This window comes from Lissotriton helveticus, chromosome 4_1 (assembly GCF_964261635.1).
Source record: "Lissotriton helveticus chromosome 4_1, aLisHel1.1, whole genome shotgun sequence".
NCBI lineage: Eukaryota > Metazoa > Chordata > Amphibia > Caudata > Salamandridae > Lissotriton > Lissotriton helveticus.
The window spans coordinates 76,819,311-76,891,399 of NC_136063.1; the positions used below are offsets into that span (position 1 = coordinate 76,819,311).

Sequence of the window (72,089 nt, forward strand, 5' to 3'; positions counted from 1 at the left end):
AGAGAAGCTGCAGTCGCATGTTATGTCTAAATGATAGTCCCTGACCAGAGAGAATAACAAGGGGCATTGTTGTTTGACCATTTTTTGTTTGTTCAGACTAAATCACAGGAAAAGAATAAAATACGAAAACAAGTGTAGTTTCTGTGCAAAAATACAATGTGGCAAAGGCAAGCATGTTATGTAGCAACATGTGTAAAATTAAACTTCCCTTTAACGTTAACAGTTAGGTTAACATTGTTAAAACGACAATGGGCAATGCAGGAAACACGCAACAGTGGTGTTCCCTTTCAAGCCTTTCTTCTCGGCTCAAACCCCTACTGGCCACCCTGCCAAAAGATAGCACCTCTTACTCTGGGCAGGTTGTTTGCTCCTCTTCCTGAGAGTTGTTCTCACATCTTCCCAAGAGGGCAGCAGGCTGTCTGAAGGACAACAGTTGTGTGCAACCAAAGACGTTTACTGGAATGTTTTTGGGCAACTTTCTAAAATTGCCATTTACAAAATAGTTACATTAAACTCAACGTGGGCATCTAGCTGGATTTAATGCAGTGATTCTTTTGAAACCTTAAAGTTTCACCTTAGTAACTCCATTTGGAAGTTAGCAATACTGAGTTAGTTGCGAGTGTGTAACTCCTCACTAACCAATGGGGCTACTAGTCTTAATACAGTGAAAACGACAATGGAGGTTTGCTGTCAAGACATGTAAAAAATAACGGATATCCTTTTCTTTAATATAATGCACCCTTCCTTTGAGGCTCGTTAGACCTACCTTAGGTGTGACTTACAAGTATTAAATAGGAAGGGTTAGGCTTTGCCACAGATGGAAATGGCACAGTCGAGTTAGCAGATTTAAAGCTGCTATGCCAGCCTGCATTGGCATGTGTGGGAGAGATGTTACACCTTATCACACATTAGGGACCAATGTATTAGTAAACTTATACGAATTGGAGATAAGCCAATCAAACATACACTTTTGAGGATCAGAGTAATGCACCGAGGCCTGGGATGCAGGGACCACAGGCACTACAGTCATTACACAGCACTAACTACAGCAACAGTGGGGCAAAAGTATACAGGGAGCCTGCAAAAAGAGTCTCTCTCACACTTAACTACATAATTTAGCTTGCTCTTGGCTTTTTACAGTATAGCATTTCACATACTCAAAATAAAAATAAATATTTTTAAAAATAACCAATGATAATAAACACCTTATTTCATGTTACGGATCTCCATACGCAATGATGTTTTTTCATGAGAATTATTCACAGGTCAGTCACATTACACTGAGGATATAACATGGAATTTTGTCACAATAAGACATTTTTGAATCTTGCTTTGTTGTTGCAAATAGGGTTGTATTGCACATTTATTTTCACAGGTGAGTGTCTACATGTGTGCATATGAATTTATGATACAGGTAGTATTTTTTAAGGACAAACTGTTGTCATTGCAAAGGGACAAACATTTATGATTGCGAGGGAATCTTAGTGAGTGAATACAGACTTTAAAAAAGCTCTTGATCTGACACCATGGCAATAGTGATCTTTACTTTAATACTTTCGACAATTACGCACACATTTATATTTACCAGTCTCGTACCCCAGTGGACGGCAAGGTGGCAATGTTTATTATATGAAGAAATTGTCAAATAATAGAATACGTAAGGTGAAAGAGAGGACTCTTATTGTATTTTGACTCCAACTTCTGGATTTGCTCTTGTATCCATTCTATCTCCCAAATGCTGATATTTTTCAAGTCCCCTTGCTTCACTAGTATTCCACATTTAAGGCTATGAGTTTTCTACAATGAAAGGATTCTAAGATTATTTTACAATATCTGCATTCTTGTGAAGCTTTTCTCATGTTTGCCACAGAGAATTGCCTTTATTGAGGGCATCTGAGTGAAGTTTCTCCTAGATTCGGAACAAAGAAAAGGTTCCGCTCATTAGTATGGATTCTCTGACAGGGATTTCTTATCAGTAACGCTTTCCCTACATTCTGTGCATGGATTCGGTTTCTCACTAGTGTGGGTTATTTGATGTCTTAAGAGAGCTTTCTTCCTAGTGAAGCCTCTCCCACATTCAGTACACCAATGCGGTTTCTCACCAGTATGGATTCTCTGATGCTTCAACAGCGTAGCCTTCTCAGTAAAGCTTTTCCCACATTCTGTACACTGATAGGGTTTTTCACCAGTGTGGATTCTCTGATGTTTCAACAAAGTGCTTTGCGCAGAAAAGCTTTTCTGGCATTCTGTGCAATGATAGGGTTTCTCACCAGTATGGATTCTCTGATGGGTGAACAGCGTACTATTATGAGTAAAGCTTTTGAAGCATTCTGTACACTGATAGGGTTTTTCACCAGTGTGGATTCTCTGATGGTTCAACAAAGTGCTTTGCACAGAAAAGCTTTTCCCGCATTCTGTGCAATGATACGGTTTCTCACCAGTATGGATTCTCTGATGGTTGAACAGCGTACTATTATCACTAAAGCTTTTGTAGCATTCTGTACACTGATAGGGTTTCTCCCCAGTGTGGATTCTCTGATGGTTCAACAATGTGCTCTTCTCAGTAAAGCTTTTCCCACATTCTGTACACTGATAGGGTTTTTCACCAGTATGGATTCTCTGATGATTCAAAAAACTGCTCTTCTCAATAAAGCTTTTCTTGCATTCTGTACACTGATGGGGTTTCTCACCGATATGGATTCTATGATGCCTCAACAACGTACCCTTCTGAGTAAAGCTTTTCCCGCATTCAGCACAGTGATAGGGTTTCTCACCAGAATGGATTCTCTCATGCCTCAACAATATGCTCTTCTCAGTAAAGCTTTTCCTACATTCTGTACACTGATATGGATTTTCTGATGTCTCAACAACGCATCCTTCCGCGTAAAGCTTTTCACTCATTCTGGACACTGATAGGGTTTCTCCCCAGTGTAGATTCTGTGATGTTTCAACAAATTGTTTCTCATAGTAAAGCTTTTCCTGCATGCTGTGCAATGATAGGGTTTCTCACCAGTATGGATACTCTGTTGCCTCAACAGCGGACCTTCAAAGTGAATCTTTTTCCAAATTCCGTGCAGTGGAAGGGTTTCTCTCCAGTATGGAATCTTTTGTGTTTCAACAAACTATATGTCTTAATGAAGATTTTCTGACATTCTGTACACTGATAGGGTTTCTCCCCATTATGAAGTATCTGACGTACCAACAGTTTGCTATTTGCAGCAAAGCATTTCTCATTCGGCATACTGATAGGATTTATCAGCGGAATGGAATGTCTGATGCATCATCAGTGTGCCGTTCTCACTGAAGCATTTCCTAAATTCTGTACAGTGATAACGTTTCTAACCAGTATGGTACTCCGATGAATGTACTGTATGCTAATCCAAGTGAAGATTTTCTCACATTTGGTACAGTAATAGGGTTCCTCACCAGTATACATTATCTTATTCTCCACCAGTGTGCCCTTATCAGTGAATCTTTTCCCACTTTCTGTTCAGTAACATGGTTTCTAACCAGTATGAGCTATATGACAACAATGATTTCTTCTCAGCAAAGTTTTTCTCACATTTATTACACTGAAAAGGTTTGCCATGAGCACGGATTATGTGTTGCTTTACAAGTGTGTCATTCTAAATGTAGCTAATCCCACATTTTAGACAATTATAGCGCTAACCACCTGTGTGGACTCTCTGGTTTCTCAACAGCTTCTTTGGTTCGGTGGAGATCTTCCCACATTCCGTAAACTGGCATGACCTATCCTTTGAAGGAACTATTTGATGTCTGTGCAGCGAAGAACTTTCAGTGTGGGTTTACCCACATTCCATTTTTCAGCATAATTTTCTGCCCACTAAGCATTCTATGATATTTCAACAGAAATGTTCTGGGGTCACGCTTTTCTCACACTCCTTACACTGGTATGACCTATCCTCAGGATATTCAGATTAACTGCTCTAATTTCGCATTACAATTACAATTGTGGTAGTGCTGAGTGAACCAAAGATTTTCACACTCGGTATACTTAAAGAGATGATCTCTGGTGTGCATCCTTTAAAACTGTCCATAAAGATGAGCTCTGTATGAGCTTTTTCACACACTAGGTCGGTGTTTCTTCTCTGAAGGTATATATCATAGGTTGTGTATCCTTGTCCAACCTCCAGCCCAGGGTCTTCTCAGACTCTTCACACTGATACGTTGGTCATCTGGTGCTGGGGTGCTGCACGTCTCTTCATCAGGTTGTTCGATTCTGTGAAAGAGAAACAAATCTGTGAGAATGGGAATGAAATCAAAGGGACTATAACAGACAGAGAAACTGGATGAGGAAGGAGTGATTTTGAAGAGAAAGGCAGAGAAGGAGGGAGGAGAAACAAGCATTTGCAATGCAATAGGTCTCGCATTTGCGAGATTTTGAGCTATTGGCATTTTATGTATGTTTAAAAAACCTGCAGTGATAAAAGGCATTGTCATTTACAATACCAATAGGTCAAATTTTTAAAAATGCGAGACCTATTGCATTGCAAATGCTTTTTATAATTATCCTAATAGATATAAATATACTGCATTCACACTTTGTAGTAATTCCTTAGTCAAGCTCACTGGTTTCAGGTGATATGTAAAAAAGTTTCAATGTGTTCCTTAAGAGGTCTGATAACCTTTTGTATACATGTAAAGCATCCCTCTAGGGGCAGCTTCCGTCTCTTTCCGTGTCCGCAGTTTGTGCACCTCTAGCAGCTTGATGTGCAGAGAGCCGTTGCACCCTCCTTTACTTTCCATCTAGAGAAGTTTGATATCTCTTGTTATGGTGGCCACCAAGATGTTCATTTCGTTGTCCAGACAGGCAGGATCGCTGTTCACAACTGGCTTGCATTTGATGACAGAGAGCATATTTATAAGCCCCTATCACCACCATAACTTCACTTTCAGTGATGTTGTGATGGCGAAGGGGGCCTCACCTTATTTACAAGGCAGTGTTAAGCCACTTTACGTTGCTTAACACTGCCTTGTAAATAAGGCCCCCTCTCACGTTGTATTTAGCCTGAAAGGGGTGGGCAAGCGGTGTTGCGGTGGGCTTTCCACCGCAACACCAATTGATTTTGACGCTGCCTCCTATTTTCAAGGGCAGTATAAATAGGAGGCTGCACCAGAATTAAGACCAGGGAAATCCTGGTCTTAAACAGACGCAAACAGAAGAAATGCTTAATTTCTCCTTGTTTTTAAAGTTTCCATGTGTGCTGCCTTGTGCAGCACATATGGAAACAGCAAATGCCTATGATTGTTTATGTGCAGGAAGGTGCCCCTTAATGCACATAAACAATCATTTTTCTTTTTAAATGCAGTTTTGCAACTTTTATGTAGAAGTTAGAAAACTGCATTTAAAGATTGTTTATGTGCAAAAAGGGGGACCGTCCTGCACATAAACAATCTTACCCTCAACACAGGCACCCTTGCACTATGGTGCAAGGATCCTACGTTGGCGCTAGGCAGCTAAATTTAGCACCTGCACAGGGGGAAATGCAGGGCTGCACCATATTCTAGGAAATATGGTGCCCCCTGCGTTTCTAAAGTGATGAAGCGCGTAGTTGGCCTTCTTGGCTTAATGACACGCTTCACCACTTAACTTGTAAATATGCCCCCATGTCTTAAATATGGTGGAGCTTGAAGGGGCAACCTGGTGGCTCTCTCAGGGTCGGAGAGATACTGTCCGAGTGCTTCAGCCCTCTGAGGAGAGCGGCAGTGTCTCTGAGGTTCCTCTGCGGTGGGCCAAGATGGAATCAGGAACTCCCTCAGGTGAGCACGGCGTGCGTCCCGGTGTCGGGGATCACAGCCTCTTGTGGGAAGGTAAGGCTACTATTATTAGGATCGAGAGTAGATATCACCTGCTTATGTTTTGTTGGTGCTCTGGGTTTTAAAAGTGAGGCGGGAATCAAGTGATTCTGAGCTTCAGCCATCCTTAAATGTATATACAGGTGATCAACAAGGAGGGTGACTTGCGCTATTTTGGTTCATTTTATCTATTTTCCCCACCGTGGTCAGAGTCACAGGCCTAGAGTCCAGAACACTTCCTCCTGCTTTTATCTAGTGCAAACACTTACACTGCCCTTGGAGGAGAGAGTGTGGCATAACGGTCAGAGCTGCCGACCTTGGAACTGGGGAATTTGGTTCGAGACCTCCGCGTCGGCTAAACATCCTGTGATTCTGAACAAATCTCCTAACCCCCCCTCTCGCCCCCCCGCCCGCCGCCTACCAAATGAATGTGTCCTTGTGTAATTTAACTTCTACTCGTGTAAAGCGCTCCAATACCTTCAGGGTCGAGGTCGTGCTTTATAAAACTGCAACAAAAAAAATTATTGATTATAAAGCGCTTTGTTGTATTGTTCACGTACCTGAAAAAAGCACTTTATTCGAACTGACTGCTTGTGGTGCACCGAGCTCCCGAATTCACTCATATTTTGGTTGCACATTGGTCTATGCCAGCAGAAAGCACAGATGTGTCACACCACAACAGTTGGCAAGCTGACTGAAAGAAATACTCTTTCAGCGTCAGCCTCACTGTCTCCAAAGGTCAGAGGTTGCCGGGCAACTAATGTTAAAGAGTTAATTGATCTTTAGCAGGGAATGTTCGCGAAGACCAGAAATGCAGGTTGGTGGCTTGTTATTGGAGCATGATAAGCTCCCATGACGAGCTGTTAATTAAGCAGGGCTAAAGGGCATGCTAGGAATTGTGAAAATGCACTTTGGAAACTTGTCACCTGAGCGCCCCCTGGTGTCTTTACTGTGTATAGTTTTATCTGGCTCCTAACCCGCCAGCAGCAGCAAGCAGTACCTGGCTTCTCTGTCCGAATATTCTATGAAGCGATTTGGCTGACACCAAAGTCATAAACACAAACAGGATCCCACTGGGTGTACATTTTCTATTATTGATTTCGGTGGCCCGCTATTTTTCCAAACGATATTTAGGACACAAAATGTATGCCACTCTGTACTCGGGCATAGCCCTCCCCTCTCTAGGGTGAACTCTCGGCACACAGGTGCCCAACCTTGGTCCAGGAGAATCGCATCCATGCCACATTTTCACGATTGCCACTACGTAAATGGCTCCCGATTGATATTTTTGCAAATAAATTTATTCCATGTGGATATCCGGAAAACCTGGCATGGGTTCACCCTGCAGGGAGGAAAGCGACAGCCCCTGGAAGGGACTGCTCAATACTAATGAATGTACTTAATTTGCACGAGTGTAAAACTGACGTAACCAATGTCTGTTGCTAGTCTCAGCAGAGAGGCCATTAGCTTGCCTAACGTGAGAACGCACATGGGGAGAGGGCCAGGGTTAGGAAGCTTGCACCAACCACGTCCCTTCTATAACACCTCTCGTCTGGCCTCCTAATGCTGTGCACCATGATTTTCACGAATACTTGTGCACCGAGGCATACAAGTGAGACCTCTCGAGGCCCCGCCGGTAGCTCACAGATCTCGGGCCAGGAATGTCACGCTTGATCGCGGAGACCGTCTCTCAGCGCGCCCCCTCTAAATCTAGGACTGAACTCCTAACTCGTGTCAAAGGGGCTTTGTTCCACAGCGTGCTCTGCTTCCAGAGGGGACACGTCAGACCTGTTTGGGTCCAATCACTTTTTAATTACAAGACTTAAACCAGCAACACGGAACCGAAACCGAAAGCAGACCGGGCTGAGTGAGAGGGCGGGGGCTGCCCGCGCATGCGCGCTCCGAGCCCCGGCGCGAAAGCGGAGTGCGGCATCCGAAGTTCCGGGTCCCAGGAGGGGGCCCGGGTGAATACCAGCGCTGCGGAAGAGACACGGAACATGCTGAAAGAGCCCGGTGAGGGGGGGGTGTGTGTGTGTGTGTGTGTGTGCGTGCGTCTGTCTGTTGTGCGTGTGTGCCTGCCTGCGTGTGCATGTGTTGTGAACAGCCTGCCGGAATCGGAGAGCGTGTTCACGCGCGCGACCTGATCCGATTCCGGCAGGCTGCGTGCGTGCGCGTGCCAGTCTGTTGTCCCAAACCTTGTTAGTCCTTGAAAGCAAAACTGACTACAATAGGACTCCACTGCGACAATCGCTTTCGCGATTGCGTAGCAGTGCGAGCCCTAAAAAAGGGGTCTGCACTTGAGATGTTAAGGTTTAATGTCACAGTTAGAGCATAAACGTAAAGGTCACTTTTCGGATTGCAACTGGTGAACTCCTCCAATCAGATCATGACTGATCAGCCTGTGCAGTTTTGAAAAAAAAACTTAACATGACACTTCACTGGTTGCTAGCCCAGCTACAGCACTAGTACACCCAAGATTGACTAGTAACTTCTAGGGCTAGTAGAGTGTGTGAACTGTCCCTCCATTGACTCAGATTCCAAATACCAGAGCCCTAGAAGCACCACTGAAACCACTGAAACCGCCGTAGGATCTTATTAACTTTGTGAAGTAAACTTCCATAATGCAAGTAATATTGGATTACTTCTCTGAACGATATAGCACTAATGGAGGAAGAGAGGCTATTGTGTGAGGCGGGAGGAGCCTAAAGTTTTGCCGGGAGGAGGACTGTGAAAGTGAGAGAAAGGGTTTTGTGCGGCAAGTGCAGAGGAGGAGTCCTCTCCAGGAAGAGGACGATGCTGGGGCGGGATTATGGTGATGTGAGACTAAGGGGGAAACACGTTTTAAAGAGTTAATGTAAGAGGACGCGACACATTTAGGAGTGCATAGCGGCTCGTAACCTGCCGCAGCTGGGGCCTCTTCCCTCACCTTCCCTCCTGTAATTAAAAGCCTAGCGGCCCCCGCTTCGCGGGAGCCGCTCGCAGGCTGAGATTTTGGGAGCTGTGATTCCTTTTGCCAACCGGACCGGGTTCCAAACAACGCTCTGCTGCACCGGGACTTTGCCGACTTGGGCTCAGCACTACATTGACTCTTCAAGTGCGGGACTGCGAGGCCCAGCCTGCAAAGCGGCTCATAACCTGCCGCAGCTGGGGCCTCTTCCCTCACCTCCCCTTCATCTATTTAGCTACACCCATACCCGCGGGACGCGCGCGGGCAGGCGCCAGGCGAAGCCCGGGCCAAGGGCAGGCCCGTTCAAGGCCGTACAAGACCGGACCGGGCCATCCCTCTTTATTGTGCTTCCCCGTGGGCTTGTAAATTGTATGTATAACATCTGAATAATTCTTTTAAAATTGCAGATCTTTGGCTCGTTGTATACTCATAAAGGATGGCTACCCGTGAAAGTAGGAGTAAGGCCGCATTGGGGGGGAACCAGTTGACAGGTACCCTTGACAATTTTATAATCAGGGCAAACTCAGTCATAGATCAAGGTATAAGCATGATGGAACGTAGAGTGTCCCAGGATCTTGCAATGGCCAAAAGATCATCTATGAGCTATATTGCATCTGCACGAACCCCAGAGCACACTGGTAGACTTAATCTCATTGAGATACAAGCAGATGTACACAGCGTGTCGAACACACTTTTACAAGCTCCTACACAACCACCAAATGCCACCACAGTCTTCACTGGATTAGAAGCATTAGATGATACTACCACTGAAACTATAGAGGTTGAGGCTTACGCAGAAACTAGCACTAGACAATTACGTGGAAGGCGGGAGGGCGCTGTATCAAAGCGGAAACGACCTACTCCCTCTGCCCCTGGTGGTAAGAAAGCTAAGGTAGCCAAAGTACAGGCCAATAGTGACTTACTAAGCAAGCATGGGGAAGAACAGGGGCCTGTACTGCAGGTAGCCCAGTTTGGGCAGGACGCTTTACAAACTGATTTAAATACAGATTCATTAAATGGGACCCAAGACTCCAGAGCTGGAGACGATGTAGTAATTATTAATACAGGCATATTAGACGAGGGGGTAGCCCTCTTGTTGACAAATATGGGAAAAATGCTCAAAAATCTTTTAACTCCCCTGGAAACCAGACTGTCACGCATAGAAAATCAGCTCCTTGAGGTAGAAAAAAAGTATAATAACACTGTCAAGTACCAGTATAGACAAAATACCATCTAAAACAACTTTGAGTACTGCCCCAATAGCCCCAGCTCCAGTCTCAGTTGCAGATAAACCCCAGGTTTCGACCCAAAGACCAAGCTTGAACTCTATAAATGTACCCAGGATGAATCCTGTAGGCAACCACACAGTAGCTAAAGATCTCCCTAGGCCAGCCATTATGGGCACTAAGCCCACTCAGCATAGCTTAAATGAGCATCGAACGGGGAGGATACCGAAGGGTGGCTATATCCACTTACCACCAGAAGCCAGTCCATATGTAGCGGTCTTGACGGGGGTCCCAGAGTTGGGTAATCAGACTGAGGAAACCTTTTGGGCACTTAAAAATAAAGTATCCTATTGGCTTAATGTCAACCGCCGTTACCCCCACATATAAAGAGTAAAATCCTAATGATACGGAGAGTTCCGTGGATAGGCCACACTAGGAAATCATCCTCTGGCGACTGTGTAGTTGTAAATTTTGAAGATCCTCAAACAGCGCATTTCATCTGCTCATGGAGCCCCCAAGACGCTATGGCTGCCATTGAAACCAGACCACTTTCGTTTTTTTATCCATCTAATATGGGTTCTGATGATGGTAGAAACTGGACTAGGGTCAAATATCATGCCTGGGGTTGGATCAATGATAGGGGCCCAGGCTACCCCAATAGATGGGGAGGGGTACCGACACCTAACAGATTCAGTTGCTTAGAATCAGTGGACTGACTGAAGCTGATTATGGGCAGCAAAGCTAGCAATAAAGGAGGAACATGTATGCCAAGCCCCACGTTCACATATGATCTTGGAAAAAGAACGATAGAGGTGGATGAGTGTGTCGAAACTAATCCTAGTGTTTATGTCCCATTTGGGGAAAATGGAGTTCTTAGCATTGCTGCTAGTGAAGGGAAACTGGGGGTAGATTGTATTCGGGGGGTGCAATATTGAAGGACCTACTGCACTACCGTGTATCTGTGAACTGCGACACCAAAATGGGAGAGTGTGCCAATATATTTGATGGAGAGAATCCTTTAGGTGTCCCACGCACAGGAATCACAAGCGTAAGGGATGTTCCCTCAATTCAGGAGCAAAGATTTACTAGCAATAGACACGATCGAAATCTTAAACTAATATCATGGAATATAGCGGGACTAACAAAGAATTTGAGTGACCCCGATTGGGCAAACTATATCAATTCAAGTGCATTTTGCCTTCTCCAGGAAACATGGGTACTTAGTACGCCGCATAGAGTAGGCTATAAATCCTTTGGGATTAGTGCAATCCCTTCAGTGAGAGGTAGGCCCTCCGGCGGACTTATTACATGGGTATAAGTAACCCTTAAGATCCAGGTAGAAGTTTTGGATACAAGCTCGATGGATATATTGGCACTAAAAATTACCACATGTGAAGGGAAGGTGCTATATTTAATTAATGTCTATAATAGACCTGCCCCGTTATCGAAAGAATCAATTACTTTGGCTAAATTGGAGTCTTTTTTAAATAGAATGGTTGATAAAGAAGGTGTAATACTAGCTGGGGATCTGAATTGCAGCTATGAACCAATTTTAGGATTGGGTGATGTTTTCGACAAGGAAGATAGAGCAAATAATATTCCCTTGTTGGATAACATTGACCCAGTGTATTGTTCAGTTCTGGCAGTCCAAATAATGAAGCTGTCTGCGGAACACGGCCTGAGGGCTTGCAACGGCCGTCTCCCGTCGGATATATCTACAAGACCTACTTTTGTAAGAAACAACTCAAAAAGTAATTTAGACTTTATAATTGTGTCTTTGGATATTTGGCAGTACATGATCGATCTAGAGGTCAAGGATAGACTAGAGAGTGATCATCGCCCATTGGATTTATTATTTGAATCATGTATAGTCAATGGGGTTGGTAGTGCTAATATAACAGATAACCAAAGCGGTTCCCGCGACGAAATTCTGGTTAGTAATAATAGGCGCGCCTTAAAATGGTCTCACTTATTAGAGCGCGGTGAAACTCTTGCAGAAATCTACTTATTATTTGATAAAACGTTTTCCGCCTTTGCGAACTCACCGGTGGAGGCTGATAACCCCGATAACTTTATTAAATTACACAATGAGTTCTTTAAAACTTTAAAACTCCTGGTTACTAAAATGCCAAAAAAGAGCCATCAAAAGTTAAATAATTTGTCCCATAGAAAGCCATGGTATGGCAAGACTTGCCGGCAGTCTAAAGAGCGCCTTTTGTTGTCACTAAAAACGAAGTGCCCAAATGATGTTAGATTGGCACGGAAAGAATATAAGCATACCCAGGCGGTTGCGAGAAAAATCTGGGAGGAAGATAGCTGGGCTGATTTGTTGGCAGCTGCAAAGGCAAAAGACAACGTAGGGTTTTGGAGACTAGTGGCAAATGAGAATCACGTAGGAAGAGTAGTCAAGGACGTTTACCATCACGAACTCACGTGGGTTAACCATTTTACCACCTTATATAAAAAATATGAAACCAAAAACGCTATTAGTGAAGACGCGCCATGGCTTATTCCCTCCAGTTTTAAATTTGAATTTACTGTAGAGGAAACGGAAATGGCCATTAATGCCGTTAAAAATGGCAAAGCACCTGGCCTAGATAAAGTCCCTGGTGACCTCTACAAACATGAGCTAAACATTTGGGCACCATACATAAACTATTTGTGTAATGTATTGGCGTCTGGTGTAGACTTCCCAGAAATCTGGCAGGGAGCGGAGATCGTTTTAATATTTAAAAAGGGCGATCGGTTTGATCCCTCAAACTATCGCCCAATTAGCCTAATGGATATTCTCCCAAAAATGTATTCTAAGCATATTTTAGCTCGGGTAAACCTGTGGATGGAAGACAATTCGGTCCTCACAAAGTTCCAAGCAGGGTTTAGGAGCAAAGTGAGCACCGTAGATCAAGTCTTCAGATTCTGCTGCCTCTATTGGAAATATGTCCACATTAAAAAGGGACATCTTTACGTCGCATTTGTAGATCTCAGAGCGGCGTTCGATCTTGTACCACGAGATCTTTTATGGAAGTCCCTTTATATGATGGGGTTACCTAGTTGTTTGTTGTACCAGATAATTGGGCTACATGCGAAAAAGTTTGCTAAAGTGAGATGGGGCCCAAATGGGGAATTATCCCAGAATATACCAATAGAGCGCGGGGTACGCCAGGGCTGCGTGCTGGCCCCCACTTTATTTTCACTGTTCGTGAACGATATTCCTACCCATTTGGCTGGCTGTAATAATGACTCCCCTAAACTGAATGGGGAGAGGATACCCGCGTTACTATTTGCGGATGACACCATCCTAATTTCCCAAACCAATAGAGGTTTATAGGCACTCCTCCATTCATTTTATGGCTATTGTAACCAAAAGGGATTGGAAATAAATACAAAGAAAACTAAATGCATGGCCCTAAATCCCTACAAATCACAAAAAGTTTGTCTAACATTAAATGGCCAGAAATTAGAATCTGTCCAAAATTTCTCTTATCTGGGGGCCTCCATGGATTCTAAATTCACTTGGAAGCCCCAAATAGAGAAGAGCAAGTTAATATTTACACAGAATACTATACCGATTCTAAAAAAGCATGGTGCAAGTACCAGTAAAGCTGTGTCACCAGCTTTAGAGATATTTAAGTTCAAGGTTCAGTCCGCAGCATTGTATGGCGCGGAAATTTGGGGGCCCATGACCAAGAAGGCTTTCTCAATTAGTGAGAACAAATTTCTGAGAAGTCTTGTAAGGGCTCCAAAAGGCACTCCTTTAGTACCACTATTGCTGGACTTAAATGTTAAAAGAACAAACCACTACACTAGCTTGCGGCCCCTAATGTTTTGGGTGAGACTTTGGCTAACACCAGAATTGCTAGACTATAGGAATGGGCTAAAAGAAGTAATGTGTCTTGATGTATTAAAATCCAATTTATGGTTAAAACATGTTCGATTATGGTTCACCAAAATAGGCTTGCCCCAGTTTTGGGACAATCCGGAATCTTTACCGCATAATTCAAAAAATCTGGTGAAGCTCGCTTTCTGGGGCTTCATTAAAAGTACAATGACCAATGAAAATAGAGGCGGAACTTTAACAAATAACTTCTTGACCTTCAAGGATGAGCCCAGTTTTGAGAACTTCCTTGATGAAGTCGAGCCCTCCCTAGCCAAAACATTATTTATGAAACTACGGTATAGCAATCTTGTGACCAATTCAACCTTGGCATGTTGGTCCAGGAGGGCCGGAGATGACCAAATGACTAGCGAAATCTGCACTATGTGCCAGGGAAATTTCAAAGAGGACGACCAGCATATACTTTTCTTCTGTACGGCCTATGTGAAGGCTAGAAGAAAGTGGATCAAACCCCTATGCATTCTTTTGGGCATAAGATCATGTAAGGAGGCATTGAGAATCATCAAATCTGATATGACTAGAACAATAGTATTCAGTGTCAGTAGATTTCTGCTCTCTATCTACTTTGAACGCATGAAGAAAGGCTTAAAATTATAAGGAAAATCTTCAAATGATCCAATCCACATTGTAACCCTATTTGTCTAAACTTGATTTTAAGTGTTTCTTATTCTGTATGTTTAACGGAAGACTGATAGATAGGCTTATTTTATTGTATATATACGACTTTTTTTATCTCCTAGTTCCCAGTCTAAATGCCTCCCTAGGATTAGTTCTGTAACTTTTAATCAAAATGTTTTTTCCTCATTAGCACTGTATTTTTTAACCATGTTTATCCACTCTGTATCAAAAACGGTTCAGGATACGTATTTTATGAATGTATCGTTGTTTTGCAAATCTTTTCTGGCCAAGATGAATATGAATATGAATATAGCAGTATTTTAGATCTAAGGAGTTGTTTCATACTATTGCAGACATACAATGTCCTAAGGCAAGTTGGTTTTCTCCCATTAAGCAGCGATGCAAAGGCGTGTCATGCCATTTCAACAATCCATACAGAGATTTTGCAGTAGAATCTTTCTCCTCTTGTCTCGGATTGACTCTAACTGGGTAAGGAAGCATAAAACAACCAACGGAGAACAGACACAGACAACTGGTCTCTGGAAGAATATATATTCTATATTTACTAACCCACTACTGGTAAACAACACACATCAGTGAATCAGTTGGCCTAAAGGCTAGGGCGGTCAACCTCGAATCTGGGGAACTGGGTTAGAGTCTCGGCAATGACGCTGAACATCCTGTGATTCTGGGCAAACACGTAATGTCCCAGTGCCTAACAAAAATGAATGTGTCCTCATGTAATACAACTGGTGCTATGTAAAGCGCTCTGATACCAGATTCGGGTCAAGTTCGGGCTATATAAAACTCTGTACAAAAAAATATATATATATAAATCACGCAAGCATACATGGGAGTACAAAGCTAAGAATTATTTATGATCCCAACACAGGCAGCCCTACCTCGCAGAGCGCATGTGGGATCCAAGACAGCCAAGGCCTGGTACTGTGAGGAAGGGTAGACAACATCCTTCTCTCGCCAAAAAAGAATCCAGGACCATGAGAGCATTTCCAGCCTTGCACAGTAAGTTATACCCCTTAGGAAGCCAACTCACATCCATCAGCAATCATTTCCTGATAGTGTACCCCCACCATCAGACCGTGCTGTTCCAAGGGGGCTGGGGTAAGATGCGTGATAAAGGTTCAGGGAGATCTGGGCCAATTCTGACATCGAGGCATTTTAAGATTCAATACAATTTAAAGTGAACACTAGATGTGCAAGTGATTTCAAAGGTACCTTCCAGTGTGACATGATTAGAAAAAGAACACTGAATGCATACAGCGATTACAAAGGTAAAATACAGGATCAGTACAGTGTATTCACTTGTCTGTGACCAATTCATATGTTTGTATAAGGCTGACTTACTGCATTCCCAATCAGGGTCTTCACCCCATTCTTAGTGACGCCTTATCTTTCTCCACAGTAATATCCAGCCACAATCCTACGTGCGGGTAGTGCCCCATCGATCAGTGATGCCCCAGCTCTCTTATGACCTATGGAAATACGCCAAATTCATTCCTCTTTTGAAACTACCCTCGAATGTTGCAGCTTGGCCAGGAAACTATCCACCAATTTCTCTCCTGGCGTTTCCATTGTTCAGTGCTCCTCTGATGCTACAAGGAGCTCAGAGGAGCACTGGGGCTTCAGGGAGCTCAGAGGAGCATTTAGGCTGGAGGGAGCTCAGGCTGGCCCGCTTACTATACGTGAGCTTCTCACAGGTGCTGCACTGAGGCAGATTTAAAAGTTTCCATCAGACCTCAGGGCTGGAGTGGAGAACCACGCATCAAGCAGCCTTGACACACAACACTTGTTAGCAGGCAGAAGAATACCTTAGAAGTTGCCACACTCCCCTGCTCCTCAAGTTATGTTCACAGCTCACTTTCTGCAGCGCCCAGCTGCCACCCTACCTGTGATGAAAGATGGAGTTCATGGGGGCCAAGAGGTGGCAGATCGAGCTCAGGGACGGCCATCACTTGACCTCCTTTGCTGCTCCAGTCCAGTTTCCAAGTAGCAGGCAACAAACGTGCACCCACTGCCGTCTACAGCAGGTGTTCCCAATTCTTGTTTTTCTACCACCCATTGAATACTCCCTGTAAAGAGTACCTTCCATAAAGGAAAGTTAGTTCAGTAAAGAATTCAAACCGTTGAGCCAGAAAAAACATTTAAATAGATAGATAGGGAAATAACACTGTGTTAACGTTGTATTTTCAACACGGCGGTACCATGTGATAGGTTCACGAGAACGTGTCAAATGTCTACGATAAAGTCAAAGCGACGCCGCAAAAAAGCGAAACACGAACGCAAAAAAAGTTGCGATGAGGCCAATCGTGATACAAAAATCTGCGAAAACCAGCATCAGGCCTGCGATTCACACACATCAGGCGGAAAAAATCACCATAAAAGTAGAAAAAAACATACAAACATAAGCCAAACACCAGCGAAGCACAACTGATGTTGCCTCAGCAAGTACAGAGGACAACCAAAAGCCCCCCGGAGGACCAGCCTGGGACCTCCGGGTAAGGGAAGGGCAAGGAGAAGAAGAGTAGGAAGAAGCGGTTCAGTCCACAGGAATACAGGATCCTGATAACAGAGGTGGTAGAACACCATCAACTACTGTTCGTCACCTCCACTGTGTCATTGGCAACAAAACATTTAATATGGCAGTCCATCGTGGACAAGGTGAATGCAGTCGGAGTGCTGAAGAGGACAATGGAAGAGGTCAAGAGGCGCTGGAATGATGTGAAGCGCAAAACTAAGCAGAAACTCGCCAACAACCGGAAGGCAGCAATGCAAACTGGAGGTGGGAGTCCTAGCCACAGGAGAACCTGGACGAGATGGAGGAAATGGTGTCCACAGTGATCAGTGGGGGACCAGTCACTGCTCAACATGACCGGACACAACAACACCAGGGTAACGGCCAGGGACTGGGGGGACAGGGGAGATGGGCACAATGGCACCCATGCACAATTAAGTAGAGCATATCTGCAGGCAAACCATGGCCGAGACCCTCAAATCCCACCAAGAGACCAATGTACCCAAGTATGCAACAGCTCAGCACTGTATATGCACAGAAGTCAAAGGCACACCGCATGAAAGGGAGAAGGGGCAGCAAAATCAGACCTGCAGGGGCGACTCCCCCAAAATGCAGCACACACACAACATGCAGGGCACATAAACATTGACAACAATGTGGAACAAACCGCAACACGCCCACAACAGAACACAACTGGTGACGCATGTGTGTAGACACTGGCCAATCACATTTGGCATTGCAGGGAAATGTGAGTTGTTAATGTACAAGTACTAACACACATCAGTGATGGTGTCGAAATGTCCACTGCTCCTTTCAAACAGCCACAATGTACACTGTCATGCAGTCCGTATGTAAACATGTAAAATGGGACAACATACATGCGAACACAACGTTAAAGTGCATCTCCCATTCACATTGCAGAGGGAAATCCAACACCTGCGACAGAGCAGGCTGAACCTCTCTTCTCTGATGACGAAGAGGACCACTACACCTTCGACTCCCTTCAACAGCTTGTGGAGAGCCTCTGCAGCCCACATCTAGGAGCAGGGCAGCCCAGCTGCTACGAGGAGACCCCACGGCCCTGCACAGAACACACAGCAGGCAGCACCCACCACCACGGCTGCCTCCCTGGACCCTTACGAAGAACACATGGCCTTCCAACGCTGTGTGTTGGCGTGCCAGGAGAATCTGGCTGAACAGGTGCGGGTGGGGTCTGACCGCATGGCAGCCAAACTAGATGCCATACGTGGCTGTCTAAGTCCCATCAGGGACCATTCACAGTCCCTAACAGACACCCACAGTCCGCTCCATGCTCTCCAACAGATCATGGCTGACATCGCTGGAGTCCTGACTCAGAGACAAGAACAACTGTCCAGTCCGAGTGGCTCTAACATGGGTATAATGGAGACCATGGGGCAGACGCAGGCGGAAAGAGCAGCTGCCGCGGCTGCACACCAGCGAGAGGTAGCTGGGTTCCTCAATGATCTCAAGACAATCCTCATGACATTGCTGCTACAAGGCCTGGCGCTGATGCATGCTGCTGCTACCCCTACATGCACATCTCTGCCCCCTGAAGTGTCAGTGCCACACAGTGCGGCCGACGTTCCACCTCCGGCCCCTGAGGTGTCACTGCACCACAGTGCTGGAGACAGAACACCACTACCCACACGTAAGGCACAAGAAACAGCAGTAGACGAAGATGCGGATGAACCTACCTCCGTGGTACGACGGACGCAGTAGCATTCATCTCCGACATATGGCCTGTTTCTGCTTGGTTCTGCCCTCTGCATCATCACCTTCCACTGTGCCCCGATACACTCTGCGACACTCACCTTGGACCTCAAAATGAACTGCCATATTCTGTTTGATCGACAATGACACAGTAATCAGACTGCGGACTGAACTCTTCCTCTTCCTTTGGACTTGTCATTTCCTGAAGGACTCTGGCTGGCTCTCCATGGGCCAACATTGCAAAGTGAGGTTTGCATGGCCCTGTACTGCTCCAACTGCAAAACTCCACCGAATGTGCATTAAACATTCACAATCACACAGATGCGTCACGTCTATAATCTTTCAAGTGTGGAAGTATAGATGAATGTAGGGTCATTGATTCCCCCTTATGTCCATGTTGCTCAGGTCGTTGGACTTGGGCCACAGGGTGACATGTTGCCGAATGCAGTCCGAGTGGCGCTGACACAACAACAGGGACACAGGCATTAGTTACTTCCTTGTCCAGCCAAGTACGGAACCACGCCAAGAGCCTCGGGGTCACTGTTCAAACCCTTACGCTGGACTGGCATATGCCAGGCCAGCCCACTCCGCTTACGCTCAAAGGGGGCGACAACGCTACATGTCCCAGGTCTTCCCTGTAGTGATCTGCTGATCACAGGTCTAGTTGTCAGCATGCCACAGCCACTCCTTCACAGCTGGTTTATACCCACACACATCCAGCACACGGGTCACGGGACATGTGACCCTGCCAATAAAAAGGGCAGGGCGCATGTGCTCGACACCATTTCCACTATCTCTCTGGGTGTATCCGTGTGGTTATTTATGCATGAGGGCCTAGGGCCCTACAACATCCCATTCCCCAGGGCCGGAGGTGACATGACGGCATCCGCACCACAATACTCAATCAGAGGGTCCATGACTTGCGGGGCACAGACTTGGTGGCACCGGATGCACTGCGGCCGGCACAGGCACACCGCCACAGGACGGTGTCTTTCGGTGCACTGAGGTAGGGGCACCTTAAGTGCTGAGCGGGTGTACAGCCTGCGATGATGCCCCGTTCGGGCGGTCCGGACTAGTGAGGATCACTATGAGCCCTGCTGGACCGCAGTGTAGGCCTGAGCCAGCGGACAGCACGGGCCGACCATCACGTGGTGTTGCTTCGCGGATCACAGAGTTAGTGGCACCGAAAGGGCTGAGCAGGTGTACAGCCTGCGATGATGCCATGTGTGATATGTCCTCTGCCATAGCGAAATCAAGAACCAGAATCAAGTGTGAGACCTGGTGGCCCACGGGGCTGCATGATGTGGAGGATGCCATGTTCGCGGGCCCTAGGCTGGGGGCTTGCACCGGCACGTAGTGGGCCCTCTTGGAGATTCGCCGGTGGTGGAAGGTGAGCAGTGAGGCCTGGGTGTGCAGGTGCAGGCATGCACCGCTGGGCGGAGGGGGGGGGCTGGGGTGCAACTGCCTGGGTCCGAAGGGGCGGGCATGCACCGCTGGGCGGCAGGAGGGGCTGGGGTGCAGCTGCCTGGGTGCGCAGGGGCTGACAGGCGATGATGGCGTGTGCAATTGTATGTACTCTGCCATTTATGTATCTGGACTCTGTTTCAGATGAGGGACCTGGTGAACTGCAGTGCATACCGGCACGTGGTTGGAGACAAACCGGTGGCAGCAGGTGACCAGTGAGGCCTGGGTGCGCAGTATTTGCACTCTCTCTCCCTATCCCTCTCTTCTTTTCACTGTGTCTCTCTCTCCCTCTCTTTCTGTCTTTCTTTCTCTCCCTCTCTCTCTATCTCTCTCGCTCTCTCTATTGCTCTCTCTGTCTTTTGATGAGCGCATGACACATCATCTTATCTGGATTTTTGTCTTGCAGGCTGTGACCTACAGATTGTCCCGAGGAGACCCGCCGTGAATCTTCAAAATTGTTGTTTTGTGTTTTTGGAATAAAATGGTTGGCTTGGTAATTCGAAGGTGAATGTGTGATGCTCCTTTCTGTGACGACACATGCATGTCACCTGTTGTGATTGTGCGACATCAGGTGAATTATTTTGTTCATGATTTGTGCAGTTGATGTGACATGTCTTTGCCCGGGGGTGGGGGGGGAGGGATGCCCGGGGGCAGGGGGTCCTGGGGGTGGTGGCAGTGGGGGTTGTGGCCCTGTTGGGGCTCCCAGCTGCATGATCGGTGGCTCCATTGCATCTGTTGCCCTTCAGGTGTGGCTCTGGCCTGGGCTCCCCTTTCTGGTGCAGGCTGTCGTCTGACTTTACACCAGGTCAGAGCAGGTGTTAATTTCCTAGTGCTAATGCATCTTATCACATGTTTTGGGTTCTTAACACCGATCTGGCTGGTCGTTGAGAATGTTGCAGAGTGGTGTTGTCGCGGCTTTTTGAACGGGAACGCCTACTATGCATCACATTAGCAATAGTTGCTGGTGTCATCTGTGGCCATGTTTTTTGCGCCTGCTATCGCAGGTAAACTGGTGATATGGGCTGTTAGCACCAGCTTGTGGATGGGGCAATACATTTATCGCCACTTTGGCTGCGTTAAAGTGCTGATAAATCCTTGAGAATATGCCCCTCTGTATTGAGACACAACTAATATCTTGGTTGAAACTGTAAGATTAATTTTTTTGTTTTCAAAGTTTGGATGTGGGGCTCAAACATGCAAATCTGAATTTTAAGCAACACCCCTTGCGTAGTGAACCTCGGAAGCCTGTGCCTTAAAAGGGAAAAGTAAATCTGCATACCCAAAAATGCAAAGTGTTGTTGCCAAAAAATGCCATAATAATGGGGGGGTCACTTGTTATTGATTCTTTGACTCCAGTCCAAATACATTAGATATACAGACAGGTGACCAGGTTTCAAAGCGTGTTCCACGGAGAGCAGAATTGTTACATAACCTCCATCATATTTTTCTGTAGGTGGCCCACCCCAACCTACGAGTACATGTCTGAAGAAGCTTGTGGTATTGTTGACTGCCAGTCCGATTTGGGGTGATGCAGTTATTGAGAGATTTTATGATGATATTCATTCTTTTTAGGTCTCGCCTGCCAATGCGCTTGCGCATTGAGCTGGCGAGACATATAGGGGCTTATCGAGAGCTTAACCAAAGGGGCGATTTGATGCAGTGCACGTGGACACAAGCATGCGCATTTCCCCACATCAAAGCCCTCCCACAGGCTTCCCCAGCGTGCGCAGTGCGCGCTGGCCTCACTTCTCCTCCCCCTAATTACTTCAAAGGGTTCGGCTCCCCGCCCCCTGCTTCACGGACGGTTCTCAGGCCACCAGCCTGCCCAATACTTGTTTCTTTTATTCTCGTTGCTTTGTAATCCTCACTCCTTTCACCCACCCCAACATGTTATTCTCGTTGCTTTGTAATCCTCACTCCTTTCACCCACCCCAACATGTTATTTAAAGGGATCCAAGTTGCAATAACGCTTTTACTAGCTCCAGAAATATTTTGTTGTCCAACAGGGTGTGCTTGTTAATTTCGTGCTTGGTATCCATTCCAACTATTTAGATTTCAGCTTTGGCAAATTAACACTCCCTACCTCGGCTTACCTTAGTGATGAATGAAGTTGCGTTGCACATGTGCCCAAATTTACAACTGTACACGAGTCTTGTCGGTGCTTTGCCAAATCAGTGACTGTTGAAAGCTCAGAACGTGTTCCTGGCAGGAGTCTGCAGTATGCTTGGAAAGGCATTCATATCCCTGCATAAGTTATGAAAGGAGCTATAACCGTATCTGATTTCGCTCTTTACCTGTCTGGCTCTTTCGTTTTGAAATGGAAGCAATTACTGTTTCTGAACACTGCCTTACCTCCTACTGGAGTTTATAAGTTGGCTGAAGGAAAGTGTCTAAACATCTGTGAGTTTTGAAATTAATTAAATAAATGTTTGAATTGTTCTCTTGAAGATATTAATGTTTCTTCTACTGGACAAAAAGATCTTCTGAATTGTAGTTTATGGATGCTGTTAGACTTCTCCATGTTAAAAGCATCTTCCCACTTCAGTAAGGACCCGCGTTTCTTTTTTCTGCCCCTGTTGTGCCGCCCGACTTGTTTTTTTTTAACTTGTTTTCCTTGTCTTTCGTTTATTTTCAACAACTACCACGTAGTCCTTTGCCCCCCCCCTTCCTGCTGGCATTCCCCCCTCCCTTCTCGCGCAGTCCTTGTTTCCCGTCGCATATTTCCAGAATTGTTTTGAAGTAGTGAGCCACACTTACACATAAAAAATCGTAGCTTTACTAATGCTGTAGATGTAACATTTGATAATTTTATAACTATTGGCATTTATAATAACAAAAAAATACTTTCATAATTTGCACAACATAACATTTTTTAAATAATATTTAAATTTATCACACCAAAAACTCAAACTTTTCTATTGCGAGACCTATCGCATTTCCAATGCTTGTTTTAGAAGGTAGTTCAGTACTTGGAGCATTTGTAGTGACAAGTTAGAACCTGGCTGGGCCTACTCTGACTTTCATCTGCCTGAAGTTAAGAAATAACTGTTTTTCATAACGTATTGACAGCTATCCCGGAGAAATGGAGTCCTTCAACCTCATTTAACAAAGAACTGTGTTCTGTGACAGTAGTGTTCAGTCACTTTATTTTCACAAAAGTACCAGATTATAATAGATTTGCTGATAATAAATCCTTATTTGAAGGTCCTACCTTTAGCATAAACGACTTCATAGAAAACTCTCTCAGACACTTTAGACACGCCTATTTCAAAGTGGAATACTCTGCTAAAACAATATCCATTCATTTAAGGCTGAAAAGATTACAAATAAAATAAAGTGCTGCAATAATGCTGCAAAATTTACATTTTTGTGCCCCAAAATTTATTTCCTTTTTTGTGCCCCAAAATTAGCATATTTTTGCCACAATATCCTGGGGGTCTGCTCAGTGCTCATCTGAGCTCCCTGCAGCCTCAGTGCTCCGTTGAGCCCCCTGAAGCTTCTGTGCTCCTCTGAGCACCCTGCAGCCTTAGTGTTTCCCTGAGCTACCTGCAGCCTCAGTGCTCTTCTGAGGCCCCTACAGCCTCAGTGCCCCTCTGAGCTCCCTGTAGCCTAAGTACTCCTCTGAGCCCTTTCAACGTCAGTGCTCTTCTGAGCCCCCTGCAGCCTCAGTGCTCCTCAGAGGCCCCAACCGCCTCAGTGCTCCTCTGAGCCCCTTGCAGCAGCAGTGATTCTGTAATCCCCCTGCAGCCCTAAGTCTCCTCTTAGCACTCTGCAGCTTCATTGCTCCTCGGAGGTCCTGCAGCCTCTGGGCTCCTCTGAGCTTCTGCAGCCTCTGGGCTCCTGTCCCCCCGCTGCCTCAGTGTTCCACTGACCCCCGTAGCCTCAATGTTCATCTGAGCTCCTGCAGCCTCAGTTCTCCTCTTAGCCCTCTGCAGCTCCATTGCTCCTCTGAGGTCCTGCAGCCTCTGTGGTCCTCTTAGCTCCTGCAGCCCAGTGCAGGCCCAAAGAGCTCTGAGGCAGAAGAGAGCTCAGAGGAGCGCTATGGCTGGGGGGGAGCACTGATGCTGCAGGGGCTCAGAGAAGCTGCAGGGAGCTCAGAGGGGCAATGAGGTTGTAGGTGCCTCAGAAGACCCCTGAGGCTGCAGGAGCTCAGAGGAGCACGTAGGCTGCAGCTGGCTCAGAGGAGCACTGAGGCTGCAGGGAGCTCAAAGGAGCACTAAGGCTGCAGAGGTTCAAAGGAGAACTGAGGCTGCATGGAGATCAAAGGTACACTGAGGCTGTGGGGGGCCAGAGGAGCACTGAGGCCCTATGGAGGTCAGAGGAGCACTGAGGCTGCAGGGGCCCAAAGAGGACTGAGGCAGCAGGGAACTCAGTGGGGCACTGAGGCTGAAGGGAGCTCAGTGGAGCACTGAGGCTGCAGGCTGCTCAGGGGAACACAGAGGCTGCTGGGTGCTCAGAGGAGCACTGAGGCTACAGGAGTTCAGAGGAACACCGATGCTGCAGGGGGTCAGGGGGGCAGTGAGGCTGCAGGGGGGTCATGGGGGAACTGATGCTGCAGGGGGCTCAGAGGAGCACTGTTGCTGCAGGAGTAGACCTGCTGGATATGTACAGGGTTTAAGCACAATGGATCTGGTCAGATGTTTTTGATACTGTTAATGGAGCTAGGATGGACTGGGTTGGTTCAGGCTAATTCCAATTGATGTTAATGTTGTTAGAATGGACCATACAGCCAAGATGAAGCGGAGGTGGTCAGGTGGTGCTATAGTGGTGCTGTGCTGTTGCTGAGTAATGGTGAAGTGGTACTGAGTGTTGTTTACGTGGTGCTCCACTGATGCTGAGATGGTGCTGACGCGGTACTGCGTCAGTGTTCCACTGATGCACTAGTGCTGAGTTGGTGCAGCGGTGGTGTTTAGAGGGTGCTAGAGTGGTGATGTGCTGGGGCCGAGTAATGTTGAGGTGCTGCTCGTGTGGATCTGCACTCGTCCTGAGTGATGCTGAGGTGGTGCTCCCAACCCCTGAATATGAGCTCATAAACCTGTCCCTTTTGACGAGGATGTGCCTCTGAGTCTGAATGAAGCACCTCAGCTCAGATGGCCACACCAGCACAGACTTTCGAGGACAAAAAAGAAATTTTTGCTGCACACCTTCTGCCTGACCTATGACAAGCACTGCATAGGGCGCCAGACATGGACAATGATGTTAACATGACCAGAACACTCAAACCATCTGAATGCAAAGCCTATAGATATTAGCTGGTAAACCGGAAGCCATTCTATCCAGCTCCACAAAGGCAGCACTAGGCATCCATAATCTTCCTTGAGTTAAATTTAGACTCTGGACTCCACAGATTAAACAGGCCGTTAGGTATGAAAAACTAGTATGGCTAAAAGTTACTGGTATAAAGGGGCATGGAGTGAAGTGTTCTAAAGGTAAGTAGAGTATAATGTTATGAAGTGGTACGGCGCAGAGAGGAGTGGCAGTGCATAGAGTGGCGGTGCATAGAGTGGCAGTTCATAGAGTGGCGCTGCACAGAGTGTCGCTCCATAGAGTTGCGCTGCACAAAGTGGCGCTCCATAGAGTGGAGTAGAGTGCAGTTGTGTGGAGTGGCGTTGCGCAGAATGAAAGTGGCGTTGCATAGAGTGGGGTTGTGTGGAGTGACATTGTGTAGAGTCGCATGACATAGATTGGCATGGAGTGGTGTGCATTTGCGTGAAGTGGCGTGGTGTAGAGTGGAGTGCTGTTGAGTGGAGTAGCATTGCGTAAAGCAGAGTGGTATTGTGTGGAGTGGAGCGGCATTGCGTGGAGTGCAGTTGTGTGGAGTGGCATGGCGTTGAGTAAGGCGGAGTAAGTAGCGTTGCCTAGAGCGGAGTGGCGTTGCATACAGTGTGTGCATTGGTGGCTGTTTCTTCACAATATTAACGATAATATTGCACCAAAAATTCTATGCTGAATGTCTAAGATTCCATATAATATGCTCCAAAGGGTTCTATGCAAAGAAATTAGTACATATGGCAAAGAACGCCAAATGCCCAAGACCACACCGTTTTATAGAGGTGAGAAGCCATGACCAGAAACCATGAAGTTAGAAACAAGACTCTGCAGTCTAGGTATTTGTCAACCCCAGCTTTCAATAGTGCCAGTGGCCGGCTCCTAAGAAAAACGTTCTGCCCGTACAATTTTTTTTATAAGAAATTAGGGACCAGATAAATTTACAAATCAAAATATTACCAAGTGATGATAATTGGATTACAGTGTTTAAATGTCACCACATCCTCGTTGCCCCAACACACCCAAGAAATGTAAACTCAACAGACCATTTATCAAAAAGCAGAGCTACGAATTTGCTTCAAACCACAGTTACCACTTGTTGCACCAATTACATGCAAACATTAGTTAGGAAAGTGAAAGAGGCATGTCCATGAAAGTTACTGAAATATTTAGCACAACCAGATCTTAAGCTAACAGTTCCTATCAGCAGGTTGTTATGCATCACAACAAACACTATTGCATACAGCAAGATGGTGTGTACATGACATTACACATATTTTTGTATGAAATTAAGTATATTACACAGAATGCATTTCAATTTGTATCTCTGATTGTATCTCAAGTAACCTTTTACCATAATGGTGTACCTTTTATCATATAGTCACAGAGGGTACAGGTGGGTTACCGGTATAAAGAGAAGATATCTCTGGAGTAGACATTTTTGACTCAAATCAGTTTACATCAGGCAAAACTGAGGCATAGTTCTGCCTTACGCAAAATGCCAAAAAGTGCACATTTCATGTAATACATTGTTGCTCAAGATTACGCGTACACAAACAAAAATTTCACAAAAAGCCTAATCAAGACCTGACTGACTCAAGCCTGTTGCTTGTGGAAGAGGTGTTGCGCAGCGGGCAGGGCGACTGACTCCGATACCTGGGGGCTTGCGGTTCGATCCCCGGTGCCCGTGGCAGATCAACTCAGCACCATGTGACTCTGGGCAATAGCTCACTTAATTTTCCCGACGGCCCCCAGCGCCATGACACCTTCGGGCAATTGTTTGTGCATTACAAATACTGGACATTTACATTTATTCGAATGAAAAAAGGCTTTGCTTACGTTGTGTGCCCCCATGTTTGTGCAGGTGCTGCTGAGGGAGGGAGGACTTGGGCAGGTAAAAAAACATCCTGCCAACACAAACTTTCCATAGGGCAGCACTGTGAGAGGTGAGTATGTGCGAGACGAGACGCCATGCAGCTCAGACGAAAAATCAAAAATGCCACCTTGGGTCAATCGGCGAATGCTGCTCACTGCTGCGAGGTCACAGGGTATGGGTGGTGCCTTGCCGGAAAAACGCCAGGCCAGGCATCGCCCTGACACACGTGAGAGCAGTCAGTGCTGCCAGATTAATTTTTGTTGTCTTTGAAGTTCAAACAGGCCGCGCTGCGAGAGACCACGTGAGGCCAGGCGGGGGTTGCTCAGGTTGATTGAGACCAGAGTGGCCTGTTTCAAGTTTGTCACATTTACACCTAACGCTACCACTGCTTGCCCATACAATATTATTATTATATATGTATTGCTCAACAATATAATTTTATTGAGAAGAGACTGGTCAATTACAGGGCTAACTAACTTAAAGGTGTTTTGATTGAGCCTATCAGAAAACACAGAATCTTCCACACGGTAACCCAACATCCGGCACAGTCAAAAACTTAACACAGCACCTTTGGAAAAGGGTTTTATTTTACAAAATGCAAAGACTCTCTCTTTAGAATAAGGCTTGGGGTTTTATTTTACACAATGCATGTTGTGTTCCGGAATAGATGTGGGAAATGTTGGAGGTGAGAAGAAATGTGTGTTTTGAGCAAGCACTATGACCTGGTATATTTTGTCCACTTTCTGGACAAAGAAGGAAGCCAAAGCCTCAAATTTATGGTTTACTGAGCGCAGGGGGTCTAGAATGGCGTTTGGAACCAGCTAGCTCTGACCGTATTAAAGAGTGTTTTGGAGCAGTTCAGAGTGTTCGAGATGGTGGTGGAGACATAGTCTGCTCGGGCGGTTCTGCAATGAGTGTGATATATGTTTAGGGTGGCTTTGTATCTGATTTTGGATTCAGGTGTATAATTCCTTCTCCACTTGCGTTCCAAAACTTTACAGTTGTTTTTTTTCTTTTTTCAGCACTTCTGTAAGCCAAGGTGCTGGGGGGCGGTGATTGTTGCCTCTATTTTTTGAGAGAGGTAGGCAGGTGTTAATGACGTTAAGGATCCATTATTGCACCGAGGGTGAAAGCGAATTCACCAATTGTTTGGGGAAAGGCATGTGAGAGTTTAAGATATTGTTTAGGGCACTGATATCAAGTTCGTTTTTTTCTAATTCCTGGTTAGAGATCCTGAATCGGAGTTTGGTGCAGGGGACGCAGGAAGAGACAGGTTGAACCTTGTGAGAAAGTGATCAGACCAGCATATGGGGAGTGCCAGGGAGCATTGAATCTCAACAAGGTTGGAAAAGATGGGGTCCAACAAGTAGCACACCTCATGTGTGGACCCGGAATTGACTAAATTAACATTAAAAGAAGCCAAATCAGAAATCAGATTAGTGCTAGTTTTATATGTGGGATTCTCTAGATGGAGATTTAGATCACCCAGAATTGAGAAATTCGCTGTTTTTATGACCAGGTGCATTATTAGTTCAGGGAAAGCAGAAGCCCAGGGACCAGAAGGTCTGGGATACTGGAGTTTGGATCCTTACTCACTCAGCAGGAGATGGGTCAATTGGTTTATAGCACCAGCTCAGGCCCTTTCACCTCCCGGGCTTCTCCTCCCCCTACTCTCCGGATACAGGGCAGCCTGGTGCCATCTCAACCCCCTCCCTGGGTCAAGACCTCTCCCAGCTCCACTCACCTTCAAGATCCAGACAGTCAATCCACCTTTCAGGAGAGACCCACAGAAATGCTTAAAGCATAAAACTCAGCCACTGTCTAAAAGATTGGTTTCTGAGCACTCAGTGACAAAACCACTTATACTGAAAGATGCGTTATGACACTGTGAGTTCATACATACTAAACTTCACCTCTCCATTTTAAACTTCTAGGAAACTAAGCTAACAAACATAACACCCAGCCTCCCCCATTCTGTCCTTTGGGCAGTATGGCCTTACAGCAGTGAAAAACGAAATGGAGTTTTTCACTGTCAGGACATAACACACACCTTAGTATATGTCCTGCCTTTTACCTACACTGCACCCTGCCCAGGGATTACCCGGGACCTACCACAGGGGTGCCCAATGTGTATGCAAAAGGGAAAGTAAGCCCTGACAAGTGGTTGCACTGCTAAGGGGTCCCTCCAAGGGTGCTGGATCCATGCCAACCCCCCCTTGAGTGGTACCCTGGGGAGACCCATCGGTCAGGATACTACCTCTAATTATCCTGTCCTCTAGGTTAAGAGTGGGTCTACCTTGGTCCCTCCTAGGGGACCCAGCCCCACTGACTGGACACTGTCCCCCTGGTGTCCCCACTGGGGAACACAACCCTCCCTTAACCTTCCCTTTATTTTTCCGGGCCTGCCACTTAGGAATGGCACCCACAAACTTCAGGATAGCAGGAGCTCTGACTCCAGACTCCCCACGCCCTCTTGACGCTAGGTGTTCTTCCCCACACTGCTGGCAACTAGGCACGAGGCCTCCACTCGGGGGCTACCCTACGCCCCCCCACCCAATGTCGGGTGCTTCAGGTGAGAAGATAGGATGCTTGACTCTGCAGCCACGGGGATCTGGAGACGTCGACGATGACCAAAGTCTGGAGGTGATCTGTCCCACAAAGGATGTTGAGTGCTGGGGGGTCAGTGTCCAGATTGAACACCAACAAGCCTTGGCAATGGCCACCCACGCGGGCAGAGGAAACCGGTTACAGTGAGGACCAGCAAGGTCCTGGGGACTCTCCAAGCTATGGGGAGTCACAGCACATCTGGGGCAACCAGGAAAGCCCACGAGAAATCAAAGTTACTTTCGTAGGGACCCACAGGCCAACGGACCAGGGATTGCGATGGAATTACAAGATAAGTGCAGAGTTCTTAAGTCAGATTGGCCGGCTGTCTTGTAATGGTCAGTCCGACATGCACTCTTCTGCCCACAACAATTGAGCAACTGAATAACAGCCAGGGTATTGAAGCCACAGGCCACCAGTCACAAAAGTAACGCTGGGTTGGCCTGCTCCATCCAATCCTGGCGCTTCTCTCATACTGAAAACAGGATTGGGTAGTGTGCAGGATTGGTTAGGTTTGCGTTAGAGTGACCAGACAACAGACTCAGAGGGCACAGGCTTTTGCAGTGGACTTCCCTTTGTGGAGAAAGGTCAACTAATTTTACCCGCACCCTGCTGTTGTTTTCTATCAAGAAAGTTAAATATTGGCAGTTTCCAGAAAAATTTAAAAAATATGAAAGTCCCTCAGCAGAAAGCAATCCTGGTATTTACTGACCTCTAACTGTCATTTTCTATCAAGACAGTTAAATAGAGGCAATTGAACAGAAAAAAGTCCCTAAGCAGAAGCAGACAAGTCCTAGGGCTGATCTCCAGAGCCCACAAAGTACATACACATATAAGTATACACTAAAGTATATACAAGAGGTCTTGAATGCTGGACCTAAAAAGTAAAATTGCACGTTGAAGAGAAAATAATCTTAAACATCAAATAAGTCAGTGGCTACAGTGTCACCCTGGACATCAGAAAAGCAACGGTGAAGAAAAGATTGAATATGAAAAAGAACAGTGTTTCAGTATCGCCCTAATAGGTCCATGCCTACAGTGTCAAAGTGTCTCAATCACAGCACGAGCAGCGGATGGACAATAATAAAGACATTAATCAGTAATTGTTCCATGCTTCATGGAAGAGGACATACGAAGGCAGAAAGAGATACTGGCATGCGCTGACCAATGAGAAGTGAGGAAATTAGAGTGCCAACGAAGTCAACCAGCTGTTTGGATACTATTTTTCTCCAACTGAATATCCAAGTCAACACCTGTTTTAACTGAACTCTCAAAGAATAATAGGTTTATGCAGTCAATGTTTACTCCAGCAGGCTGTAGTAGGTTTAATACTTATTTACGGTTTGGCATAGTAACCACCCTTGAACTCAATCCCCTATCAGAGCTGAACCTCTTAAAACAATGGTTATTTATTTTACAGGAAGTAAAGTGGATCAGTTAAAATACTGAACACCACACAACAGAGCATTGGAATATCTTCTGAGCCAGATATATAACCCCAGTTTTGAGACACATAATTAATAAAGCACTATGAAAGAACAGGGGAGTCAGTCAAACAATGGCATCCCACAAAGGTTCCATCGAATGTGAACAAGATGCAAAACAGGACACAAAACAATGTTACACACGTACTTAACGTTTTATGATATATATTTGCCCACTACCCTAGTTTCTGAACAGTCCTCTGATCAATGGAGGAGTTGTAGTGAGTTTGTGAAAAAGCAGTCGAGGGAGGGCCGATATACAAAGACAAACGTATAACTTAAGGACAGGGGTTATACACCTTTGTGAGTCAAGCCCCCCAATCCAGTGTCATGGGGGGAGGGGTGCAGAAGTGAAGGCACAAATAATCAGGCTTAGTGCCTCTGTGATACCTGCTGTAGCGTCCCTTCAGTGTCCTTACAAATATATGCATTCTCTCTGGAACAGGAAAGACAGAGCCAGCAGAGACTTGGCCTCTGTGTACTCAAAGGCGCTCTGTCCGCACTTCCCAGTGACCGCTGCCGGCTGGACTCTCCAAGAGAGAGTGACTGAATACTCCAGGCAAACCCATCCATCCCAAGAGTGAGTGAATACTCCAGGCACATCCCTCCATCCCAAGAGTGAATGAATACTCCAGGCACACCCCTCCATCCAAGAGTGAATGAATACTCCAGGCACACCCCTCCATCCCAAGAGTGAATGAATACTCCAGGCACACCCCTCCATCCCAAGAGTGATTGAATACTCCAGGCACACCCCTCCATCCCAAGAGTGATTGAATACTCCAGGCACACCCCTCCATTCCAAGAGTGATTGAATACTCCGGGCACACCCCTCCATCCCAAGAGTGAATGAATACTCCAGGCACACCCCTCCATCCCAAGAGTGAATTAATACTCCCGGCACACCCCTCCATTCCAAGAGTGATTGAATGCTCCAGGCACACCCCTCCATCCCAAGAGTGATTGAATACTCCAGGCACACCCCTCCATCCCAAGAGTGAGTGAATACTCCAGGCACATCCCTCCATCCCAAGAGTGAATGAATACTCCAGGCACACCCCTCCATCCAAGAGTGAATGAATACTCCAGGCACACCCCTCCATCCCAAGAGTGAATGAATACTCCAGGCACACCCCTCCATCCCAAGAGTGATTGAATACTCCAGGCACACCCCTCCATCCCAAGAGTGAATGAATACTCCAGGCACACCCCTCCATCCCAAGAGTGAATGAATACTCCAGGCACACCCCTCCATCCCAAGAGTGATTGAATACTCCAGGCACACCCCTCCATCCCAAGAGTGAATGAATACTCCAGGCACACCCCTCCATCCCTAGAGTGAGTGAATACTCCAGGCACACCCCTCCATCCCAAGAGTGAATGAATACTCCAGGCACACCCCTCCATCCCAAGAGTGAATGAATACTCCAGGCACACCCCTCCATCCCAAGAGTGATTGAATACTCCAGGCACACCCCTCCATCCCAAGCGTGATTGAATACTCCAGGCACACCCCTCCATCCCAAGAGTGATTGAATACTCCAGGCACACCCCTCCATCCCAAGCGTGATTGAATACTCCAGGTACACCCCTCCATCCTAACTTGTTTTCAGCCGGGTCTCCGCTCCTCACCTGTCCTCCAGTTCGGGACTCCTCCGGTACCTTCGGATCAGGTCCCAGCCCCGCACGCGGCCCCAACAGTCCTAGGTTATTATTGTTTTGTTAATATTGTTTTCACTTGTTGCACTAAGACAACTGCCGGAAGTGAAATGGAAACCGGAAATGCGTCCCTTGACCGGGTTCCTCGACCTTACCCATTGGAGCAGGCGGCTCACAGGCGCGGACAATCGTCACCAGTATAGGGAGCAGCTGCCAATGACACGCAAGTGACGTCAACAGCCCGGAAGAGCGGCTCGATGCACTTCCGGTGCCGAAAGAAACGAAAGTGAGACGATTGAATGTACCGTGCTCAGCAGGGCTCTGTTCGTCACTTGGGCCACGACAGGAATACGAGGCCGAGCATTGGGCGAGGAGAGGTCACTCATGAACATTGGGATGTGCGCTGCATGGGAAGCTGTAGCCGGACATATACCCCTACGCATAGGGCGGCCAGGCGGCCCGGGTTTTGCCGGGACAGGTCCGGTTTTCACAGCTGTTACAGCCGATTTCGGGAAATTAAGCTTATGTCCCGGTTCTTAGAGAGGGTCGACGGAAAACGGTGGGAGCTGCCCTTTTATGTTTACCAAAGCAGGGATAGTTTGCAGCTGTTCTAAGAACGCACTTTAATTAACCGGCATGTTAATGGCTTAAAACATTGCATTTGATTTGTTTGTTTGTGTAATTGTCGGCTGAGGAGCGCTGTCATTCTCTGTGCTCGGTTGGAGTAAATTGTAGTCCGTCTATTTTTGTGAATTGTTCCGGTTTTTGGCTCTCAAAGTCTGGTCACCCGAGCAAAGCACAGGGCGCTAACGTGATGGGTAGAAATACACGGTACTGTGGAGCGCCTCGAAGACGAGTGACGGGCTAAGGGGGTGTCTCTCGCGAGCTACTCCCGTGAATGATGGAGTATGAAAGTCAAACTGTCACATGCCTAATGCACAAGAGGGTGAGTGCAATGAATGGTGCTGTGCCTAGGCCACTCGAGTGGTGCAGTGCCCAGAGCTCCTCGCATGAATGCCGCGGTGCATACAAACCCACTCACGTGAATGAATGTTGCTATGAATATGGCTAATTATACCTGAAAGAGAATTACACTATGACAATGCCTGGTCAGGTCTAACGACATGAAGGGTGCAATAAGCAACGACCAGTATACAACAAATAGCAGTACTGTACATAGCGCCCATACAAAATCATGTGAAATATCCGTGCTATAAAAAGGTGGAACAATTAGTGAGTTATTAGTAAAGGGTATTTCCTTGGGCTCAATACATAGGTACAAATGGGACTCCCTCCAAGACTCCTCACATATGAATGAATAGGACTCCTCGCACATGAATGAATGGAGCGGACACTACAAAGTTAGAAATATATTTACTCATCCACCGTTCTTTTCAAGCCATTCGCGCTTCTCCTGCGCCAGGTAGTGGCTCGAAACCCCCGCCAGTCTGTGGGGGTCTCAGCACAGCCGCTGCTCCTCATGGCCAGAGATCCAGCGAATGCAGTGAGCGCCACCACCCGGCCCCAGATAAGGCCGCCTCGACGCCCAGCTGCTGAACCACCCGGTGCCAAACCAGGGCAGACTCGCTCCCGCTGGCCTCCAGGGCACAGCAGGAGTCTCTGAAGAAGTCCCGGTGCGGCTCCAGCACCTCAGCCGTTACCCTCATTAGGGTGCAGGCCTTGGGGCTGACTGGTGGCCGTGAGCTGGAGGGGCCAAGGCTGCAGTGTCTGAGGTAATCCTCCAGCAGCTGGGAAGTCTCCTCGCACAGAGAATCAGGCATGGCAGTATATAACAAATCCATTTTTTTGTGCTTAGTTATATATATGAAACACGGAAGACAACACATGCTACCCTCGCACGAGTCTCCATCAACAGAGTATCACTTTCAGCTTATCACATTAATCAATCAATCCATCAGCGATTTGTAGAGCGCACTAATCACCCGTGAGGGTCTCAAGGCGCTGAGAGGGGGCGGGTGCAGGCGGCGAGATAGGAAAAGGATCTGACACCGGTGGAGGTCCTGTGGATGCGTGGGATGGTGGCGCAGTCAGCGAAGCGAAGCTGGCGGTTCGGCGTGTAGAACGTGAGGCGTTTTTTGAGGTATACTGGTCAGGAGTTGTGGAGTGCTTTGTGAGCGTGGGTGAGGAGCTTGAAGGTGATCCTCTTGTTGACTGGGAGCCACTGCAGGTCTTTTAGGTGGGCGGTGATGTGGGAGTGCGGGGTATGTCGAGGATGAGGAGTGTGGAGGTGTTATGTATGCGTTCGAGTCTTTTCTGGAGTTTGGCCGTGGTTCCTGTGTAGAGAGTTTTGCCATAGTCCAGTCTGCTGCTGACGAGAGTCTAGGTGACCGTCTTTCTGGTTCCGGTGGGGGTCCATCTGTAGATCTTGCGGAGCATGCAGAGGGTGTTGAAGCAGTAGGAGGCGACTGTGTTGACTTGCTGGCTCATTCAGAGCAAGGAATACAGGATGAACCCCAGGTTGTGTGCCTGGTTGGTGGGTCTGGGTGCAGCTCCCAGGGCAGCTGGCCACCAAGAGTCGTCCCAGGCGGAGGGGGTGGAGCCGAGGATGAGGACCTCTGTCTTGTCTGATTTAAGTTTCAGGCGGCTGTTCTGCATCCAATTGGCGATAGCCTTCGTTCCTTCGTGGAGGGAGGTTGGTTTTGGCGGTGGCAGGGTTCTTGGTGAGTGAGAGGATCAGCAGTGTGTCATCGGCGATGATGTTGAGGTTGTGCGAGTGAACAATGTTGGCGAGCAGTGCCATGTATATGTTGAAGAGGGTAGGGCTGAGGGATGATCCCTGGGGCATGTAGCAGATGACATTCTTACTTCAGAACAGAAAGGGGGGAGGCGGACCCTCTGGGTTCTGACAGTGAGGAAGAAGGTGGTCCAGTCCAGGTCCTTGTTGCGTATTCCTGAGTCGTGTGTGCATAGTGTGTGGTGGCAGATGGTGTCGAAGGCGGCCGAGAGGTCCAGGAGCATGAGGGCCGCGGTTTTGCCGTTGTCCAATAGGGTCCTGATGTCGACTATGGCAGTGATGAGGGCGGTTCCGGTGCTGTCTCTCTCTGTCTCCATCCCTCTGTCTCCGTCCCTCTGTCTCTCTTCACTGTCACCCTCTTCCCTCTGTCTCCCTCCCTCTGTCTCCCTCCCTCTATATCCTTCCCTCCCTCTCTGTCTCCCTCCCTCTCTGTCTCCCTCCCTCTCTGTCTCCCTCCCTCCGTCTCCCTCCCTCTGTCTCCCTCCCTCGGTCTTCCTCCATCGCTGCCTCCCTCTCTGTCTTTTTTGTCTCCCTTCCTTTTCCTCCCTGTCTCCCTCCCTCCCCGTCACCCTCTGTCTCCCTCCCTCCCCGTCACCCTCTGTCTCCCTTCCTCTGTCTCCCTCCCTCTCTGTCTCTCCCTGTCTCCCTTCCTCTGTCTCCCTCCCACCCTCTGTCTCCCTCCCTCTGTCTCCCCCTGACTGCCTCTGTCTCCCTCCCTCTGTCAACCTCTGTCTCCCTCTCCTTCCTTCCCTCTCCCTCTGTCATCTCATCCTGTGTGTGTATCAGCCCTCAACCTAGGCTGAGACAGCTTCCCTGGCGCACACACACAGCCGCACCGATTAATTCACAGGTCTTAAAAATACCATTTACATGTTAATTAAGCTTTGTTGTATTTCACCTCTTAGCGCCCCTGCATCTCCACTCTGACAATCAATGGTATTCCCAGGCACCCACAGAGCAGAGTCTATGAGAGTCCGGCGTTTGCTGACAATTTAATTTTTTTTTAACATGGCTGAAAGGTCCGCGGGCCGCCAAAGAAGGCTTGCCGGGCTGCACTATGAGTACCCGTGCTCTAGTGGGTGGTGGCTGACAAGCTTGTGCCACTAGAGTGGGTGTTTTTTTTGGATAAGTCTGGAGAGCGTGCGTCTGAGGCAGAGCGTTCCTTTGGGAAGGCGCAGGGAGACCACTAAAGACAGCAATGATCCTTATGTAGGAGATTTTTACTGACAAGGCTCTCTCCGCTGCTGTTACAGAGACGCAAATGTAACAAGTCAAAATACGATAGACTTTAATGATTGAAATCAAGACAACCATGAGGCCTTCCTCATGGCAGCACACCAGTCCACTGCATTATACGTTGTCTGCACTATTAGAGATGGGGATCATCTATATCAGTGTTTCCAAAACTGAGGGTCCAGACCATGTGGTTGCTCATGAGCTGGTGGGTTGGGAAACCCGAAGCAATAAAAAAAATACCTTTAAATTCTGTGTTTAACTTGTCACATTCATTGTGCTTCAAAATCAAAGGGATCAAATGTCAGTCTATGTCATCTGACAAATTGGTGCTTATTTTGTAAACCTAGGTATTGGTGTTTACAAACTCCTCTTACTTTGCGTTTAGAGAAAGAAAAGTGATATATATGACAATCTTACTAGGGTACAGAGACTGTGAAAGTACGGCTGCAGGGTTTTGTAACACATAAAGGAATGTAATCCCTGCAAATGAAATATATACATTCAGCAGTTAGGAAAGTAAAAATGAAGCATATTGTTTTGTAACTCTGAAGCGTGAGGCAAACAAAGATTTTACTATGATCAATACAAATCAAGGCACTTTACATGGTGATGCACAAATGATATTCACTGAAATGTGATGTACACATATAATCACCTGCATGCAAAATATTTTTTCAGTAAAATTGTTGGTCTGTGAAAATTTAGTGGTCAATACAACGGTAATGTGCTCTTTGTAAATGACAGTGCCGTACCAAACTATGCTTTAGTTACATTGAAAAAATCGTCCACCTTGTGTCCATTCCAGCTCGGCCGTTTGCAAAAGTTTGCTAATCTTAAAAGTGGGTTGTGGTTCTTAAAAGTCTGGAAAGCAGTGATCTATATGCAAGTCAGTCTTTCTGTTTTGATTTTTTTTTTTATTGATCAGATGTAGCTAGAGGATACATATGCCTAAAGGAGAGACCAAGTAAGTCACTTAGAACAAAAGATCAATACAAGCATTTTACATTTGACACAGTACCCAAAAGAACAGACCTTCCACCCTGCCCACCCCCAATACCCAGCACTGAATGTGTTATTCTTGAACCCAGTGCAGTAAAGAATCTATACACACAACAATCCTCAACGGTGGACCCAATCCCACCAGAGCGAACAGCCAGATCATCATTACATCGATCTACTGCAAATCAGGATTTCCAAGTAGGTACCCTGTGAGTGGAGTCCAAAAGTCCTTGGGCCGCGAGGCTTCGGGCAGTTCCTCTGCATTGGTACCCAATTGTTCCCTGAAATACAGCAAGACTGTTGGGATAGTTTTCGCACCCCAGCATTGCACAACTGCCTGCTTAGCAAGCAAAGTAGAGACAGCCACCAGTTTCCGATTGCACTGTTTGAGGCTCTTTACCCAATCCAGTAGGCAGACATCAGGCGTGCACACCACATTTTCTAACACAACCTCAGAAAGCACTCTTGTGACCTGAATCCAGAATGCATGTAAAGCAGCACAGTTCCATGCAAGATGCAAATAATCCGCATCATCCTGCCCACACAGCATGCACTCTCCCGCAGACCAAATCTCCGCAATTGAAGAGGGGTGTAATATAACTGATGCAAGTATTTGAAATGTATAATGCAGAGGTTACAGTTCGCCATCATCGACCTGTCAGTGTACAACAAAACTTCCAAGCATCCAGCGACAATGAGTCCCCCTGTAAGAGGGATTGTCCATAAGATCCTTTTCCCTCAGTGAAGCCTTTTCCCTCACACAGCCGTGCAATCCCCGCAGTTCCCAGTGTGTTCACAGCAGCCTGCTCTTGTGTTGCGGAAATATCCGGATGTGCAGCAAGCGGTAGCGCTGGGTCATAGAGGTAGTCCAGTTGCGCCCTTTAAGCAAGAGTTTTCCATGCCCACGCAGTGCATTGAACAGGGTTGTTTTTGGCCCGCGGCCTACCACCTCCACCTAACAAAGCAGCCGCCACGAGCGGCACAGGGAGCACTGATTCTGCCTCAACTGCAATGTGCGGCTTGAACCGCTGCGGAAAGTACCAGAAGTTTGCGAACTGCACCTGAGCGCACAAGTAGTAGAGCCGCATGTCAGGTACTTCAAAGCCACCTCGCCCAAACAGTTGCACCAGCACATCCCAGCTACATCTGGGCTTCTTGCCTCCACATATGAAAGTCAGCAAGGCTGACTATAGCATACTAAACAACGCAATATTCAGTCGGATCGGGATGTTGACGAACAAATAGAGAAGTTTGGGCAAAATAGTCATTTTAGTGACTGCTATTCGATTCGCTAGCGAAAGCGGTAGCGTGGGCCATTGTGCCGCTTAGTCTGTAACCTTAGTAATGACACGGTCACAATTCGTAGAGAGCACCACATCAGAATCTCTATGCAACCATATGCCTAAATACCGCACCGGGTCCGTTTACCACATCAGTGGGAAGTCCAATTCCACTTCACAGGTACCGCCCGTCAGCGGAAACACCGCGCCTTTGCCAAATTTATGTCTTCAAGACTTAGCCTGAAGGATGCTCTCCTCAGCTACCACTAGGATAGCTTTCTATAAAGGTTGTCTTTGACCTAATCATCAATAAGGGTCATTTGGACTGGTGCATGGTGCCCACTTTAATTTGTGGACAGCATATACCAGGCCAACTTCTCACATTTGTGTGTAGTGGTTGGGATTCAAGCTTGCTATTGTTTTATCGGATCAATCTCATTGAGTGATTAACTGAAAACCACTTAAAGTACTAGGTACATATAATATAACACGTTTACAATACAGTAAGTTCTACTGAACTTGGAGTTGGGTAGGTTAAGGGTCTAGCACACCCTTTCTCCAACTCAAGATAGTTGAGTTCCCACTAGGTTAGGTAGGTGTCTACAGCACACACCACTAGTATGTCTTCTAGAGCAGAAGCCAGTGGCTCAATGCCCACTAGGTATGACCATCTCATTCCAAGAATTGAGAAATATGTGTACATCTAGGAAACTGAGGACAGGGAGAAGTGCAAACGCCCAAAGTATCATAGAGATGTTGCGTCTTTGCTGCTTTGCCACCACCGGTCCTTTGCTGTTTCTTCTGGTCCTAGGAAGAGGACAACAACAACCACACTGCCTGCCTGCACTGGCGCCTACCAACAGCATCACAAACAGCGCCTGGAGGCACTTTTAAAACAGACTCAGGCTCCCGCAGCGCCCGTCCGTGACAGGACGTGGCAGGGCTGGGCCACCCCCCTGACATCTTGGCGCCAAGGCCAACATCGCTAATCCTCGCTTTGGGGCACATTCATCGTCCGGCACGCCGCACTTCTCTCACGGATGTAGCTCCTGCCAGGACTCCCACATCTCGCGCCACTGGGGCGCTGGACTACATCTCCCAGAAGCCCAAGCGCCAGGCAGCGCTAGCAGGAAGCGGAGGCACCTGGAGGCGCTCTAAAGGCTGCGAGGGCCCACGCAACGCGGGACGCGAGCAGTGCCAGGCGAAACCCGGGCCAAGGGCGGGACCGTCGGTGTCAGGAAGAGGCAGGGCCACATCCCTTTCATTTTGCTGCCCAGCCCAGGCCATCTTGCGAGTTTGCAATTGGACCAGGTACTGTATTTGTGACATTGCCCACTCCTGCCCCCGGTGGAAATCCCCCAACGGTTGTTTATCTGCCTGTGTTGATCCAAGTAGATCTCTTTAAAGATCCAACACTGTTCTATAGTAATGGGGAAAAGAAAGACCATGGAAGGGGGAGGAGCGGGGGTGATGGTTGTACGTGCACTAAAACTCGTAAAGGGAAAAAAGCTAGGAAAGTATTAAAGCGCTCAGAGAGTAATTGTGTCTTAGATCACATGGACTCACTTATAGAGGAATGTGATGACCTATTAGTAAGTGAGCCAGATTCACATGTGGAGGATAGGGCTCTGACAAGTCCTTTGCAGCACACTAGGGACAGCCCAATAAATTGTTCCGTGATCCCTAACATGTTCTTCAAACACAAAAAAGAGAGTAAGGACGTGAGACAAACAAATGCTAGTAAGTAGGCAGCTCCCTCTGAGCTTGTTTTAAATTCCATGGAAAATGGTGGAACGCAATCCTTAACTATCAATCCCTCAGTCATCTGCACTAATAGATTTGCCTCATTGTCGAACCTCCAAGGGGAGAATAGTACGCAGTGCCTGGATCCGCCAGTGGTCATAAGATCAGAGCAGGGCGAAAACCAGACCAAGGGTCATACTGCAGACACATTAGAAGTTATTAGCGTAGTCCAGTCTCTCCAGACAGAATTAGGCGTTTTGAAGGTTATGGTGGAGAAATTAACAACTATGATTAAGCTCTTGACATTAGAAAAGTATCCTAGCACTTACTGCCCAGAATGTAGTGTTGATATTCTATGTAAGCAGCCACTAGCCCAGGCAAAACCATCATCCACCTTAGTCAATGAGACACATAGTAAGGTTATCTCCCCATGTAGTGATGTGGTTAAGCAGATTCCTCCACTCATAGCGTTCTCTACCAAAAGTAACGCATCGCCCTCTACCAGAACCACCAATGGCTCTCTGCCTTATAACACATCCAGTAAGCAGCTACAGCAGTGTAGGAGCCCACACGTAGGCATACCATCAACAAGGCAGTGTGCTAGCTATGAAGGGAGGGGTGATTGTGTAATCACCACATTAGACAAAACCCTAGAATCTTCATGGTGAATGTCCCAAAGTTGGGGCAAAATAAGATGGAAATTGCTAATTCACTGACCAATAAGGCCATACATTGGATATGGCATGTAAGGGGCTGTCGCTCTGTTATAAGGGACGACATTGTAAAAGCGCGTAGGCTTAATTCCCCTACCAACTCCCTGGATTGTATTGAGTTATCCTTCCGGAATGCAGTACTAGTTGAAAATCTACTGGCACTTGAATATAAAACCTGCTCCCCTGACCACTCATCCATCCAGTTTAGGCAGTCACAGCCTGCTAGTAAACCAAATTACCATCATGATTCCTTGGCAACTAGAATAGGTAGCTCTACCCTTGAATGTAACGATTGACTGACTGGTGAGCCAATACCCCATACTGGTAGTGGTGAAGATCTGCTAAAAACGGGGGGGGAGTGATAACAAAGTTTCTATCGTGTGGAGTCATTAATAGTTTGACTGAGCAGGTCAAACAATTAATTTCGCAGTTATCTGAACCTGTGGGCTCTAAGGGCCGGGTATTCCTTCCACACGGAATCACATAGACCCTCAACTTAGCACTCAAAACCCCAAAAGAGACACCCTGTTATCGTGGAACATTGCAAGCATTGGCTTGCTTTCATTGACATTTTTGACATCTGTTGTTTCCAAGAAACCTGGTCATTAACTCTGTTTCATCGGATAGGTTTCATAAACTAATATGTACCGGCAGTAAAGGGGGCAAAAGGTCGTCCCTCGGGTGGATGGGTATATGGGTCCTGCAATCTTTATGTATTAACATTAAGGAACTTCCTTCTAATAACAATGACATCCTAGCAATAACTTTAGACTTGGGGTTGCTAGGTATTATTAATATCTATAACATCTATGTGAGGGGAACAAGAGGGGGTAGATCTCAAGTTTTAGCGGCTTTAGATGAACTCCTCGATTCCCACTCTCAAGAAAGTAACATAATTATAGCCGGTGATCTTAACTCAACGTTTGAGCCACTTGCTAGCGAGGATTGTCTCCTCACCGAAGAGGAAGACGCCCAGTGGGGAATCCAAAAGTTGGAGCTTCCTCCCATAAAGAAATGGACGGAGCCGGTTATACAGATAAATTCCATTTGCTTAGAGAAGGGGCTTAGGGCACTAAATGGTAGAACCACCTGTGACAGGCTGGGGGCAAACACATTTAATAACAGATTCAACAAAAGGAGAATTGATTATATACTTGTGAGTCTAAAACTCTGGCATACTGTTGATGATATGGAAGTAAGGGCCCGATTGGAAAGTGACCACAATTCCCTGTGTGCAGTTTTTAGCAGGTGGTCACTGGAGGGATCGCCCAGCAATTTGAGCTGAACTACACACTAGGGATGTAGTCCCTACAAATGATATGAGACGACTCAAGTGGTCAAGCATAGCTGAAAATCCAGGGTCTTTAGAGAAAATTGTAAAGGATGTTGACCATGCCCTAATAATGCTGGATAATGTATGTTCAAGCATAGCGATGAACATCGCAATAACATGTGCCGAAAAAATAACCTCCTTAATGCAACAATCTGAGAAATTTAATCTCTGAAAAATAAGATGGCGGGGAGGAGAAACGAAAGACATCCAGGCCACAGCAAGAAATTTTATGACGAAACTCAGCCAACAAATAGATGGAGAACGGGTAAAAAAACTGGGGAAATTTAGTAGAGGAACTTATTCATGAGCACTCTGCTCCAGCAGTTACACAAAGAAGTACAAAAGTGCAGAGAGAACCCTGGTATAATAGTGAGTTAAGACATGAAAAGAGAAAAATAGCCCGGGAGTTACGGATCCAACTGAGAAGGAAAAAACAGGGAATTAAACCAAACTTCAATAACATTAGGAGTCTGAGAAAAAACTATCGGAAAAAGTTGTGGACCGCAAAAGCAGTGTATAAAGTATCTATCTGGGCCAAACTTCTATGTGCAAGCAAAAAACCTAACTCTCGGGACTATTGGAGCATTATAAATAACTTAAATAAAGGAGAAGCAATGCACCAGGATCCCGGAATCGGAGACAACGACTGGGGAGATTATGTAAGGAACCTATATTCAAGTAAGGACCCACAGAGAAACAAAAAGAACCAAGGGCTAACAAAAGAAATGGAACCAACCAACTGAAAAATTACTCAGGTTAGCGAAAAAAAGCACAAAGATTTGGAATGCGAAAAAGGGGTTAACGAACAACCCACTCTGACTAGCCGCAACCATTTAAAAAAACGAATTAAAAAGCTCAAAACAGAGGGCGCCCCAGGACCAAACGGTCTCCCGACTGCCGTATTTAAGTACAACGAGGATTTTTGGGCCGAACATCTAACTATGCTGTTTAATCAAATTTAGGTACAAGTTAAAATGCCGGCATCTTGGAAAGGAAATTCTATCCAGCCAATTAACAAAAAAGGAGACCGTAGAAATCCGGGGAACTACAGGCTGATCTCTTTAATAGATGTGGAAGCCAAGCTTTATGCCTCATGTCTCGTAGAGCAGATGCAAGAATGGGTGGAAAATAATAACCTAATTCCTAGATTCCAAATAGAAACCAGACAAGGGATGGGGACAATAACAAACTTGACCATCCTGGCATTACTAACTGAGAAAGCTGAAAAAAAGAACCAACGATTATATGCGTGCTTTGTCGACATAAAAGCCGCCTTCGATCGAGTTAGCAGGTCTAGACTATGGGATAAGCTAAAAGAGTGGGGGTAGCACCAAAGTCTATTAAACGCAATAATCGGCTTGTACCTCGACACATGGGTAAGGGTAAAACTAGGACAAGGGTCTAGTTTAACATCCACAATTAAAACCCAGGAAGGCTTAAAACAAGGTTTCGTGTTAGCCCCCAGCCTATTCAATTTATACCTGGCAGACATAGGCAGAAATCTAGAAGAAACCGATTGTCACGCCCGGAAATTGGGTAATGTTTCAGTTCCAATTCTGTAGTATGCAGATGACATTGTCCTACTAAGTAAAATGCCAATAGGCCTACAACGCTTAATAAACAGGCTAGTAACTTACTTAGTTTGAATTTGAAAAAATAAGAGAGGGACCTCTTGAAGTAGTCAAGGGAAATGAGGTACTACCTAAAGTAAAAATACAATTCCCTTGGCTGAAATAATATCGTGGCTACCGTGGTCAGAACAAGACAAAACATTCGTTCTTTCACCCAAACAAAATTACTGTATCATGATATTTATCCAAAGGTTAAAAAACAAAAGATATACACCTTTCCAACATACAATTTTTTTTTTTTAAACATTACACATTATACATTTCATGAAAATAACATTTTTCACAACTCTATCACAACACAAAAGTCTACAGTAACAGTTTACAAAATTCGAATTATGACCAGCATAAAAAGAAAAAGAGACAATATGGCGGTATGACCTAAACCCTTGCCATTTACTCATACACATTTAGGGACAGTTATAAAAAACCTTCTGGTCCATGTTTCAATTTCATCAACATATAACCAGACAAGGTTGGTCCTTAAATTGTGTGCACCCCAGCGTCAACGCGTTTCGATGGTATCTTGTTTATGTTCCCATCTTTATCAAGGCCAAAATGATTCTGTCTCCTTTTCTGATGTTCCAGACAATGATTTTCTCTTTAGTCTGGTACTATACTACATATCCACACACACAAGGAGAAAGTTAATCACAAAACTATATAGGGTAATAAGAGCAGAGAAAAACAGTGGGCCAGACAAGAGTCTTGCTAGATGGAATGATAGACTGACCTCCCCTATGACACTCTTGGAGCGGGAACATGTTTGCAATCTTACACCGAATGGGAATCTCCGAATCATACATTTCAAATATTTACATCATACATATCACACGCCTCTTCGCTTACACAAATATGGTTTGTGGGATTCTAGTAGATGTCACTTTGGACTGTGAGAGGGTGGCGCGATTTTGGAGGCAGGTGGTACAACGAATATGGGAAATATCTGGGTCGGAACTGCAATGTACACCACTGGTATGTCTATTGTGTTAGGTTCCTCATGTGAAAGGGGTATTGGGAAAATTCATAAGAATTGTGCTATTGATGGCCAAATGTTGAGTCGCTATTAAGTGGTGAGGAGTACAAGCACCAAAAATTGACTTTTGGCTTACGGACCTGATATACTGCAAAGAAAACATGAAACTATATGCAGAATAACTCCAGACGTCGTCCAAGCCCAAAGATATTTAGTAGCCCTTGCGCCAATTCTTGCAACAGGAAGCCATGGCTGGCTCTCAGTTTGGAACAGATTAGTCTTATACTTGGGAACGTCATTCCAAAAGTACAATGGAGACATTGATCTAATATGTAATGCTTCTGTCCCCCTGTGTTGATCAATCACAAGTTGTTGTTTTTTTTGGTTGATTTTATACATAAGCTGCCTTGCACGGTAGCAATGCTGCTTAACTTTGCTTGAATATTGATAAAAATAAAAATAAAAAATTAAACATTTTTTATATAACACTTGTGTGGTTCTCCTTTCCTTTGTTCATTCAGGAGGTTCGGTACTGGTAAAACAAGCTGCTTTACATTCCTTTGAGATTTAGCCTGAAGGCTGCTCTCCACAGCTACCACTAGGATAGCTTTCTATAAAGGTTGTCTTTGACTTAATCATCAATATGGATTGTTTGGACTGGTGCAAGATGCCTACTTTAATTAGTGGACAGCATATACCAGGCCAACTTGTCACAGGAGGGGCACGGAGAGGAACCGACCACAGCAGTCGGCATGTGGGAGAAATATAAATAAAACAAGCCAACGCCATTTTCCCAGCTGCGCACGTTGTCCTGCCTGCAGTAGGAAAAAAGAAAAGCGTGCTTACAGACTAATAAATACGTACCCTGTAACAACAGAAGTGAAGGGGCCGGTAGCCATGGAAGGTTACAGATGAAGAAAAGGCAGTACTAAGGAGGGACTAACAAACTGATTTCTGAATCAAAAGCCTGCATTTACGAAGGAGAAAGACAGAAGCCAATGAAAAATATCGATGGAGAGTGGGCGGGGCTTCTCTTCCATACTCTATTACAGCAGATCGCCAGAGCAGCGCATGCGGGGTTGGCTCAGGCTTGACCTAAAAAATAAGTTTCTTACCTGGGGAGACTCCTAAGTGGGTGTGTCCTCTGACTCTCATGGTTCGGCTCTCAACCCTCCACAAGGGTTTTTTTGGTTTAGATTGAAGCGTTTGTGATTCTTTTTTCTTTGCGATGTTGTACAATATTATTTGCTCATGGTCTTTGTAGTACATAGGGTTTCGCTCTAGTGTTTCTAGAATACTTTACTAGAATGCTTTACATGCAGAATGTACTTTGCTGTTATGTTCTATTGTTTTGGGTTCTGTTCTATGGCAGTTACTGGTTGCTGTTGTAGAGGAGAGTCTGCTCTTGTTACCTACTAATATCTTATTAAAGAACTCAGTCAAGATTTCTGGTTCAGTCATCGTCTATTTACTACAACTTTTTGGCGACAAAATCTTCTACCCACTGTGCAAGCATTTCAAGCTTTCCACCAGTTTCCTGACAAGAGCGGACAAAAAGAATTCTGCCGCTTCATCTCCACACGCGGACCTGACAAGCAGAAAGTGAACTTTCCACTTGGAGGTGAGACAATACCACTCTTAACTTTACTGCAGTCCCCGTCGCATATTCTCGATTAGCAGCGGCATGAAACACATAGTTACTACTAGCGCAGTATACTTTTGGTTTCTGCAGGCAGCGTACAGTAGCGCACTGCAATTTCATTCAGCGTGAGTTTGTTTTGGCGGACTGGGTTTGAACACCCTTGGCTTTTCATGTTACAGCTGATTCTTTGACTTTCACTCACCGTTGAGCGCAGCGACAACCGTTAGGCCAGCAGCGATTCTCCCTACTCCCTTGCTCTGGTGAGACTGATGACATCATAGAATGTTCTTGGAGTTTGCGAAGTTTTCGTGACGCTCTGCCTTCCTATTCCTGTGACGCTTTGCCTTCCCTGGAGACATGTCACCTCCAGCGCATCAGCGTTCATCCTCACGCTGCGAACGTCATCACGTTTGATGTAGCGGCCATTTTGTTTTACAGTTGCTGTGACAACAGCTCCCAGTGTACGCGGTAACCAGCGCGTCTCAAGCTTCTTTACCTTCAAGATTGAGTTTAGCAATTCCATCGGCGATATACATGCCTGTTGTGTATTCAATACCTGTTTATTTATAGGAACACTGCTTCTCTCGTTTGCGATACAAACGCCACAGTGCCCCGATTGCATCGGTGATACACACGCCTGTTGTGTATATGATACCTGCTTCTCTCCTCGGCGATACACACGCCACAGTGCTTCTTAACATCAACGTGTCAGGTACTTGACAATTGGGGGCAACATTTTAATACTTTGTGGCAATTTCTTGGTATTGGGTCAAGTAATTTCACAAGTTTAAAGATAAAAACGGTGATTGTGTTTATTATTTTGTGTTTAAAACATTCTCTATTCATTGCATGCTCATTAATTGCGAAGTGTCATGGTTTCACAAAATTGCTCACAGAATTGTTCAGTGGTTCTTCCCCCAAGTTTTCTTCAAAACCCTGGCCAACCTAGTATATCTTGGGAGGACTGGTTCCCAATGTTTGAAAACTACTTGGATGCTCTTGACGCACAAGAGTTTTCTGCCAAACAGAAGAAAGCGCTTTTGTTAGGTTCATTAGGTAAAGAGAGCCAACTTGTTTTTAAGTTCCTTCCTCAAGCCCTCCAAGCCAATTGTCAAGCGCTTCTGGATGAATACAAAGAAGCTGTTTCACACCTAGAAGTCAGATATTCTAAGGAGGAAAAGTTAGTTATGAATAGGTACAAATTCTATACTAAGAGTCAAAGAACTGGTGAGTCTATCAACGACTTTGTGTCAAGACTTAGGGAAATGTCAGTCAAATGTAAGTTTGGTAATATGACTGATGAACTGATCAGAGACCAACTCATAGTTCAGTGCAACAATAAATGAATTCAAGAACGTTTGTGGGTGGCTAAAAATCCAACCTTACAAACTGCTATAGATTTGGCCAAAATAGTAGAACAGTCAGAGGGCTGCATGAAAGAGTTAGAGAAAAGGTCATCTTCCAGTGATGTCAATGAAGTTTTGGTTCAAGAGTCAACGGATCACTCTCTGCATGATGAGGAACAAAGTGAAGTGGCAGCAGTCCAAAACAGGAAGACAATTAAGAAAGCTTTGCACTCAAAAAATACTAATCCTTCAAAGCTTTCTAATACCAAATTGTGTAACAGGTGTGGGAGTACTGTCCATTTGTCTGACTTAAAATTTTGCTTTGCAGCCAAACAGGAGTGTCTAAAATGTGGACGCATGGGTCATTACGCTAGAGTGTGCAAGAGCAAGGCTCGCTCTATTGTTGCTTGTGTACAAAAGTTTACACATGTGGCTGATGAAAGTAACAACATTTTGGTAGTAGAATCAAGTTCATCTGGTGAGGAAGAAGAAGATAAATGCAAGAATAGACCTAAAGCATTATTCACTATCAATGATCGAACCATTCATCTATTGGTTGACACTGGCTCTCGGTACACAATCATCCCTAATGTTCTTTTTGTGAAGGAGTGGGGTACAAGACCTCTTATTCCCAAAGACATTTCCCCGGGGGGCTACCAGGGAGAGCCTTTAGATATTCTTGGTTATTTTGAGGCACACATCAAGTTTTCTCACAGACAAATTCAAGGAAAAGTCTATGTATCTGTGTCTGGACCTGCTATTTTAGGGTGGGTACATCAATATGACATAAGCATCATAGTCAATCCTTGTGCCAACCCACAAGTCATGATACTTGAAGATCTAGATTTAGACTATTCTCTCTGAATCTAGAGATGTGTTTTGGGAGGGGTTAGGTCGCCTCAAAGAGTATGCTCATAAAATAATTTTGAAGAAAAACTCGATTCCCACACAACACAGAAATGAAGTTAAACAGCTCAGTGATGAAATGTTGAATAATGATGTTATAAAGCCTGTCGAAGCATCCCTATGGATTTCTCCGATTGTTGTCACGAAGAAGTCGGACGGAAAACTCTGCTTCTGCGTGGACTTAAGATCCTTAAATACTTTCCCCTTGCCAAATATTTCTGAATTGGTCACTACCCTGAAAGGCGCTACGGTGTTCTCTAAACTAGATCTTAGGAGTGCCTATCACCAGATTGACTTACATAAAGATTCAAAACATTTGACAGCTTTTATCACTCCTTTGGGTCAGTTTACACGCCTTCCTTTTGGCCTCAATTCTGCGGCTAGCGTTTTTCAGAAAATTTCAAATATTTTTGAGGGTGTACTTTCAGGAAGACATTTTGGTCTATGGACAATCTGTTGAGCAACACAACACCTCTCTTAAAATTGTTTTAGATAGGCTGTCTTCTGTTGGTCTCACCCTCCGCAGAGATAAATTTAAGTTTTAAGTTGATCAGATTGACTATTTGGGCTACACCATCGCTCCTTCTGGTGTAAAACCAAAAAGGGACTTGTGTCTAGCTATTCCTTCTGCACCTCAACCAAAGGACAAATTTACGTTCCTTCATGGGACTCATTGAGTATTATTCGAAATTTGTTAAAAACTTCTCAGATAAAACTGCATGCACGAGGTCTTTGCTTAAACGTGGTGTGAGTTTTTCATGCAGTGTCCAACATAAGGAATGTTTTGAGAATATCAAAAAAGAAATTTGTAATGCCAAAGTTATATCACCATTTGATGTACATAACAAATCTATTGTTACAGTTGATGTGAGTGCGACGGGTCTTCGCGCTAGGCTTTCACAAGTCAAAGGTGGGGCTTAATTTACAGTTGCTTTTGCTTCAAGAACTCTGACTGACTCTGAGAAAAATTATCCGGTCATTGAAAGAGAAGCATTAGCCGCTTCCTGGGCAGTGGAATATTTTAGAACGTATCTTTGGGGCATGAAGTTTGTTTTAAGAACAGACCACAAACCCCATCTTAAAGTTCTTTCTCCAGGTGGTACTGGTAAAGGCTCCGCCAGATTTGTGAAACTTGCTGCCAGACTCCAAGAGTTCCAATATTCTGTTGAATCTATCCAAGGATGGAAAAATATACAGGCTGACTGCCTCTCCAGAATGTCTCTGGATTGGCGTACCATTCATGATCCTTCTCTTTCTGAAGGTACTGAAGACATTGCTGTCGCTTCCATACAGGAGGCTGTGTTTGTCGGGGAGGGTGCTTTGAAGCTAGTGACTGGGAAAGAGAGATGACTAATGATTATACTCTTCAAGAGGTTATTAGACTCCTTAAACTTGGTTCTAGGAGGGAAAGCTCTGTTCCCATATCAGTCAGACCTTTCATCAAAGTGCTTAATGATCTCTCTATCATCAACAACATCAAAGTGCTTAATGATCTCTCTATCATCAACAATAACATTTTAGTTAAAGATGAAAAATTCATACCTCCATTTGGGCTCAGGAACAGACTGTTAGATTTGGCTCATGAAGGTCATATGGGCCAAACTCTCACTCAGCGCCGCCTTAAAAATCATTTTTGGTGGCCAGACATTGATTCCCAAGTTGTTGAGTGGGTGGAGAATTGTGTCATTTGCAGAGAGGGCGAGAAAAGGCTCAAAGTGGGACCTAAATCTGCTGAGGCACATATACAAAACCCTGGCTCACCCTGGTACACAATTTGCCTTGATTTTATAGGTCCCATAGGTGAACTTAATGAAAAGGACAGATTTGCGATTGTGGTGGTTGATGTCTATTCTAAGTGGCTAGTTGTTGAGTTTACCAATGATGTTACCACCGACAGTACAATTAAGTTCTGAGGTAATCTTTTTAGGGATGAAAGCATTCCTTCTGTCATTATCACCGATAATGGCACACAGCTTACCTCAAAAGAGATGCAAACATTCTTGAAGAATTGTGGGGTATCACACCATTGCTCTTCCTTGTACAATACCCAGGGCAATGGAATTTGTGAGAGGGCTAACAAAGTTGCTGAGGGTATCATTCAAATAGCCTCTACTAATGGTTATATTGTAAGGAAAATGGTTAATGAAATGTTATGGGCTTATCGCACAACTCCTTTGATTCATGGTCAGTGTTCGCCATTTCATATTATGAGAGGGCGAGCTCCTGGTTTGAAATTGGTACCAGCTTGGATGAAACAAGTTGTCACTTTACAAACTAAGGATCCAGTCCTTCCCTCTGCCACAAAGGTATCTTCTCCTTTTATTGTGGGTGACTTGGTCAAAATTAAGAGTGGTAGGGTGCAAAAAGGTCTTTCTAAATTCAAAGGGCCTTTTACTGTCTAGAAAGTTCTTGATCATTGTGTCATTCTCAACAATGGTGAGTGCTGGAATTTTAGAAGAATACTTTACTAGAATGCTTTACATGCAGAATGTACTTTGCTGTTATGCTCTATTGTTTTGAGTTCTGTTCTATGGCAGTTACTGGTTGCTGTTGTAGAGGAGAGTACACTCTTGTTACCTCCTAATATCTTATTAAAGAACTCTGTCAAAATTTCTGGTTCAGTCATCGTCTATTTACTACAGTCTTGCTGCCATGTTTTATAGTCTTGACGAGATCATTTTATTGAGCTCGCTGTTTAAGCTTTGATGCCTTCTGGACGCACCTTTTGCATGTGCGGACCAAGGGAGGGGGCCCCCTTCCCTGGGTCTCGCAGTCATTGGTCGAAAGGCCGTCAGTAATCTAATCGCTGCATCTGCATAACCGCGATTAGAAGGGTATGTAAAGTGACCTTTTGTGTGAAGTATACCCTGACCCTGCATGAATGAAAAGCAGGGTGTCCTGCATGGCTCACCATAAAGAACAGAAACGCATCACAATGAGCAGTGCTCCCCTTAGGGTTGCATGCTTCCCAAGACTAAAATACCGACCATGTGTTGTTTTTTAGGAGTTTACAAAGGCTTAGACATTAGACTAAATTGGACTCTAAAATAATAGTATGCATTCAATTGTAACATGGCTTTTCTGCTTTTCTTTACTTTAACTATTAGTCAGGTACTGTTAATGCATCGCTATAGAATATTTAAACGTACTTTCTATTTCTACCTGTTGTTTGAGGTACCTACAGGTAAGGGTTAAAAATACGGGCTCTAGGGGTAGAACACTGGCTTGTGGCACCCTTATTCCCCTAGGATAAATGAAGAGGGTTAAGGAAGCACAGAGAATGGAGGTGCAGTGCATATAAAGTGAATACGACAAAGGAAAGAACTAAGATAAGAGGTGGGTGTGAGAGATGATGGAGTAAAAGTAACGCATAGAGGTGGCAGACAAAGATAATGGGGCAGAACAGCAACAAAGAGCAAGAAGCTTGGGAGACGGGGAGCAGCGCATGCGACAGGCTGAATCAGTGAGAGAAGGGTAGAGTCTGGGCAGGGCCGGCTCTAAGCATGGCAATGTGGGCAGCTGCCCAGGGCCCTTTTCTCAGGTTGAAAGCATGGGGCCCTGCTTCAATGTGAAATGCCACACTATCAATCAGTCCACGTTCCGATCACATCACAAATGTATTTTTCAAGGGAGGTGTCTTGACTTCCCACATCCAAGGGCATGGTGGCATTTCTGTGGGTGCAGGGGTGAGGAAAGGAAAACATTGGGTGAGGAAGTGGGCAGCAGTAAAGCCAACAAATGTGTTGGCTCGCAACCTCAGGAGCAGGGTGTTAGGAGCTGGGCACCACCTCACTTAACAACGTGCCCTGAAGCCTTGCCTACCTTTTCTGTTTTGCGTTGCCAAGGGACCCTTTGTTCCAAAGACCAGTTGGACATTATTAGGTGAGTAGAGGTGGGTTGGGGAAAGGGGAAGCACCCAGAAAAGACTGATATGGCAGGGCAGGATTTAGCACAGCTCTGTCACCTGGGCCTTGAAGCGCTGCATCAGGCTGCAGGGTCCAGGTATGGGCCCCGTTCCCTGGGCCTTGCTGCTGTTAACCAGTGCTGTGTGGCCCAGGGCAGGGGGCACCCCTCTCCTTGGCCTCAGTGCTGTGAAGTCCAGGGGATAAAACTCCCTCACCTGGTCCTCGCAGCACATGGAGTAGTTTAGTGGAAGTGCGGAACCAGGTACAGGTCCTAGCGTTAGCTCACAATCCTGAGATTCTGGACAAACCAATAAACCTCCCATGCCTAAAAAAGCCTGACCTTTTGTAATGGGATTGGTACTTTTGTAAAGCGCTCCAAAGACTTTGGGCTGAGTTTGTGTTATAGAAAAGTGCGAAGGAAGGAACCACTGCACCATGTCACAATCACCTCACATTCTGGCACTATACATCATGCATGACACGTGAACCCCCTGCTGATTAGATGGGTGGAAGAGTGGGTAGATGGAAGTGTGAAAGGGATGATGGATGGATGGAGTGAAAGGGTGGGTGGAATGAAAGGGTGGATGGATAGAGTGAAAAAATCGATGAGCGGATGGACGGATAAGTAAAATGGTGGCTGCAAGGATGGATGGAGTGAAAAGGTGGAATCAGAACTCTCCACCTACCGCCCCATTTCCCACCTTCCTCTTATGAGCAAATTTATAGAGGGACATGTCAACAGGCAGCTTATGGAATTTGTGTAGGTGCAACGATGCCAGCCCCCTATACCAAAATGACCTCAGCTGCAGGCTGGGGGTGAGGGTCCAGAGAGGTTGCATCTTTAGGGTGCAAGGACCAAAATGGAGAGAGGGTACTGGTTGGAACAAACTCTGGAAGGAGGACCAGCTTGTGACCTGGGGATGGGATGTAGACCTATCCCAGGAGACCACATCAGTGCTGAGGCACTGTACCCTTGTCCAGACAAGGGGTAGGCATAGTGTTGCCTGCCCAAGGGCAAAGGTGGGCCTAGTTAGGCTGAGTCCATGTAGACCATGAGTGACCTGGAGGTATCTAACCTAGAGCCTGGAGGGTTCTTAGGGTAGTCTGGGATCCCTGTCATGGATGGAGATTTCATGGATGGGAGAAGCAGGTGGTCTGAGCGGATAACTGGTGAGTAAGAGGGGTCTGGTCAGAACCCCTTATGATTAGTTATCGCTGGCTACGGGAAGTGTACCCATGTAGAGTGGCTACTTCTTCCCTGTAGGAATCAGCTGGGCGCGGCGTGTGTTAGAAGGTGGTTCTGACACTAGGGCCACCCGGAGTTTTCGCTTTTTGAGCACCTAATTATGGAGCTTTTACTGTGGGGGAGCCTCATAATCTGGGACTCACCCACAGTGAACTCATAATGAAGGAGACTGCATGGAGATTTTACTGGTGTCCGCCTGGCTTGACTAGGCCGCTGCGCAGCAGCTGGAGTATGGGACACCGTGCTGGTTACATGCAGACACGAGTGTACATGCGTGTGCACATGTGTAGGAGCTGCGCAGGGAAGATTCCTAGTGTGCGCAGTCCAGGAGCAGCTACAGAGTGAATGGTGTGGCAGGACTTATGCAGAATTGGGTGGTGACATGGAATAGGCTTTATACCCTGGGAAGGAACATGCCAGGGAAAGTCAGTGTGTTTTACTGTGTTTTCACTTCATTATTCCCCTATGAGGATGTGGGGCCCATGGCTAAAATGACTTCCACAAAGCTTACAGATTCCAGACATGAACTAAAGTCCATTGTAGAGTAGGTGAAAATAAGTATTCTGCAGAGTCCAAATTCATATTTGTACTGCTTTTGGGTAATACAGAACTGTCATATTTCTCTGAGCCAGCCATTACCAGACCCAGGCTGAGGGTTGACCTCAGCTGGATGGATTGATAACCTTTATTCCACAAGCTAGGGCCTCCTCTCCACAAAGAAGAAGATGGGTGGGGCTACAGGCTTATCCATTAGCAGCTGTCACTGGGTGCCAGGCACCAGGCTGCACCAGGAAGGAAAGAGTTGGGTTTCAGAGGCCATGTGGCCAGAGACACTGGATGACTCCATTTTTAACAAACCAAGAGGCTGGACAAGAAGGAGGGAGCAGGGGCGGGGAAGTGATGTGTCGCTGTTTGATAGGACCCACAGAGACTTTCTGCCAGCCCCCTATTCAACTTTTAAAAAGTACTTGCACAGGAAGAGAAGCTCTCTCTGGGGTGTGGTCTGCTGAGGTGGAAGGTGCTGGAGCCTGGCAATGGGCAGTTGGAAGGAGAGACCCCCTGACTGTCACCCAGGCACCTAACAGCACCAGAAGAAGCACCCAGGACCGGTGCGCAGAAGCAGGGGCCTCTGCGCAGGGAGAAGAGAAGCGCAGGAGGAGAGCCAGGCGAAAGGCTGGTGCAGGGAGCCAGTGCAGACCGCTCCCTGCAGAGTGCACCCTCTTGGAGACCCGGAGAGTGAAGGAGAGTGCTCCCAGTGGCTGGGGGCGCCGCCAGGAGCAAGAAGATGCGAAAATGGGGCAGACCGGACCTCCAGGGGCTGAGATATGGCCCCCACAAGGTGAGAGACCTTGGACCTGTGGCCCCCTGACGGCGAAGCGCGTGAGGCTCCGCCGCTGGTCCTGGAAAGGCCCCCGGAGTGGGTCAGGTCCCGGGGACTGCCCTTCAACGTGGCGAGCCTGCGGGGGTCCCGGGTTGGACCGGGGCCCCGGACAAGGAAGGAGGAGCCAGGGGCCCGGGTGGGACCGGGCCCCCGACCAAAGTGCGGAGCGGCCAGGTGTGGGCTCCCCACTTCGCATACCCTTACCCGGGGTCCGGGTGGGACCGGGCCCCCCACCGAGGCCCCAGAAAGCGGCAGGAGCTTGAAGCGCCCCATGATGCCTTGCAAGGCATGAGGAATGGATTGTTTTTGGCGTTTTGGAGGCCCCCAGAGGAGAGTGATCACCCTTGAGTGTGAAAAGGTGCTGGGGGGAGCTGCAGGAGCAGCGCAGTCTCTCCCCCAGCACAAAGCTAAGTCCCACCCTAAGTTTCTTGAGGATTTAAAAAGAATAACCCCTCAACTCTCAGCGAAGATTGCATCACCTCCTAGGCTGGAACTTTTGTTCTACAGCTGGGGGTTCATTGAGAAGTGCATCAAAGATTGAAGGGCTGAGTTGGAGATGTCTCGAGAAGGGCATCCCCTGGAGGTGAAATGGCGTAATTGCACTGAAATGCATTTATTAATGGTTATTTCTTTTAGAGGGACTGATGTTCAATGTGAAGTACTGGTGTAAGGTGATGTCACAGCAAAGTGGATTTAAGTGGCTAGACACTCCTGCTAGGGTGTCTGACGGTATTTACAACTTAATCCTGTGATCATCTGTGATGCCTTTAGGGGCTGTAATTGCAATGCATTTTTAATGATATCCAAATGTGCTGAATACTGTCATTCTAAAGTGTGCGTAAACATGTAGTCTTGCTTCTGCGCTTAGGTGAAGACCTCAGTATGTTAGCCCTTAAGATCTAGAGGTGTATACTTAAGGGTCAGTAGGAGATGCTTGGTGAGGGTCATGTGTCACCAAGGCAGGTGTATCCCTGTTTAATGCTTGTTGACGTAATGGGAGGGGGACGCCACTGGGATGATGCCAGTGCGCAAGGCCCTCGCTCCAGGATAGGTTCAACTAATTGCATTGGGGGCAAGATGATGTGCATACATGGGAGTGGTGGTACTAGACCCCAACCCCCTGCGGGAGGAGTGGAGATGTTATGCAATGTCACAAAGTAATTCCAACAGCTTATGTATATTTGTAAATTGGTGTATAGTATTGAGTGATGTGTGTGTTTAATAAATGTACTCTTACTTTTATAAAGCAAAGTACAGACTGGACAGTCAATTATTGAGTGTTATTTTTGCGCACCTGCAAATGGCGATTACTAGCCCACACCACCTCCCTTGAGTAAGACTCAGACTGCTCTGCAACGCTACCCTCTGAGAGTCAGGCGCTGCCCTAGGGTGTTTGGTTCCCAGTGAAGGACAAATGTGTCATGTTATTTGTGCAGGCCTCACAGATACTGCCTCGTTTTCCAACAACCGCTTTTTATATAAAGCCCATTTTAGGTCAAGCTTGAGCCAGCGCTGCTCTGCGAAGAGCTGTGGTAGTTGAGTATGAAGAGAAGCTTAGCCCACTCCCCCGCCCTTATTTTTCATTGGCTTGTGTGTTTGTCCTTTGTAAATGCTGGCTTCTGATTCATTATGAGGCTTGTTAGTTCCTCCTTACTAGAGTGATGTCATCATTTGCATCCTCCCATGGCTACTGGCCCCTTTACTTGGTTATTACACGGGGCATGTACTATTTCCTTTGTGTACACGTAGCATCACGCAGCTTTGTCTGTGCCTTCTCCTCTCCTCCGCCAACTCCCAACCTCGACCGCAGCGCCAAGCTCACATGCCGCTCAGGTGGGTGGTGGCATTCAGGTTAACAAGGTGGGAGAATCTTGGGACCCCCTCCCCACCCACCCACTAGATATTTTAGAGCAGCCGCAGCAGTCTGTGCCATGCTCTGTGGGGCCACGCTGTTATCTTTGCAGCTTATCTATCCAAACCAGTGTTTCCCAACACATTACTGGGAATGAATCGCCATTGAAAGTTTTAAAGTCATACAACAGCAAAAAATACACTCAGAAACAGTCAGGTCAGTTCTAATGGCTTTGCTTTGAATTTCTCCAATTACCATTGCGGTCAATCTATGGAGTGACTATCCATGAGGTTAAGCTGTCATTAACGGATTCAAACGTCTTCTCCAAACTTGCATGTATATGCGATTCCCTCACGGCACTAGTTGCTTTGAAAAATATGCTATAATATCATACTGGGTATCTAATGACATTTAATTCTGACACATTTTTTCAAGTTAACAGCTGATGCCTGTAATGCCGTATCCCCCGCAGCTTATCTGTTCTTTTCTGTGAAAATGTGTTTAAATATGCTAACGAATATCAGGGTTAACAGAAAGAAAAAAAGCTTGGAATTGATATTCGCATAAGCTAACAGAAAGACATTTAAATATCTGTCATATCATGTTATGCGGCACTGCTACTATTGTTCAATGACCAAGGTATTCTGAGACTACTTTGAAATCTTCAATAAAAACACTGCGTGCTAATTGAACTTATCGGCTACTTAGAAATTACAAGCACGGATAAAGTTCTCCCCTCCGCCGACTACATCTTCCTGGGGGACCTCAACTTCCACCTGGAGAACAACAGCGACCGCAACACCATCACCCTGCTCGACAACCTCGCCAACCTCGGACTCAAGCAACTGGTGACCACCCCCACCCACCTCGCCGGACACACACTCGACGCCGTCTTCTCATCCAGCAAAGACATCGCCTTCAGCCACGCAACAGGACTCCACTGGACGGACCACAGCTGCATCCACTTCACCTTCAAAAGAACGACGATCCACCACCACCAGCAACAGGTTGCCCGAAGAAGCTGGAACAAGATCACAGCCGACCAGCTCACCGCCTCCCTGAGCCAGCACCCTCCCGCCGGCTCAACGAACCCCAGCCAGGCCGCCGACAACCTCACGAAGTGGATCAGCAACTGCGCGGACGAACTCGCCCCTCTGAGGACCCCGCCCAGCAGACCCGGCAGCAGAAAAGCCCCATGGTTCACCGACGAACTCAAGAGCTCCAAGAAGAACTGCCGAGCCCTCGAGAAAGTGTGGAGAAGGGAACAAACAAGGGACAACATGGCTACCCTCAAGCTCGCCACCCGGAAACACCACCAACTGATCCGCGCCACCAAGAAAAATGCATACAAGGACCGGCTTGACAACAACGCACACAACTGCAAGGAACTCTTCAGCATCGTAAAAGAGCTCTCCAACCCCAACGCCGGAAACAACAACATCACCCCGTCGCAAGACCTCTGCAACTCCCTCGCCTCCTTCTTCCACAACAAGATCGCGGACATACACAACAGCTTCAGCACCCAACCGACGCATGCCACGACCACAGCAACGCCACCCACCACCACTCTCCGCGCCTGGACTCCGATCAGCACCGAAGACACCATCCGCACAATGAACTCCATCCCCTCCGGATCTCCAACCGACCCCTGCCCTCACCACGTCTTCAACAAGGCCGACGCGGTCATCGCACCCCACCTGCGGGACATTATCAACACCTCCTTCGACACCGCCACCTTCCCGGAGAGCTGGAAGCACGCAGAACTCAGCGCTCTACTCAAGAAACCCACAGCGGACCCCACCGAACTCAAGAATTACCGTCCCATCTCGCTCCTCCCGTTCCCGGCCAAAGTCATCGAAAAGACCGTCAACAAACAGCTGGCCGCCTTCCTCGAGACGAATGGATCCCTCGACCCCTCACAGTCTGGCTTCCGAGCCAACCACAGCACCGAGACCGCCCTCATCGCTGCCACCGACGACATCCGAACCCTGATGGACAACGGAGAAACAGCGGCCCTCATCCTCCTTGACCTCTCCGCGGCGTTCGACACTGTCTGCCACCGCACCCTAATCCAGCGCCTCGGCAACATCGGAATCCAGGAGAAGGCACTGGAATGGATCACCTCCTTCCTCGACGGAAGAACACAGAGAGTCCGCCTACCACCGTACAAGTCAGAGGCCACCGAAGTCATCTGCGGCGTCCCCCAAGGATCCTCGCTGAGTCCCACCCTCTTCAACGTCTACATGAGCCCCCTCGCGGCCATCGCACGCAAACACAACCTCAGCATAATCTCCTACGCCGACGACACCCAGCTGATCCTCTCCCTGACCAACAACCCCGCCGCCGCCAGAACCAACCTGCACGAAGGGATGAGAGACGTAGCCGAGTGGATGACGACCAGCCGCCTGAAACTGAACTCGGACAAGACGGAGGTCCTCATCCTGGGCTCCTCGCCCTCCGCATGGGACGACTCCTGGTGGCCCCCCGCCCTGGGCACCGCACCCAAACCGACTGACCACGCACGTAACCTGGGCTTCATCCTGGACTCCTCCCTCTCCATGACCAGACAAGTCAACGCCGTCTCCTCATCATGCTTCAACATCCTACGCATGCTACGGAAGATCTTCTGGTGGATCCCCACCGAGACCAGGAAGACCGTCACCCAGGCCCTCGTCACCAGCCGACTGGACTACGGCAACGCTCTCTACGCCGGAACCACCGCCAAGCTCCAGAAGAGACTCCAGCGGGTCCAGAACGCCTCAGCCAGACTCATCCTCGACCTCCCACGAAACAGCCACATCTCCGGACATCTGAGAGACCTGCACTGGCTCCCCGTCAAGAAAAGAATCACATTCTGTCTCCTCACCCACGCACACAAAGCCCTACACGACCAAGGCCCGAGCTACCTCAACAACCGAATCAACTTCTACGCTCCCAAGCGCCACCTCAGATCAACCAGCCTCGCCCTCGCCGCCGTCCCCCGCATCCGAAGAGCGACAACAGGAGGAAGGTCCTTCTCCCACCTGGCCGCCAAGACCTGGAACTCCCTCCCGACTGACCTGCGCCTGACCCAAGACCACCTCGCCTTCAGGAAGAAGCTCAAGACCTGGCTGTTCGAGCAGTAACGGCACCCCCCCCCCCCAGCGCCTTGAGACCCTACGGGTGAGTAGTGCACTCTAAAAATGTCGTGATTGATTGATTGATTGATTTCATCATTTTCCTCACGTTCAAATTGTGCTGTTTAAGGTGAAAAGTGGAAACTGCTGTTGCCAATAGTGCACAACCCCAGTGAAGTTCCTGCAAGATTGCCCACATTTCAAGACGCGAAGTCAAAAGATGATAGCAGGGCCGGTCGACTTTTGGGGCCCGGGCAAAAAAGAAGTGAGGTCCCTCTAATTTGCATATGACATCACAAGAAGTGACATCACAAGAAGTGACATCACAGGACTTCTAATCTTCTTTTGTACCGCCAAGGTACCTTATTTGTGCAAATCAGTCACATGGATAAAAAGATAAACACCCAAATGAAACAGGTCCGTCTATTTTAAAGCTGTACTAAGTGGATTGTCACATTGAACGGAAAAGCTTGGCACAGGTCTAAAAAAGATGGACTTTCTTACTCAATGTTAACTGATTGTTTCCAGTTTAGTGCACGATAAAAGGTCCAGAGCACTGCAGAATCTTATTTGAATGGCATCACTATAGTAATAATTATGCAACCAGATATAGCGAAATAAAGTTAAGTTTGAATACATGTACCTTTTCATTTGTATTAGCAAGCTTTATAAATGACAGGTTAGAACTAAAAGGGCAGCAGAGTTCTGCATCCATATGAGGCTGCATCTTAGAAGGGTTAAAGTCGCCCCTGTACTGAAAAGGCTGTTTCAAATGTGAGTTTTTACAATTCCCAAACTTATACGTAATTTGATTTATTCCTTTCATTTGGATATTGTACTGCTGCATTTATGATAGAAAAATGAAAGTTCCAGAATGCAAGAAAATAACAGCAAAACTGCTCACATGTGATTTAAAGAAGCAACTTGAGGCCTCCTGTGGTGGAAGTTTGTGCTGGTGAGAGTTACAGGTTTCACATAAATCCCTTGCACTGTGACTGGAAAAAAGTTTGATGATGCACTTATTCTGGAACCATTAGTGAAGCAAGTTGTGAGGCTAAGGCAGTGGACAGCCTTGGTGAGTGTGTTCACACAAGTGTGTGTGTTTATTACACTAGTATAGTGCCTATTGCTACAAGCACAGTATACAGCTCAGGATGAGCTTGTGGCACTATAAGGCTTTCCTTAGAACCCCATTCTTAAAACAAAACATGCTATAATCTACAATTACTAGTTTAACATTCAAGTAGATGTTGTGTGGCATTCAAAATGTCATGCATATGATATAGATATGCCATAAGTAAACAGAGGGCAAATACACAAATGTCACACATAGGCACAGGATAGCCAGAAAATTAAATTAAAATACCCCCCACTTTGTTCCAAAGCCTTTTTGGCACCAAGCAAGCCACTGCAACCCTCCCTAGAACTCTCTTGTCGCTTCCGTCTAAGCATCTATACATTCATGCTTTCATCCTCCCATCCACATACTGATATCCACCATTCCCCCTTTGCATTCTGTCACCTATTCATTCTTTCATGAAATCATTCAGTCTTTCACCATTCTGAATGCCTGTCCATCCCATGTTCCCACCAATATCCATCCCTACACCCACCCTTTCACTCATTCATCCACCCATCTTTTCAATCATCCATCAGTCTCACGGCTCATCCATTCAGCCACACTTTCAATCCATCCTTTCCCTCATCCATTCATTTATCTATCCACTCATCCATCCATCCATTTACACTTTCACTCATCCATCCTTTATTTCATCTCTCAACCCTCACTTTCACTCATCTGTTCATTCTTACACCCATCCTTTTACTCATCCATCCATGCTTTCACACATTTACTTATCCTTTCGCTCATCCTTCCTTCCATCCATCCTTTCACTCCATCATTGAATGAATGAATGAGGGTATTTATTAACCGCAGGACTCACCCCTAATGGGGTATCTCCGCGCTAGCAGCACAGTATAACCACAAGAAAAAGAATTAGTCAAGTTAAAAAAGTTCAGTTTTCAGTAATTTTGTGAATTTAGACAAGTCTGGGCATGTCTGTAATGGCAGCGGGAGTCTATTCTAAAGATGAGGGGCTACATATGCAAAGGCCTTGCCACCCGAGCGCATTCTGTTCACACGGGGTATCACAAGCAAGGCCTTTCCACTAGATCGTAGTTGTCTGTTGGGATGGTAAAACACAAGACTATCGGTCATGTATCTTGGACCGCCTTTTATCCAGCACGGCTAATAAATCTTTCCTTAAGACACTAACCCAGAAAACCTATACTCTATATCAGTGGGGCCCATAATACCGCATACACATACATGTACACTGTTTTCTGGATCAATGATAAGTAATGAGGTGCTGGACAACGGGGTACCTTATTAAATTGTCAAAGTTATTACCTATACCGTACCTAAACATTAAATACATTAACTTAATATCCTGACCAGTGTAAACATCAAGGTAATCCATTAGTTGGTCAATGGACCAATTAGTAGAATCAGTCGATAGCGATTAAGTCCAGCTCAATCACAATATTTAAACAGTACATTTCAAATATTGTATTGATTAAAGAACCACTTAGAGTTAAAATTGATTTTATCTAAATTCCAAAGGGAAAATAAGTAGAGTTCTTTATTCATCAAATACATTTATTATCAATAAAGCATTTAAGCAAAAGTTTAAAGAATAAACAGAAAAATAATTCATCATTACCCTTGGCCATAGGGCGACGATAAGAATGATTCACCAGAACAGACAGATGAACCTCAGATCACAAGATAGTACTCCCAAAGCTGACTAACTGTCCCTCTAATACCTCCTCATCGCACTCTCCTCCCGAAGAGTCTACCGCAACGGTCTTGTTCCTTCCCCAGTCAAAGTTCACTGTTCGGTCTGACAGAGTCTCTCGCAGCATCAGGATAGAAAGTAAAGATTTTTTATAACATAAGAGCAGACCCTCTTATACCCTATTCTCTGGCTCACTACATTCAAAAGTTGCAATCTTTGGGGGCAGAAATCACTCTAATTGGTCCATTGGAGGGTTGGTGGTCACCTCATCACCCTCCTTGTTCACAATGGTCCATACAGCCGTTCTCATGATCTACAATGCCCAAAGTTAATTTTATTCACAATATCTTTTGTATCTAAATGAGATGTTCATACACGTTGGTTCATCCTCTAGTTCGCAAGTTCTCTGTCCGTTCCAATGCGCTTATGCTAAATTCTTGGCACACTTCTTTCAGCTAGGTCAGGCTGTCCTTGACATCTCGCTCTCTGAGTACAGGTCTTATCCACGTGATTGAACTCTCACCCAATGCTCATGCACGGGGGCCAATTTATTCAGCTCACACTTTCCCGCTCTTCTCCACGGCCATTTTGAAAGCCCGGCCTAGCAGGCACAAATGGAACTAATATAAGAACAAACACAACAGAAATTAGAACATGGAAAATAAGCCTTTCTGTTTACCACCCGCCATTCTAATGACCCGTGTTAGATGATACCTAGCAGATGCGACATTTAAAGCAATTTTACTTACCATCTGCATACTTTGCCACAGTACAATTCACTACGCAACACAAATCATGCACTATTACTCTATTTACTACTCAAATCACAATACTAATGTTATTTTGCTTCACACTTGTAAATAAATGAGATGTTTGCACATTTACAGCATGCTTCCCACGTGTCCTGTTTAATAAATGGTGAATTTATTGATTAATGCATGCATTTCACACAATTAGTACTATTACTTTTGTTATGGGATCATTGACTTCTGAGGGGGTACAAAAAATATTTTGTTTCCCCTGCTCCATCACCTTCATAAATAGATTTGTGAATCAGACAACACATTTTGAACGTAATGCGACTTCGGATAGGCAACCAATGTAGGCTTCTGAGTAGTGGCAGTGAGGGAGTTCTGGATGGTTGATTCAGAGCCAATCGAGCTGCTGTACTTTGCATCGCTTGGAGCCTATTCAGTGTCCTCTCATTCGCAGCCCCCAGAAGTGCATTACAGTAGTCTAACCTACTCACTACCAATGCTTGGAGCAGGGTCTTGCGTGCCGATAGGGGGAGAAGATCAAACACTCTCCGTAGAAGTTTTAGTAAACCAAAACAACTACCTGAAATGGCCGCCACCTGCACCTTCATAGTAAGCGATAGGTCCAGATATACTCCTAGATTTTCTACCTTATCGGTGGGCACAGGAGCGGGGCTAGCTCTATCAGCCACCGCTCTGAGGTCCAAGGGGTTTGGGCTTTGCCAAAGAGAAGGGCCTCAGCCTTGTTGGCATTTAAGTGGAGGAAATTAGCTGACCTCCAGTTGGAAATTGCACTCATACTTTCTGCAAACTTTTGTTTAGTGTCATCTGAGTTGTTATCAAAGGGAAACAGCAGTTGCATCCCGTCAGCATATGAAAAAGGGATAAAGTTGTGGTCTCTGATGATCCGTGCCAGGGGAGCCACATATATGTTGAATAATATGGAGCTCAGACAGGATCCCTGGGGCACCCCTTTCTTCAGCGGTTTGACTCTGGAATGAAACTCCCAAAGTTCACCATTTGGGTACGTTGTTATAGGAGACTGGAAAGCCACTGGAAGGCAGGCCCAGCTACGCCGATTTCCATTAGTCTTTGTAGCAGCCTATGATGTGCCACAGTGTCAAAAGCTGCGGACAAGTCAAGCAGCACCAGCGCTACTGCTTTGTTTTTTATCTAAGGCCATCCTAATAGTATCTGTGTCACCAAGCAGGGCCGTTTCTGTTGAGTGCTTGGCTCGGAATCCAAACTGTGAGGGATCCAAACTACCCCGGGAACCTAGACCCCCTTCTTGTTCTCCGCTGCGAGAACAGGGCCTATGCACCCTTCCCTTCGAGAGGCGCGCTCTCCTCACGGAGTACCCTTAGAGAGCCGGTGGGCCCCGAGTTAGCTTGACCCAGGCCCACTTCTCATGGCTCTCCCCTGTCTCCCGGCAGTGCCTTGGGAGACCGTCCAGGAACCTACATGGTCCCTGGATAGCCTGCACCACCCCTTCTGAAGAGCAGGGTCCCTTCACTTAAGATAGGCCCCACCTGCCTTCAGGGTAGTACTACCACCCTCAGCCAGGGACCCTAAAGATCCCGGCTAGGCCTGCACCACCCCTTCGCGAAACACAGGGTCCCTTCACTGAAGATAGGCCCCACCTGTGTTCAGGGTGGTGCTACCTTGCAAAAGTCCACCTCCTGCCTCGAGCTAGGGGAACATCCCCATGCCCCTGGTCCTTGGGTCCAAGTCCCACAGGACCTACCTGACTGGTTACCGGCTAGGCATCGCCCAAGCCACTACTTCAGGTTCCCTCCACCAGCTTCTGGTCCTGGAGTTCAAGTCCCACAGGAACTACCGGACTGGTCACCGTCCACCACTAACCCTTCAACTGAAAACTAGGGAGCACATCCCCCTCACTCAGATCTTTACTGGGTCAGTTACCTAGCCCACCTAGGGGCTACCACTACACACCATCACTCTAGAACTACCCTCCTTTGGGGCCACCCACTACCAGGGGCCACCCCTGGGTTGCTCACCTCCCTACCAGTTAACCTGGGGGACCTGCCGGACACTCAACTCTACCACACCCTCCTCCCACCGTGGGAAAAGTTTGTCAGGGTGCCTAACCATGGGAACCCCTGGGGTGTTACTACTTGGAGTGAAGAAACCTCCTGCCCCATCCTTCAAGTGGTTTTGACTTGCGCCAATAGCAAGAAACTTTCAGCGGGGGAAGGATATCTGGGGCCCCTTCTGTGGAAACCCTCCCTGCCCTTAAAAGCGCGGGAACCTCCCAGGACCCCCTTTTTCTCCTGTCCCCATGAAGATCAATCCACCCTCACACCCCCCTCTGTGATGTAGGTATCAGTTGCTGTCCCTATCTCTTGAGGAGACACCCTCCTCATGCAGGTGTAGTGTTAGAGTTCAAAGGTGTACAATATGGTTTAGAACGTTTGCATGTAATCATTTCCTGGAAAGCACCATCCCTCTAGCACATGATAATCAACATAGCGCTGTCATATCAATACAGTTTACATTTAAACCATAATATCTTCACATGACACATATGGGCGCAGGGCTTTAAATTCCCATACCTTTAGTTCAAATAACCAAAACTTTGAACCCTTCTCAGAGCCTCGCGCTCTTCCATTTGCTCATTACTGCATAGGTAATATATGGCTAAACTGGACTTATCAAATGCTATAAATGTACACCAGAATGGGATACTATGTTTCCCGCCGCTAGACACCAATGTTGGAAAATGAGGCAGTATCTGTGAGGCCTGCACAAATAACATGACACATTTGTCCTTCACTGGGAACCAAACACCCTAGGGCAGCGCCTGACTCTCAGAGGGTAGCGTTGCAGAGCAGTCTGAGGCTTACTCAAGGGAGGTGGTGTGGGCTAGTAATCGCCATTTGCAGGTGCGCAAAAATAACACTCAATAATTAATTGTCCAGTCTGTACTTTGCTTTATAAAAGTAAGAGTAAATTTATTAAACACACACATCACTCAATACTATACACCAATTTACAAATATACATAAGCAGTTGGAATTACTTTGTGACATTGCATAACATCTCCACTCCTCCCGCAGGGGGGTGGAGTCTAGTACCACCACTCCCATGTATGCACATCATCTTGCCTCCAATGCAATTAGTTGAACCTATCCTGGAGTGAGGGCCCTGCGCACTGGCACCATCCCAGTGGCGTCCCCCTCCCATTACTTCAACAAGCATTAACCAGGGATACACCTGCCTTGGTGACACATGACCCTGACCAAGCATCTCCTACTGACCCTTAAGTATACACCTCTACATCTTAAGGGCTAACAGTCTGGGGTCTTCACCTAAGCGCAGAAGCAAGACTACATGTTTACGCACACTTTAGAATGACAGTACTCAGCACATTTGGATATCATTAAAAATGCTTTGCAATTACAGCCCCTAAAGGCATCACAGATGATCACAGGATTAAGTTGTAAATACCGTCAGACACCCTAGCAGGAGTGTCTAGCCACTTAAATCCACTTTGCTGTGACATCACCTTACACCAGTACTTCACATTGAACATCAGTCCCTCTAAAAGAAATATTCATTAATGAATGCATTTCAGTGCAATTACGCCATTTCACCTCCAGGGGATGCCCTTCTCGAGACATCTCCAACTCAGCCCTTCAATCTTTGATGCACTTCTCAATGAACCCCCAGCTGTAGAACAAAAGTTCCAGCCTAGGAGGTGATGCAATCTTCGCTGAGAGTTGAGGGGTTATTCTTTTTAAATCCTCAAGAAACTTAGAGTGGGACTTAGCTTTGTGCTGGGGGAGAGACTGCGCTGCTCCTGCAGCTCCCCCCAGCACCTTTTCACACTCAAGGGTGACCCCTCTCCTCTGGGGGCCACCAAAACGCCAAAAACAATCCATTCCTCATGCCTTGCAAGGCATCATGGGGCGCTTCATGCTCCTGCCGCTTTCTGGGGCCTCGGTGGGGGGCCCGGTCCCACCCGGACCCCGGGTAAGGGTATGCGACGTGGGGAGCCCACACCTGGCCGCTCCGCACTTTGGTCGGGGGCCCGGTCCTACCCGGGCCCCTGGCTCCTCCTTCCTTGTCCGGGGCCCCGGTCCCACCCGCGACCCCCCGCAGGCTCTCCACGTTGAAGGGCAGTCCCCGGGACCTGACCCACTCCGGGGGCCTTTCCTGGACCAGCGGCGGAGCCTCACGCGCTTCGCCGTCAGGGGGCCACAGGTCCAAGGTCTCTCACCTTCTGGGGGCCATATCTCAGCCCCTGGAGGTCCGATCTGCCCCATTTTTGCATCTTCTTGCTCCTGGCGGTGCCCCCAGCTACTGGGAGCACTCTCCTTCACTCTCCGGGTCTCCATGAGGGTGCACTCTGCAGGGAGCGGTCTGCACTGGCTCCCTGCACCAGCCTTTCGCCTGGCTCTCCTCCTGCGCTTCTCTTCTCCCTGCGCAGAGGCCCCTGCTTCTGCGCACCGGTCCTGGGTGCTTCTTCTGGTGCTGTTAGGTGCCTGGGTGACAGTCAGGGGGTCTCTCCTTCCAACTGCCCATTGCCAGGCTCCAGCACCTTCCACCTCAGCAGACCACACCCCAGAGAGAGCTTCTCTTCCTGTGCAAGTACTTTTTAAAAGTTGAATAGGGGGCTGGCAGAAAGTCTCTGTGGGTCCTATCAAACAGCGACACATCACTTCCCTGCCCCTGCTCCCTCCTTCTTGTCCAGATTCTTGGTTTGTTAAAAATGGAGTCATCCAGTGTCTCTGGCCACATGGCCTCTGAAACCCAACTCTTTCCTTCCTGGTGCAGCCTGGTGCCTGGCACCCAGTGACAGCTGCTAATGGATGGGCCTGTAGCCCCACCCATCTTCTTCTTTGTGGAGAGGAGGCCCTAGCTTGTGGAAGAAAGGTTATCAATCCATCCAGCTGAGGTCAACCCTCAGCCTGGGTCTGCTCATGGCTGGCTCAGAGAAATATGACAGTTCTGTATGACCCAAAAGCAGTACAAATATGAATTTGGACTCTGCAGAATACTTATTTTCACCTACTCTACAATAGACTTTAGTGCATGTCTGGAATCTGTAGGCTTTGTGGAAGTCATTTTAGCCATGGGCCCCACATCCTCATAGGGGAATAATGAAGTGAAAACACAGTAAAAGACACTGACTTTCCCTGGCATGTTCCTTCCCAGGGTATAAAGCCTATTCCATGTCACCACCCAATTCTGCATAAGTCCTGCCACACCATTCACTCTGCAGCTGCTCCTGGACTGCGCACACTAGGAATCTTCCCTGCGCAGCTCCTACACATGTGCACACGCATGTACACCCGTGTCTGCATGTAACCAGCACGGTGTCCCATACTCCAGCTGCTGCGCAGTGGCCTAGTCAAGCCAGGCGGACACCAGTAAAATCTCCATGCAGTCTCCTTCATTATGAGTTCACTGTGGGTGAGTCCCAGATTATGAGGCTTCCCCACAGTAAAAGCTCCATAATTAGGTGCTCAAAAAGCGAAAAATCCGGGCGGCCCTAATGTCAGAACCACCTTCTAACAGTGGTGTTATTTACTTTTATATTGCTTTTCTGGCTTTGTTCAATTATCAGTGACAGATCATTAAGACAGCTCTGAAACACATTTTTTTCCATAAATTTTATTGCGTTTACATGGTACCATCTGGGTAACAGCCCTGCATATACATATTACCACAGCGGAAAAGTCGAGAGTACCAAAGTTTGCATACAAGTTCAATGTCAATAACAGATATAACAATAAAAACTTTGCGCGGACCATTTCATCACACGTAAACATTCGATAAAATCTTGAAGGTATTGTGTCACCTAATGTATGATATTGAATGTGTTGTGATGTGGCTTGGTGTGAATGAAAAAACACATGCATCAGGGAGTCGGGGGGGAGATCTATGCTCCTGTAATCTGCCCATCGGGACCATATTTTCCAATGCTTTAATGGACAGCCTCTCACCTGGAAGACCCCAATAACTGCACGGCATCAACCCTACGCCAGAAAGGCTGTAATGCCGTACAGTCCCATACTGTATGGAACAACGTTCCCTCGTTCCTGCCGCAACGTAGACATTGAGGGGATGGAATGACTCCTATCTTCCAGAGGTAGAGACGGGTGTAATACACACGATGTACAAATTTAAAATGTAGGAGGCGTTATCGAGAGGAGACAGCGGAGCCCCGCGGACTAGCGATAGCATCCGCCCATTCATCGTCCGACATATCCGGGATGTCTGCTTCCCACGCCCCTCTCATCTTATGAAGGGACGTTTTGGCATGAGTCGTGAGGGTCAGGTATATCTGTCTAATTTTGTGAGCTGTCAAGTCCCCCATAAGAAGGCGACCTTCCAAGGGGTCAAGGGGTGGAACTCCGAAAGGGAGTCTAATGTGAGTATTGTGGGGGTGAGGGTCGGGCGTAGCTGTAGGTATTTGTAGAATTGCATTTTATGTAAGGGATATTCCGCCTGGAAGGACTTCAGTGTGGTACCCATCATCACATCTCCAAGAGTGGAGATACCGATGAGGTCTCATTTGCGAAAACCTGTCAGAGTGGCCACCTGGTGCAATTGTGTGCCGTACCACAAGGGGGTCACCTAAGTCAACCATCCCTGCCACCCCGTCTGCCGAACAGTATACCTCTATATCCAGATTGAGGAAATCCAGATTTTGTTTACTGTAAAGTAATCGAAGTAGAGGAGCCCCTTACATCACCACACGTTCCAAAGCGAACGCTGGATCTGATGGAGTACTACACCACCATTCATTAATGATTAGAAGGTGAGATGCTGTATAGTAGGCAAAAACATCTGCCGCTGCTTTGCCACTGCAATATGTAGATTGTGCACATTTGCAGCGCTACCTGGACAGCCCCTCCATTCCATAAGAACTTATTTTGTATGGCGTTAATTTGCGCGAACAATGACCGCGGTATATGATATGGAAAGTTTTGTAATCCGTATAATAGTCTAGGAAGAGAGACCATCTTAAATATCGCTGAGCGCCCGTATAGCGAAAGGGGGTGAGATGACCAAATATTTGTCTCATCACGAAGGCTGGTCAAGAGTGGATTTATATTATGCGCCCAAAAAGTCTCTGGGCATGGGGACATGAAAATCCCCTGGTACTTAAAGCCCTCTGTCGCTTGTAACAACTGAGACGCCCATTAACCCCTCCACTAGAATCTTGGTGGATCCGATACTAGAGTTCCCACACGATACTTGCTAGTGAGGAACCTAGTGGATACCAGTCTGTATTCAAAAATCCCAGATGATGAAGTTCCGCCAATAGGTGGGCTGATGGGTTTCCTTCTTCACACTCACTAGTTTATACACACACCTTTCATGTGAA

The 72,089-nt window shown here is 46.7% G+C and overlaps 1 protein-coding gene across 2 annotated transcripts; it reads right to left on the reverse strand.

Moving 5' to 3' along the window:
- Nucleotides 1–1,331: 1,331 nt before the first annotated feature.
- On the reverse strand, nucleotides 1,332–33,330 carry LOC144828352 (uncharacterized). 2 transcript variants are annotated; one of them, XM_078686470.1, is made up of 2 exons: nucleotides 33,115–33,330; nucleotides 1,332–4,240 (listed from the first exon to the last, which is right to left on the reverse strand). In XM_078686470.1, the coding sequence occupies exon 2, from the start codon at nucleotides 2,983–2,985 to the stop codon at nucleotides 1,942–1,944; it is 1,044 nt and encodes a 347-aa protein (XP_078542596.1). In that variant the 5' UTR covers nucleotides 2,986–4,240; nucleotides 33,115–33,330; the 3' UTR covers nucleotides 1,332–1,941. The 2 variants fall into 2 exon arrangements, with proteins under 2 accessions (XP_078542596.1, XP_078542595.1); XM_078686469.1 differs by having other exon boundaries at nucleotides 33,096–33,267.
- Between the last annotated feature and the right edge of the window lie 38,759 nt (nucleotides 33,331–72,089).

Excerpts from the sequence above, each read along its gene's own strand:
- LOC144828352 (XM_078686470.1), bottom strand. The coding sequence starts at position 2,985 with ATGCAGGAAAAGCTTTACTATGAGAAACAATTTGTTGAAACATCACAG.